The sequence below is a fragment of the Schistocerca serialis genome, chromosome 1, assembly GCF_023864345.2.
Source record: "Schistocerca serialis cubense isolate TAMUIC-IGC-003099 chromosome 1, iqSchSeri2.2, whole genome shotgun sequence".
NCBI classification, from domain to species: Eukaryota; Metazoa; Arthropoda; class Insecta; order Orthoptera; family Acrididae; genus Schistocerca; species Schistocerca serialis.
The window spans coordinates 983,347,891-983,419,979 of NC_064638.1; positions in this window are offsets into that span (position 1 = coordinate 983,347,891).

Sequence of the window (72,089 nt, forward strand, 5' to 3'; positions counted from 1 at the left end):
TAGGATACCCAACCTTACTGTCACATTCCTTACAGCCCGACAACAACCAAGAGCGATGGCCTGGGGGTGCCATTTCTTTTCATAGCAGGACCCTTTGGTGTCATCCGCAGCATCCTTACAGCACAGCTTTAAGTCTAAGATATTCTATCCCCCGTTTTGTTGCACTTCATGTCAAGCCATCTCGGCCTTATCTTTCAAAAAATAATGCCCGTCCGCAAGTTGCGACCAGTTTCCACAGCTTCTCTTCGTCGTTGCCAAACCCTACTGTGGCCAGCAAAGTTGCCGGATCTCTCCCAGATGAGAACGTATGGAGCATAATGGGCAGGGACCACAAAGTAGTTCGGAATTCTACGACATAACGCGCTAACTGGACGGAATTTGTCACCATATCCCTCAAGAGGACAACAAACAATGATAAACCAAATAACTGCTTGCATACGGACAGAGGTGCACCAACGCGTTATTGACTTGCTCAGTTTGTGAAGTTTTTCTTGGATAAATCATCTAATTTTCCTGAAATTGTAATTATTTGTTTGTCTGCACATGTACATCACAACTACCGATTTCCGTGCCATTCCCCCATTTGGGTAAACCTTATGTCATTTTATTTTTTTACTCTTAGAACACATTTTGGGATTTTCAATTGCTTTCCAGGTTCAACGAAGAACTGCTTGTCTGGAACTGTGTTTGGACGTTTTGCTCAAGTTGGGTCATATATTCAGAGATTTGCACATATGGGAAACTCGCGGACATCGGTTGTAACAATTACTTTGCTGACAAAAGCCCACGCCGATGCGGATATGTCTGCCGATATTCGGAATAATAATTACTTCATGGTTAAAAGTTAAAGGATAATGTTGAGATATACATAACAACTATTGTTAAAAGTCGCTATTATCACTCATTTGTGATGGAGTGAGACGCACAGGGTCCTAGAGAAGGTACAAGCGTTGTTCATATCTGAATAGACTAAAGAAGGTAAACGCCCTTCTCCCTGCTTTTCCGAAAAGTTTAATGATCACCTGATTTCCAGCACACCAGCAACACACTAAAACCTGCATCGTTGCTGTTTCGTTTTCGGTAACAGGTATCACCTATTGAAGTAACGAAAATTGCAGAAAGTGACAGAAAAAGCGACTCTAGAACAGTATAATCTTTTTAACATTCACTGTATGTGAGTTCTGCTCGCTTTCCACATACGACATAATTTACAGTGTAAAAGCAGTCAATGTCTCAACATTTTTCTTAAAAATATTTAAATGTGCATAATGCAACTTTTACCATATTGGGAAGTATATTTGATAAAAGCAAAAAAAAAAAAAAAATCAATATATGACGCTTTCATTTAATGTCACTGTGTTGCGCAAATATTCCGCCGAAAACTTAACAAATCCGGTTTCAGTAATTACACAAGAAAACTGTAACTTCTGGAACAGATCATAAAAATGACGGGTTATGTTGTAAAGTGAAGTGCAAAACTTAAGCACGAAAGTAGCTATCGCATGACGTGTCACTGCCAAGAGATCTGTACAGATGGGGATACGCCGAGTCACGTAGCTATAACTTGAACCACACGTGTTAAGAACTGCTACAGTATAATATAGACGGCAAATGAAATAAACACGTAACGAGATGAACAGAAGAGACCATGTTATGCAAAGACATTAATTAGACTGAAGCCACCACGATTCATGATGATCCTTTGAAGATTAAGAAGGCGGGACATGGTCCTTAATATTTATTTATTTATGCTTATTTAATCTTATCTGTTTGGGGCAATCAGGCCCTCTCTTGCATCGGATCAGGGTTTCACACATACAACGCCTTTTTTCAAGTTACCGAATAAATGACACTTTTAATATGATGACTAGTATTAAAACGTTTTAAGTTTCCCGACGTGAGTAAATTACACTGACTACGAAATAATAATACTGACAATACCTGTGCTACTGCGGCTGCTGCCACGAATCATGATAACAGTAACAATAATGATAATAATAACAATAGGGATACTGGCAGATACGAGAAGAAATTATAGGAGTATAAATTGATATTTTCTGATATAGCGAGATCTGAAGAAAATGAATTTAAGGAGACCGCATTGGCTAAGAATATTGGAAAATGAGGAAGATTGGGTTGGCAAGAGGCGTGCAGAATGACAATGAGTGCCTACATCGACAATGATAATTCTTGCCGTTGCTTCAGTAGGTATGTCATTAACTGTCTTCTCAAGCTGGAGATGTTGGTCGATTCTCTAACATCATGAGGGAGGTTATTCCAGAGTCGGTTTCTCGCTGCTGAGAAGGACTTCTAGAAAGCGGCTCAGCGATGGAGTGGGACAAAAAGGATTTGCTGTTCAGACCAGAGCTTTAAGGTAGAGGCCAGATATGACGGACGGTGTTCATTGATAAGACAGAAGAGATAGAAATCTCTGCCCTGGTCTGCATGCAGCCAGGATTGTTGTGCATATGATGGTGAAGAGTGATCAAAGAGTCGAACATCACAAATGTAGAACAGCCATTCATAACCAGCTCCAGGCGCCGTGAGCTTTCCTGAGAAAGGTCTTGCAGGGTAACATCGCTATAATTAGTAATTGGAAGCTTCTGCAAATTACTTTCCCAATTTTAAAAGGCAAGAGCTTCTTATGTTTTCGTAGGTCTTGAAGAGAAGCTGATGCCTTCTTGCACATGGCAGTTAAGGGTTCAGTCCAATTTAGACTTTCATCTATTATTATTCGTAGCCTATTTTGTTGAAAGTTGATATTTGATCACATTTAGGATTAAAGATCGTAGAGATATCACATATTTTGGGCTAATGAGCCTATAATGACAACCCAGTACCGTCTTGGGTTTTTGCTGGGTAGCGCTTTAACCCTGTCTCCTGCACCCATTTTGAAAATGCACAGAAGCCGGTATTGAGATTCTCCATTGCTCACTTTGGTTTTATTGATTAATGGGTTGTAGGTAGTGTTATCCCCACTGTCTTCAGGTTTATTGGTTAGTAGGTTGTAGCTTCTATGGTCGCCTTGGAAGGCAATGCATGGTTTGCAACGTGCCTCCATGTTGATCACAAGATTGGTAAGGATGTCTTGTGCTAGGACGTTCTATTCCACCATCAGTGCCGTCGACAACTGCAGTTTGGTCGTTGGGGCATGAAGGGGCGCTGCAGTACGTCCCCCAACCCAGCGCACCGCTCAGAGCACTGACGTTCCAAATGGATTATGGAGTTTACAATTGTTAATTTCCGTGGATGCTTACTTCGATATACCGAGCGAGGTGGCGCAGTGGTTAGCACACTGGACTCGCATTCGGGAGGACGACGGTTCAATCCCCTCTCCGGCCATCCTGATTTAGGTTTTCCGTGATTTCCCTAAATCATTTCAGGCAAATGCCGGAATGGTTCCTTTGAAAGGCCACGGCCGATTTCCTTCCCAATCCTTCCCTAACCCGAGCTTGCGCTCCGTCTCTAATGACCTCGTTGTCGACGGGACGTTAAACACTAACCACCACCACCACCGTACTTCGATAAAGGACTTGCGGATACCTTCTCTCTTATCCACACAGACCATTTATTCTAAACTTTAAGCTCCCCATGTTTCAAGCCTTCTTTATTGATGTATGAAAATAAGTAGATATACAGTGCCTCTTACTAAATGCAAGCCAGCCTGTGAGTGGAATCAGCCTGTAGCCTCTCGGATGCGGTGTTACTCGCTATGATGTGCGAGTTTCTCGTGGCTGGAGCTGTACCTGAAGAGCGGCGGCGGGAGCCGGCGAGTGTGTTTAACAATTAAACCGGCGGCTGTTGGCTGCGCCGTGCGGTGGCCCCGTGTCATTAAGAAGCAAAGCCCGGCGCCGCCGGCTCCTGTAAATCTCCCAGAGAGCGGGGCACTGGGATGGGTGTGGTGGTGTGGGAGGGGGGGGGGGGCGGGGGGGGGGGGGGTGGGGGAACTGGGCAGAGGAGGCGGAGCAGAGTGTTAAAGAAACATTTAGTGCGCGCAGCGAGCAGGCGCCAAAGAAATTAAGGGGCGGGCAGTATACGGCGAGCAACGCCATCGCTCCCAGAAAAACGATTTTTCCATATTTTAACACGACTTGTTACCTCGGAACCCCTCTGGCACTATTGTTTGCTGGGCGGGAGCCACTCTTAACAAGTAATCGCATTTCCAGAACGTCTGCTAGAACCATCTTTTTGTTCTCGAAACGGGAACATATTTCGTGATTTAGAGACGTTCACAAAAGAAATTATCATTCTCACGTCTTTCATTATACTGCTGCGGCCTTCCACGATGCTTACCGGTAGTACGAGAGCATACTCTTCTATGCTTATATGTGTTCTCTGTCAAATGATAGTCGCTTTCTTCAAAACTGACAGTAGTCGGTTTCCCACCATGCCTTTTATATAAAACGACGAACTGACACGTAAATGAAATCATTTATAAGCTACAATTTGTGTGATTAAATATCTACAAAGAATCCCAAAGGATCTGAATGTGGAAGAAGACCAGAACGACGTACTATCAATAAAAATGGAAGTGGGTCTATGTACAAAACTCCTTGTCACTCTGATATTTAACATGAAAGAAAAATGTTTGAAAACATATGGGGATATATAGTTGCTCCTCCTACTGTAGCAGGTAGATGTTTCTAGGTAAAAAGAGATGTACTTCCGTCATGTACATATGCAGACAGAAGCGATGAATGAATGTCCAATACCGGAATCTGAACCCAGGTCTTTGCTCACGAGGCAGATGCGCTAACCACTACGCCACCCTGGCACAGTAACTTTGCACAGCTGCATAAACTACTGGAGTGCGCCTCTCTCCCCAGTTCAAAATCCCATTCAGTGGCCGGTCGGTGTGGCCGAGCGGTTCTAGGCGCTGCAGTCTGGAACCGCGCGACCGCTACGGTCGCAGGTTCGAATCCTGCCTCGGGCATGGATGTGTGTGATGTCCTTAGGTTAGTTAGGTTTAAGTAGTTCTTAGTTCTAGGGGACTGATGACCTTAGCAGTTAAGTCCCATAGTGCTCAGAGCCTTTTTTGAACCCATTCAGTGTTGTCCGTGCAGTTGTGCAAGCCACTGTGCCTGGGTAGCGCAGGGGTGTCGGCATGGTACCTCAGCATGTTCGGTCAGAGGCTCAGCTGCCCTCTGTAATTAAAAATACTTTGTGAATGGATCAACGTTGAATTGTATCACGTGTCATTTGACATCCGCCCCCAACAAATGCAACGAACAATAACGAACAAAAAAAGATGAAAAAAGTGGTTAGCGCTTGTGCCTAGTGAAGAGAAGGCCCGGTTTCGAATCCAGGCCTTGGTAAAAATATATTTCGTTACTCAGGTCGGCATATATATCTCACAGATATCTGAGACTTTAAAAGCTCTCTGGAACCACATAGTTGCATTTGAGTAAAGCACCTACGCTATGGATTCAGGCAGAATTCTCCATTTCATATAATGCTAAGAAGCTATTCCAATACAGTTGGATAGCCTCTGCAATGGTGTTCGAGTATGGGGTAGATACCAAGTTGGCTGAGGGTTGAATGGGAATTTGGATTGAAGAGCAAGGCGTGCTAGTGTAGTCTGTGCTTTCGTGCCAAAGTACTGTGCCAGGGCGTCGTAGTGGTTAGCGCATCTGCATACTGAGCAGGAGATCCTGGCTGTAATCATGGCATTGCTATGAATTTCCATTTGTCACTTTCGACTGCATATATACGTCATAGATGTTTGATACTTGAAAAGGTCTCCGGAAACACATAGTTTCATTTGAGATTTACATCATCTACTACCGATCTTCCCAAAGCAAGAAGGTTTTAGACTTTAAGTCTTAGAACTTGTACCTTGCATGGGTTCTATTTCGTTTTGTCGGTACATCTGTCGTTTCATTCACTTAAGTGTTTGAAGGAGGGTTTATAGAACAACTTTCATACTTTTCCTCTACTGTTCCACTGCCGAACAGCACATGAAAAAATAATTTCAGATTCTTTCATTACGATTGCCATTTCTTCCTATGTCGGTGGGAGTCAATAATTTTTTTTAGTACTCCAAGACGAAAATTAGGGACTGAAATTTCGTGAAAAACTCTCGTTGCAACGAAAAAAGCGTTTGTGGTGAGCACTCGCTCATCATACCCATGACACGTTCTCCCATGTATTGTAATAACAGCCCGTGTTTCAGCTTTTCTACGTCCTCCGCCAGTGTATCGGATAAGGATTCCAGCCGCACAGCAACAGTAATGTAAGCAGTCACTCCAGTGGATTTTTAGCACTTCTAAAATTCCTCAAATAAAATACTCTTTGGTTCACCTTCACGACAATGTTTTCCAAGCGATGGTTGTTTTTAAGTTTAATCCACAGGTGTAGAGTTGAATCGAGTTGTCCAAAATAAATGTGCTTTCATTCTAACCTTCTCAGTCACCCTGTTTCAAGCTCTCCAGTTGAAGCTGTCGTGTTTTTCCGCTTCCATCTTGATATGCAGAGTCTGCTTTCTCACCACCTACCGGCTACTGATTCCCTCTCTCGAAGATACGCCTTCTAGCCTTGGATCCTAAGCACCGCCCCTACGTCTTTTAATGGGCTCCCTAAAAGAGTCCTGTCTCCTGGTGTATCACAGAAGTATTCAGCCAGACTTCGACAGTCAGCCACCATTTCTTATGTCGCATGATTCTCCCTCGAGAAAATATAATAATAGTAATAATATGAGCGTATAGTTGTAGTACTGTTGCCCATACTTACAGTTCGCTTAACATTCGTAGTTGTTTTAATGCGATATAGTTTCTCTTAATAGCTCTTGAAAGGATATGGATATCGATACTTTGCTTAAAGGACTGAGTGTACCCCAACGTTTCTTTGCTGCAGCGCAGCAACATCGCTGATGGGGATTGACACCTAGAAATCGTTTGTCGCGAAGGAGTCAGTCGAGCCTGAGTAAGCCTGCAGGACAGGCCGCAAGTGCCCCCGCTTCCCGCGATCGTGCATAAAAGTGAAGTAGTTTGTTGAAGGAACATAGAGAGCCGTTCGAGAGCTGTCACGCGAGTAGGACGCCTATGTATGTCGGCAAAGTGGGAATTTTAGTGCTCAGAATTAATTTCGTATCGAGGGAGTTGCTGTTCAGTTGAATGACAATCGCACAGCAAAGAATCGGCAGTGGCAAAATCATAAAAAAGAGCAACTGCAAGTTTAGAGTGAGTGCGCTCAGAACAAGTAGAAACCTGATACCCCAATTTGACATGGAATAAATTAACTGTGTCACACAAAAGTGTTCACATATTTCGAATTCTTCATTATTATCAGAATACTGTGGAAGGGAATGAATTACGGAAAAGTTTGTAAGAACAAACAGGTCTGCATCGTAGGCTTACGGTCGGAACTCTAGTTACTGTCGCGTGTACCTCGGCAGTAAGTTCACCCTCCAAAACTCGCTAGTTATAAATGACTATTTTTCTAACTAGATAGACTATTACAGGAAGTAATAATCAACTACAAATCAATAAATAGTAATGAGGACGGTGCGGCTTACACATCTTGCGTTCTTGTGAAGTTTCGACCGCTGTAAATCATTCACTGTAGTAATAACTATAATAATGCGATTGTAAGACACTTTTCAATCTGTTTCTTCCAGCAAAAAAATTACTTGCAATACAAAGTACTACATAATCTGTGGAGATACAGATGTGGGAAACGCATGCAGATGTCTGTCTTTCTCTTTTCTTTTCATTCAGTTTTCAAATTCACATTACCACAGTTCTTTAGTAATGGCATATATATTCTTCAGCCTCATTGACGTACATGTGTCGCAGGATACTAGAACACATTTTCCGCTCAAACATGATGAGGTATCTCGAACAAATTAACCTCATCCACACAAACCAGCATGGATTCTGAAAACGTTCGTTAGCGAAAACCAACTTGCGCCTTTCGCACGTCTCATCCTGCGAGCCACTGCTCACGGAAATCAAGTTGATGAAGTATTTCTCCACTTCTGAAAAACATTTGACTCGGTACCTGGCCAACGTTTACTAACCAAAGAACAATCAAACGGGCTAGCAGAGAGATTTGTGACTGAATTTAAGATTTGTCGGTCGGGAGGGCTCAGCAGGTTATCTTAGACGGAGAATCATCGAAAGATGTAGAAGCAATTTCAGTTGTGCCCCAGGGAAGCGTGTTGGGACCCTTGTTATTCATGTTGCACATTAACGACCTCACAGACAATATTAACAGTAACCTCAGGTGTTTTTGCAGATGACGCAGTTATCTATAATGAAGTAATATCTGATACCCGAGCTAACATACATGAAATGTCAGGTTATTCAAATTATTCAATTTTAGAAACGATGAGTCATACCTATAAAAGAGGTGACTACTACTGACCACAGTGCAGAAAAAAAAACCAGTGATATGCTGTCAGTGAGCAGATAATACACAAATGTCCGTTTAGTTATTTAGCAGTTTCGCTGAAATTTTTCGTTTCTGCCTCCACGTATTCTTTGGTTCAAATGGCTCTGAGCACTATGGGACTTAACATCTATGGTCATCAGTCCCCTAGAACTTAGAACTACTTAAACCTAACTAACCTAAGGACAGCACACAACACCCAGCCATCACGAGGCAGAGAAAATCCCTGACCCCGCCGGGAATCGAACCCGGGAACCCGGGCGTGGGAAGCGAGAACGCTACCGCACGACCACGAGATGCGGGCTACGTATTCTTTGAGAAGCATTTCGCTGCACATATCAGAGTGAAAGATAATAACCTGGATGTCTTTTGGAAAATAAAACCAGGTGCGTGTCTTTACCTCTGTGATTTTGTTGTGCTGTTTGTTTCTTATTTCTACTTAAGATAGGAAATTTTAGTCACACAGCTTGAGAGAGACTGCACATTTTCTAGAAATCGGACGTCTTAACGTGCTTTCCGCCAGCCGCGCGACTTAATTAAACCCGCTCTGTGAGGCGTTCGCTTATTAGCCGGGCTGTTTATTTCTTGTCCCTGAAGTAGTTTACTCAGCATGACAAGGGACATAGTTTCAAACACGGAGGGAGACCGTTTTCAATACATCGTTCTTGTTGGTACAGCACTCTCTTTTCAAATGGCTGTGTGTTCGTGCAAATGACCAACACTACCACATTCAAGTATTTGAAGCCTTGCCTCATACAGGCTGCCCATATCCAGATGAAATAAAATGAAACAATTCATAAGACAGATCTCAAATGCATACGTTGCCGTTTTGAAAGAAACACTCATCTTTTGGTCAGCGTTTCTTTCAAAATGAATATGTTTTGCGAAGGATACCGCATTCAATAAAAAAAAAAAAATTTCGTCTTTCTTGAACTATACACTTTCCAGTGAAGTTTCTGCATCACCATGATATCCTTTTATTTTTCTTAATATAATTCATGCAGCTGATGTCTCTGTCGCAGTTCGTCATGTGCAGTTATACTGCCGTTTACCTTGTTTTAATTGTGTGTAACTATACTCTCAAACACACACTCTATCACCGTTTACGAAACATTCGACAGTTGAATGTAGCTGTGTAACAATACTTATCATTACCGTGGGAGCGTTGGACACCGTGCTCCGTCGCAAGCTGTTAACGAAGGTATGAGCATATGGAATAAGTTCATAGATATGTGAGTGGCTGGAAGACTTCTTAAACAATAGAACCCAATATGTCGTCCTCGACTGCCAGTGTTCATCAGAGAATGTATCTTCAGAATGGCCTCAGGGAAGTGTGATAGGAGCGCTTTTGCTCTCTGTATACGTAAATGATCTGTCTGACAGGGTGGGCAGCAATCTGCGGTTGTTTGCTGAAGATGCCGTGGTGAGTGATTGTAGGGAAATCCTAGACGACTTAGACAAAACTTACAGTTGGGGTGATGAATGGCAGCTAGCCCTAAATGTGGAAAAATGTAAGTTAATGTGGATGCGTAGGAAGATCAAATCCTTTATGATCGGATATACAGGATGCCCATGAAGTCCCTTTACAACTTCAAAATTTTATTACAACGACTGTTGGTGAAATATTTTAACAAAATTTCATTTATTGTAATCACTGTGTACTAAAGTTTTTATGTACACTTAACCGCAATAGAAGGCACAATTTGTGTCCTGGTTTATTGAGACCAAATCGGATGTTCAGACTCAACGAAACTTCAGAACGAAGTATGGAAGAGATCCACCATCGCGCTCGTCAATCCGTGCATGTCACAAAAAATTTATGGGGGCAGTGACAATGTTGGATAAAGTGAGGAGCGGACGACCAAGAACATCCGAGGAAAACATGTATCGGGTTTTAAACGTCTTCACTCTTTCACCTACAAAGTCCATCCGCACTGCTGCCAGACAGTTGCAACTACCACGTTCAACTGTGCATAAGGTCCTCCACAACTGCTACAGACACTTGAGCCAAATGACAAGCCCAAACGGACAGAGTTTGCAATCAACATGCTATAACGCCTTTCGGAGGATGAAGCATTCCTCAAGCGAGTTTTTTTCAGTGACGAGGCCACTTTTCATGTTTCTGGGACATTAAACAGAAACAGTGTGAGAATCTGGGGATCTGAACACCCGTATGTGACGACGGAGCTACACCGGGATAGTCGAAAAGTGAATGTGTGGTGTGAAATCACGTTCAACCGAATAATTGGTCCATTTTTCTTCAACGAGTCAACAATTACTGCACATGTTTACCTCGACCTTCTGACCGAATATGTAGCAACACAACTGATTGACTTACAACTAACTATCATTTTCCAGCAAGATGGTGCACCACCACATTGGTGACAGCATGTTTGTCGGTTCCTCAACGAAACATTCCAGGCAGATGGATTGGGAGGGATGGGCCAATTCCTTGTCCACCGCGTTCACAGTGTTGTTCAGGAGGAAAGGTACGTGCTTCAAGGGGTATTAGTGATTCTGAGCAAAAAACTGCATATGTACTCATGCCCTGTTCCGAATGGTTTCCGTAATAGACCGCATTTAATGTACAATGTTATTTATTTTCTGTACTTTTCAAACATCGTCGTCGTGTACAACTCACCGAACAAAGTAGTGTAGAGGAAACAGGGACGAACAATTTGATGCGGGACTCTTATGGTCTCTCTAGCCTGGAAACTATCTCAGACTGGCCTACAAATACCACGTAAGTTACGGCACATACACGTTGCGTGACATTTTCAGTATTCTCGCTCAAAATTTATGTGATAAAGGGAAAAATGAGTGGGACCTTTTTGTAAGAAATTTAAAGCAGTTTACTTTTGTTCTGCGACCCGTTTTCGCTGGAGGGTGAAGTTTTAGAGGTATCCAAGAAAAAAGTACAGAAGTGATATGTGTGTTCAACGACGGTACTTTCAAAAGTCGTGCACGCTGCACGTGCGCGATCCTTACGGTGGCGTAATGAAGTTGAAATTTATGTCAGTTATGAGTGGGACTTTAGGCGTGACGATCGTATATATGTATGTCGGTTCGCGTGGCTATGTCCTGAGTAATTCAGTTTTAAAACGGAAGCTGTAACCGAGTGAGGTCGGATTACCCGTAGAGACCAACGTTCCTACATCAAACTTGAGTCCGTACGTGGAAAGAAAGCAACGGAAATTTGCAGCGCTTTGAGAGAGATGCATGGAAATAATATATTAGATCGTAGCACAGTATCACGGTGGTCTGCTCGTTTCGGATAAGGAGAGAGAACAACTAAAGAAATGGAAGGTCATCAACTGCAACAAACTACACCTCTCAGGTTACTGTTGATGACTTTTGAGAGAGAATCGACCAAAAGCATACGAGGAAATTGCATATTAGGCCAGAATGTCAAACCTTTCTGTTATGATTCTGTAAACTGAGTGACAAAGATGAGAAAAGTTGCTGCCAATTGGGCTCCGCATGATCTGAGTGAAGAACAGAAAGGATGTCGCAAAAGAATAGCAGAATAATTGCTTCATCGTTGCAGAACGGAAGGAGAACAGGACTCTTGCACTTATTGAAACTTGGATACGAGATTTTGAGCCATAACTGCTCCGTCGTCAGAATTCAAAAGTTCAGCCGGCCGCGGTGACCGAGCGGTTCTAGGCGCTTCCTTCCGTAACCACGCGACTGCTACGGTCGCCGGTTCGAATCCTGCCTCGGGCATGGATGTGTGTGATGTCCTAAGGTTAGTTAGGTTTAAGTAGTTCTAAGTTCTAGGGGACTTATGACCTCTGCAGTTAAGTTCCATAGTGCTCAAGCCCATTTGAACCAATTGAAAAGTTCCGATTCTCCACACCCGAAAAAATTTCTCCACCAACAATCAAAAGTGAAACAAGATGATATTTGCGTATGAGATGAATGGAGTCGTAGCTACAGAGTGCCCGAGAGGACGTCTGTAACAGGCACGTACTACAAGTTTCAAAAAAATGGTTCAAATGGCTCTGAGCACTATGGGACTTAACTTCTAAGGTCATCAGTCCCCTAGATCTTAGAACTACTTAAACCTACCTAACCTAAGGACATCACACACATCCATGCCCGAGGCAGGATTCGAACCTGCGACCGTAGCGGTCACGCGGTTCCAGACTGTAGCGCCTTTAACCGCTTGGCCACCCCGGCCGGCTACTACAAGTTTCTCCCACAAAATTTTTGCGCGCGAATGTTCACCAAAGAGGACCTGACATGTTTGAACCTAGTGTCCTCAATTTGCACTATAATGCAAGACCGTATATTGCTCAACGAGTAATAGTTCCCCACCCACCATACAATCCTGATAGGAGCCAACCAGACTTTGATTTGTTTCTCAAACTGAAGGAAAAACTCCGTTGAATACGTTTTAATGCAACTGATAAAGCTTCAAATGAAGTGATCCGAGTAATCAGACAGATCAACAATGAAGGTGTCCTATCTGGAATAAAGAATTTGCTTAAACATTGGGAAGCTGTCATAAGCAAGAATGGATACTATATTGACGATCTGTACAGGCATTTTGTAAAACAAAGTATGTTCTTCATTCTGTCTTACAATGTGCAGTAATTTGAAATGACCGTCGTATCTCGGAAACCATTCGGAATAGGGCGTGAATCCACATGAAGTTGTTTTGTCCAGAATCACTTATACTCTCACCTCCCAAAGCATGTACTTTTCCTCCATACTCACCTCGTATATCTGTCAACCTTTGACGTGTGCAAGTCCATCGATCACCATCCTGCTTGAACCATGGAAATCCACCTGCACCCGCAGCGGAAGAAAGGCGTTGAGAACAGGTTCCGGATTAGCTGCTGGCGAGCGTCGGCGCTGAGAGAGCACGCAGTCTGGTGGTCTGGTGGTAACGGTGCGCCGTGGGTTCCGTGCGATGAGCTGTCAGTCGGGGCCGTGAAGCCTGGCCCCCGGGCCGGCACCTCGCGGCGAGAGCGATGCATCATCCCGCCCAGTGACATCTAAATCCATCACGAAACCGTTTGTCCTCTGACGGCGTCCAGCCGCGATACCATCTCGGGGCCCATTCCTCATCGTGCCGGCCGCCCACTAAAGGCTGCCCGCTTTCTCGTCCTTCTTCCGGGCAACCGGCATCTAATTGTGCGGCAGAAGCCGGAGTGACATCCCAGCGAGTTTCGGCGTCGTCGCGCAGTCCTGGCGCGCAACAGCTTTACGCGTAGTCACCGTTCCGGCTCCCAGGTACCTGTCCCTTTGAAGCATCGATTCATTGTGTCAGACACAAGCTGCGATTTCCAAGAACACATTCTGGCTTTAGATTATATGCTTTGAAATAAGTAAGGAGTTTGTGTTGCATTCGAAATCCGGATAGGGACCTGTGACAGTTCCACCTGGACGTTGAACGTGAAAGTGCTTTCTTCTCGTTGAACAGGTTCATCGACACTAATAAACAAGAGGTCTTTCTATCTTTATTCAACCGCTGGAAATACAGTAATTCAATCTCTAACTAATAATCTAAATAATCTTTTTTCTAAACTCGCTACCGCTAATAATGCAACACCCACGAGGACTATGACATTTTATTCACAATTGAGGTCACAGGGAATTTAGGAGTACACTATAGCAAATTCAGACCAAGTAAGACACAGATGTTACAGTAAAGTATGCCCAAATAGTCGCATCAGTACTCAGTGGGTCCCCCACTGGCGGCAACCCAAGCGAGTATTCTCGCAATCAAACTAACATAAAGGTAACGAGTGCACGCATTTGCCTACAGGGTAACAGCGACCATTAGATTATCGATACGCGCTTTGGCTGAAAATACCACATGATGCCTTACGTTAAGCTTTGTCGTGTCTTTTTGTATTATGTTGTATGCAAGAAGAAGTTACATACGCCTTATGGTGGCTCTACAATTTGATTTTGATGTCAAGGTGCCGAAAAACATTCTACGATTGATTAATCCAAGGATTTTGCGCCTGTTGTTGCAATTTTGCAATGGTTCTTTCAGGTCCTGGAGAATCAGTAAATTCCCACTTCATCGTCTTCCAGACGTGTTCAGTAGGCGAGACGTCTGGTGGTCTTGCTAGCCAGGGCGCTTGTGCATGAAGGGTGACGGAGTGTCTTTATTATAAAAAAGGGAGTAATGAATGATTGCCTATACTAGTAGCGGTTGGAAAGCCAGTGGAGATGAAACAGCAAGCAGAACTCAAGCTCTGGGTAGAACGCCCGCACAGGTGTTGGTCCTGCCTAAACGCAGGAAGTAGCTAGACGGACGTCGTGGCACCTGAGCTCTGGAGCACTATAGGGTGACGGCCGGCCGCTGTTTTAGTAGGGGCCAGAAGGATAACCGCGTAATATTTCCGAACGCTGAAAATCTTGAACGCAGGTGAGAGGAACGAAGAAGCGGTACATCGGAAACCACGCAGGCTAGGTTATTTCCAAGGATTTTTACTCAGAAGCGTACCATTGTACGAGTATAGGTTTTTCCTCGCAAACTTTCCGCGATGGACGACAAAAGACTAAAATCTGGTTGGTCGGCTTTCAGAAGAATCTGTAGAGATGGAGAACATTCCGTGGTTTCGGGAATATGATTCGTTTTCGGAATTACGATGGTGACGAGCCGAGTCTTGCTGGGAAGCCAGCAGTGGAAAGGAGAGGTCTTCCGCTGTTAGTACCCATGTGTGACGGTCCCTCGATATCATCTTTGTTGGTACAGACGGACTTGCTGTCTCCGCTCTCAGGAGAGTTTATAGTTAGAACAGTCAGGCACTGTACTGTTCCGAACCTATACGATTCTGGACTCCACCTCCAGGTTGGAAGTTGTCGTTAAGTACGCAGCGTTCAGTAATCGAGAGCGCTTCCTCTGCCTGTACGTAAGTTGAGACGTTATCTGAACTCCGTCCTTGTGGGTGGGAGTTTGCGTTTCTCGTCTGTAGAACACAGAGAGGAGAAGACAGTATTAGAGAATATTAGCCAGAGGACCGCCTTCTGCCCTCCTAGTGTGTGAAAGAGTAGCTGGAGTTCTTCCCTCGTCTCAGACGAGTACGAGAACCATCACTTCGATGCACCGGAGGCAGTACAGACGGTGATATCGCAAATTGCTTCGGCTTTTTAGGGCTATAAAAGCTGAACAGCTGTGATCACGTTAGTTTATTTCCACTGAGGTTCCACACAACCGCAGGTCATCTTTGAAAGTAGTGTCTTCTAGTGTTTGGTACGTAGACGTCAGTCATTTTGCATTATTGATATTAGATCGCACAGTCATAATAAGGGGCAGAGTTGGGCAATTGATTAGTAATTTTACTTAGGATATGTAAACTTTGTAATATAAGGGTATTTTTAATCCACAATAAATATACAAGCAGGAACAAAGTATCATTTAGTAGTATTAGTTGCCTTAATCATTCATTTATGTTTAGGTTGTAATTTATATGTTAAAGTCCATCAGGAGATCCTAAGATCTGCATCACAGAGTAGTCAGGTAGGGCCAAATCTTCATTTTATCGTTTATTATTTTCCGCTGCGCTCATTCATTTTACACCCGCCTGGAGTAGCATCTTGAAGCACACCACGAAGAGCGTATTGCGGCGCAACAGCCTTACCTGGGCGTTCATTGTCGTTGTGAGAAAGCACATCACCTTTCTGTCAAAGAAATGGCAGTTACACATGGATAACAGCCTGTGCGATTTAGAGGACGCTTATAAATTTAATTCGCTGAAATATCAAATGTGTAAACGTGACCGCGTGTTGTAAAAACACCATCAACCCTAGGACCACAATGGTGTGTTGTGGAAGTACGCGCTCTGGGATAGGCAACTCAGTAGGTCCTCGACATTAGCGTGAACTTTATCACTCTCGTACAGATAGAACCTATTCTGTTCACTGAAGCCTGCCGGAGTGGTCGAGCGGTTCTAGGCGCTACAGTTTGGAACCGCGTGACCGCAACGGTAGCAGGTTCGAACCCTGCCTCGGGCATGGATGTGTGTGATGTCCTTAGGTTAGTTAGGTTTAAGTAATTTTAAGTTCCAAGGGACTGATGACCTCAGCACTTAAGATCCATAGTGCTCAGAGCCATTTGAACCAATTTGTTCATTGAAGGCAACAGAGCGCCATTCTACTCTCCAGCCAACTCACGACACTGGCCTATAAAGAGGCGCGTGTGATCTTAATCCTCCTGCAAGCAGACGGTTCCCAAGAGTTGCTGATGACACAGTAAGTGCGACATCTTCCCGGATTTAGTCCCTGGAGGGTGTTCGATCGGTCATCGCTACTCGCACAATTCGTCGGTCGCGACCTGAGTCTGTGCTACATGAATATCCAGGATCTGGTCTCCATACGTGGGAATGTTCCACAGACTACTGTTGAAAGTAGCGACACATCAAGGATGCAGTGTGCTTAACATGAGCAGCAAGCCGTCGATACGTCCACCTAGCTTCCCGCAGGCTTATAATAACGCGACCCAGTTCAAATAGCTGAAGCTGTTCAACAGGAAACCGAACCTCGTCGCTAGGGGCACGGTTGAATCCTAGAATGAATGTTGGAAACACTGTTCACCTCTAAATATTTCACAGTTGTTGCCTGCAGAATTGAAACATACCTACAAAGAGTGCCTCCTGGAGCGCCATCCGATCGGCGATGACCGTGACAAATCACTGTCACTACGACCTCTCAGTATGCAGGTGTCATACCCTGGTGACACTAAACACATGCTTTGAGCGTGCTGCATTTTTTCCCAGCAGTGCAGTTATACAAATAATTATCATTTCGATTGATCTTTTTTTCTATGAGTGTTGGAAACATGCTAACAACATTGTTTCACTCATTTGTTCTTGTTCATTTGCATTACTTATTTCGAAATATAGAATATTTTCATTTTGTTACCTGCTCTACTTATGGGTGCTTCTTAGAATGTACGAGACTCCACAGATACAAGACCCCGACGTGAAAAGCTTGACGCAACAGTATCGTTTTATAACAGCGTTCTATGACGGGCGTGCAATAAGTAACACAATGCTTTTTCTGTAGGTTGCTTTTATTTAGAATTCCAAGAAACCTTATTATTCCACACTCTTTCCGCTACAAAACCCTACTCTGCAACATAATCTCCGTTCAGTGCGACGTCCTTACGCCATCTTATTGAGAGGGTCTGTATGCCATAACGGTACCACTCTACTGGACGACGTCGGAGCCAGCATCTTGCTGCATTAATGTTCTCCCCATCATTCACGTACTGCTTCCCATGGAGTGCAACCTTCATTGCACCTAACAGATGGACGTCGGAAGGTGCGATATCTGGATTGTAGAGTGAATGAGGAAGGGCAGCCAAAAAACTCAAGTTTTAAGAGTACCTCGGGGCTGCGACGACTTGCATGGGGCATTGTCATGAAGAAGGAGAATTTCATCTGCATTTTTATGGCGACGAACACTCTGTGTCGTTCCTTCAAATTACTGATGGTAGCACAGTATATGTCAGAGTTGATCGTTGCACGATGAAGGTGTACATCAAACAAACTAAGGCTTTCACAGTCCCAGAAGACCGTTGCCATGACTTTACCGGCTGAAGGTGAGGATCTGACCTTTTTCTTCGTAGAAGAGGTGGTGTGGCGTAGCTCACCGAATAGCCGTTTTGTTTCTAGTTGTTAAGTGATGAACCCCTGTTTCTTAGCCTGTGACCACGTTTGACAAAAAAACTGTCACTATCAGCCTCTTAAAGCACCATCAATTCCGCAATGGTGGTCCTTCGTTGCACTTCATGGTGTTCTGTTAGGCGGCGAGGAAACCTGTGGGCACACACCTCTGACTACTCCAAGCACTGGACGAATGTGTGAGCACTGCCAACAGAGACGTCCCCTTGTGCAGTGACGTGTTTCATTGTGATCTTTAGATCACCTCGTCTGAGAGTGTCCGCACGTTCCAACACTACAGGAGGCACAGTTGTGTGCGACCGGCCGGCACGCGGGAGATTAGACAGATTTGAGCGACATTGCTGCAATGATGACAGACGCCTATACCAACAGCTCAGAGTGCTTTTGTTCACTGTCAGGTCTCCGTAGATATTCTGTAAGCGCCTACGAATATCTGAGGTGCTCTGGTTTTCCGCCAATAGAAACTCAGTGACAGTTGCTTATTTGGACACCACCTCCGTTACAGACGTCATTTTAAAGACAACATATGGCGCGGCCACCTATCGGAACTTCATGAAACTATAGGGACTAAAGCACGAATAATTCACTAATGTTCCAGAATACATTTCGCATTTTTTCAACCGAAATCGGCCAAGGAAGAAAAGTATTGCATTGCTTGTTGACCGGCCCTCGTAGCTTAACGGAGTCATGATCTCACGAGAATTCTAGTAAAACCGAGGCTATTCATTTATTGCAGGTAACTTATAATAAAAGACAACGTCTTAACTGAATAGTGGAAATGTCGAAGTTCTAAGTGCCAAGCGTTCACAAAATGAATTTTCAGTGCGGTTGTGTTCTAGGTACTCTGTGGCTTGTCGTTATACAGGTTCCAAGTGCCAAATTATGATGAAATTGTTTATAATATGCATTAATGGATAGTGCACTATCTCGGTGCCAAGTAGTGCTTCTCTCTGTATTCAAAGTGCCATACGTTAAGTTCTCCTCTATTTAGTTGGTTTACAGTTTGTGTGGTAGCCAGTGGGCATGTAAGCTTTTGTTTGCATCAGTAAAATATGTTTGTAATGAAAGAAGATAACCTTGGTTTCAAAAATACTAAAAACTTTTGGAGAAATGAACATACAAAAGAACTACTGTCTTGAAAATGTGAACATCATCCATTTCTTCCTCGACAGCACAGGGCCTTCTACAGCAAACTGTACAATATCTGATCCAAAGAATGAAGCTGTGTCAGTGACAGAAATAAATGTAGAAAGATTGTTTCCTTGATTTCATTACTGTTATTTTCTTTTAACTATTTTAAAAATTAAAAGAAATGGTTTTTGTTGATTACAGTTTTACTGTTTAAAGCATTACTTCTGTAGTCCTGTACCTGTATTACCACGTATAAAACTTAATGCCTCAGTATTAATGGGATCTGAAACAAAAATTTTCTTATTGACACTTAGAACTAGTAAGCCTCTTAGCAGGACACCTAGATCGTTATTAAGAAATTATTTTCTTCTTTGTCGTCTTACTTTTTGCAACTGAGCAACATAATTCTGTGGCATCAAAACACATTCTAAGTTTATTTGCATACAGTTATGAACAAAGAGTGATACGCTATTTTTTTATTCTCCTGACGAAAGCGAAATTTGGCACTTAGATAGTTCGACATTCATACTCTTCAGTTAATGAGTGGAAAGCACTCAGATCATTGAGAAATATTATTTCTAATCCGAAAAGTTTATTCGTACTGTCAATTTGATTCTGAATCAGGAATCCAAAGAATAGCGCATTATGTAACGTAGCGAATTATTTTCTAGCGTTCAGATACCCTATGTGATCAAAAGTATCCGGACACATGGCTGAAAATGACTTACAAGATCGTGGCGCCTTCATCGGTAATACTGGAATTCAGTGTGGTATTGGCCCACCCCTAGCCTCGATGACAGCTTCCACTCTCGCAAGCATACGTTCAATCAGTTGCTGGAAGATTTCTTGGGGAATGGCAGCCCATTTTTCAAGGAGTGCTGCACTGAGGAGGGGTATCGATGTCGGTCGGTGAGGCCTGGCATGAAGTCGGCGATCCGAAACATCCCAAAGGTGTTCCATAGGATCAGGTCAGGACTCTGTGCAGGCCAGTCCATTACAGGGACGTTATTATGGTGTAACCATTCCGCCACAAGCCGTGCACTATAAACAGGTGCTCGATAGTGTTGAAAGGTGCAGTCTCCATCCCCGAATTGATCTTCAACAGTTGGAAGCATGAAGGTGCTTAAAACGTCAGTGCAGGCCTGTGCTGTGATAGTGCCACGCAAACCAACAAGGGGTGCAAGCCCTCTTCATTAAAAACACAACCACACCATAACAGCACCGCCTCCGAATTTTACTGTTGGCACTACACACGCTGGCAGATGACGTTCACCGGGCATTCGTCATACCCACAACCTGCCATCGGATTGCCACGTTGTGTACGGTGATTCGTCACTCCACTCAACATTTTTCCACTGTTCAATCTTTCAATATTTACGCTCCTTAGACCAAGCGAGGCATCGTTTGACGTTTACCAGCGTGATGTGTGGCTTATGAGCAGCCGCTCTGCCATGAAATCCAAGTTTTCTCACCTCCCTCCTAACTGTTATAGTACTTGCAGTGGATCCTGATTCAGTTTGGAATTCATGTGTGATTGTCTGGACAGATGCCTGCTTATTAGACATTACGACCCTCTTCAACTGTCGGCGGTCTCTGTCAGTCGACAAACGAGATCGGCCTGTACGCTTTTGTGGTGTACATGTCCCTTCACGTTTCCATTGGAAACGGTGGACCTAGGGATGTTTAGGAGTTTGGAAATGACACAAGTAACACCCTGTCATCTGACCATGTTCGAAGTCCATGATTTCCGCGGAGCGCCCCATTCTGCTCTCTCACTGAGGTCGCTGATATGGCGTACCTGGCAGTAGGTGGCAGCAAGTGCACCTAACATGGAAAATATATGTTTTTTGGGGTGTCTGGATACTTCTGATCACATAGTGCATATATATTTGTAGAGCCGAGGGGCATGTCAGAGGAGGAATCATAATGTAATGGGGAAACAGGCGTATAACATACACTAGCCGATACTCAAAATGAGAAGTGAAGCCGAAAGATCACGGACTGCAACGAAACCACATACATTGAAGAAGCCTGTATGAATTCCAGTATGATATCTAGGTTTCGTTTGAATCACAGCAATAGCTACCTTTAGCAGAATGGAGTTTCAGTGAAGTTCGCCGTTCACAGCTGAGTGGTGAGCTTGTTTTTTTCTTTTTTTATATGGAGGACCTATTTTCAATACCAAGTACTACTGGAGATTTTTCCTTACTGCTAGGGCTGAAAAGCAGTACAGTCAATCTCAAGATAAATGAGGAGCTGCTTGGCTGAGAATTAGAGGCCTCAAGGTTTGGGAAAGTGATAAGAACCTGGAGAGTGGCATGCAAACACAAACGTTCCCTGCAGCATCCGAGTGATTCCATTGGCCGAGGATGAAACAGTGGTCGGCCAGAAATGCCACTTCACAGTGACTTGCGAAGCCTAACATTTGAAGATGTAAGTAGATGTTGCATATAATTGACTCCAAAACGAAAAAAAAAAATGTGAACATCGAGCTGCATCTAAAGGGACTGACTACCAGTTATGACGAACCTCCGGGTAAGCACTTACGCATAGTGTACCAACGATGAGCTCCTTGCGGTCACAGCAGCTACTCCCATATCCCGTCGGTTGTTGGTTTGTAGTGAAATTATCGCCTTTGATACGATGCATGAGGCAAGTATCCACTGTACACAGAAGCTCTTTAAAGTACGCTTTAGACAGTAGAGGCAAATTGAGAACTGGGAATCATTTCCCCCTGGATGAAGCTGAGCACGAACCGTAGATCTTGCCGTTGTTGTGGAGGCTTACGTGCCTCAGCGACACAGATTGCCGTACCATAGGTGCAACCACAATAGAGAGGTACTTGTTGACAGGCCAGACAGAAGTGTGGTTCCTGAAGAGGGACATCAGCCTTTTCACTAGTTGCAGGAGTAATAGTCTGGATGATCGATCGATATGGCCTTACTGTGCTGGTACTGCAGTACACGTTTATATGCCAACTAGCTACACAGATGAGGAGGAGACTGAGGAAATGTATGATGAGATAAAAGGGACTATTCAGAAAAGAAGGAACGAAAATTTAATAGTCATAGGGAACTGGAATTCGATAGTAGGAAAAGGAACAGTAGTAGGAGAACATGGACTGGGGAAACGAAATGAAAGAGGAAGCCACATGGCACAATTTTGTACACAGCATAATTTAATCATAGCTAGCACTTGGTTTAAGACTCATGAGATGCTGCACATGTGGAAGAGACCTGGAGACACCGGAAGGTTTCAAATTAATTAGGTAATGATTAGACAGAGATTTAGGAACAAGATATTAAATTTTAAGACATTTCCAGGGGCGTTTGTCATGGTTATGAACTGCAGATTAAAACTGAAGAAACTGCTAAAAGGAAGTAATTTAAGGAGATGGGACCTGGATAAACTAAAAGAACCAGAGGTGGTAGAGGGTTTCATAGGGAACATTAGGGAAAGATTGACAAGAACGGAGGAAAGGAATACAATAGAAGAAGAATGAGTAGCTTTGAGACATGAAACAGTTAAGGTAGCAGAGGATCAAGTAGGTAAAAAGACGACGACTAGTGGAAGTCCCTGGGTAACACAAGAGATATTGAATTTAATCGAGGAAAGGAAAAAATATAAAAATGCAACAAATAAAGCAGGCGAAAGGGAATAGAAACGTCTAACAAATGAGATCGATAGAAAGTGCAAAATGGCAAAATAGGAATAGCTAGAGGACAAACGTTAGGATGTAGAAGCATATATCACTAGGGGTTAGATTGATACTACCTACAGGACAGTTAAAGATACCTTTGCAGAAAAGAGAATCACCTGTACGAGTATCAAGTGCTGAGATGAAAAACCAGTCATAAGCAAAGGTGGCGGGGATAAAATACAGTGAGCGAAATGCTATTTACAATCTGTACAGAAACCAGATGGCTGTTATAAGAGTCCAGGGGCACAAAAGGGAAGCAATGGTTGAGAAGGGAGTGTGACAGGATCGTAGCCTATCACCTATGTTATTCAAACTGCATACTGAACAAGCAGTATAGGAAACAAAACAAGAATTTTGAGTTGGTATTAAAATCTAAGGAGAAGGTCGAGAGACAGATAAGGACTTGGAAGAGCTGTTGAACGGAATGGACAGTATCTTGAAAGGAGGATATAAGATGAACATGAATATAAGCAAAACAAGTGTAATGAAGTGTAGTCGAATTAATTCAGGTGTTGCTGAGGGAATCAGATTATGAAATGAGACATCTGAATTAGTGAACTAGTTTTGCTATTTGGGAAGCAAAATAACTGATGGTCGAAGTAGAGAGGATGTAAAATATAGTCTGACAATGTGAAGGGAAGCGTTTCTGAAGAGAAGAAACTTGTTAACATTGAGTATAGATTTAAGTGTGAGAAAGTCCTTTCTGAAAGTATTTGTATGGACTGTAACCACGTATGGAAGTGAAACATGGACGATAAACAGTTTAGACAAGAAGAGAATAGAAGCTTTTAAAATGTGGCGCTACAGAAGAATGCTGAAGATTAAAAAGGATAGATCACATCACTAATGAGGAGGTACCGATTAGATTTCGGAAGAAGAGAAATCTGTGGTACAACCTGACTAAAAGAAGGGGTCTGTTGGTAGAACACATTTTGAGGTATCAAGGGATCACCATCTTCGTACTGGAGGGAAGCTTGGGGGATAAAAATCGTAGAGGGAGGCCAAGAGCTGAATACATTAGGCAGATTCAGAGGGATGTAGGCTGCAGTAGTTACTCGGATATGAGAGGCTTGCACAGGCTTGCATGGAGAGCTGCATGAAACTAATCTTTGGATTGAAGACCACAACAACAAATGCTGCGTATTGTCGAGCAGAAAATTTCTTAATGATATCTGCAAATATTGCTATCAAAATAACACTAGCTGCGGTCTGGGAACTGTCTTTTATTGTGAATTAGCTGTGCGTAAAATATTCAATTTAATGAGGATACTTTCACTGTTTCTTCAAAACGTTCATACTCTGGAACAATAGCGAGGCAAGTGCTAATACACATGAAGTGAGAATACGTTGAGGCAAATAGTTTTGCCTCATTTGCGATGTAAACGTTATGCCGCACTGGTCATCTCAAGTATCTGCTAAAACAAGCTTACACAAATTTTTTAAAAGTACGCTATATTTTAGTCCAACTATGAAAATTTTCCTCTCCACATTACAAGACTATACTCTGTGTCTCTGAGGTAAAGTGAATTAAACACTGATGACTGTTATCTCCTCGAACATTCCGGTGATTTTCACAATAGTGTTCAAGTAATGAGATTTCTATCGAGCAGTCTTAGCACTGTTTTTCGAGGCCTAAGGTTAACGATCCACAGATTTCTTCTAAAATCACATGCCTCATGTTGCTCTCCAACCACCTCAAAATCTTGTATATAATCCACAGCAAAATAACGAGGAAATGATAGGATTTGAAGTTTTGCTCCTGAACACTTCTACCACGTACTTATATGTGAATAGTTGTCAATAAGGAAACTGTTGGCCTAATGTGAATTACAGTTCATCGGTTGTGCCTGGAGAATGTAATCACTTATCTGGGAATCTGATGAAAATACCAGTTGTGAAACATCTTCCGAGGCAACATTCGGTCTGCTAATGAAATCTTGCGTCGTTCACTCTCCGTTAACACATATTCCGTCAACTTCGAAATCCAAAGTATTGTTAAGAAAAGATAGTACATAATACTAACGAAATTTTATTCCAACCCTCAGATATTAATAAAAGCATCTTACTGACATTTTTCAACTCATAAAATAATCTGATACGGCTATCTAAATTTAGTAATGTAAGAAGTGGCTTGGATGTTGCGAAATAGAGGAACTTTACTAAGAATAATATTAAGACAACACATAACACGTGGTGTCAGGTTGGCATCAGAAATCGGTCCAGCGCTCTGTATGAACGAAGACTTGTCGAGAGCTAACTGAGGCTCCGGAGTTGCTGTAATTGGCGGTGAAGACAACACCCTCCGGCGCTAAGGCGACTAGCAGATACAGGCATACAGACAAATTGTTTGGGAAAGTTCTAGAAGGTCCTGGAAGACCTTCGGAGGAGTCGATAGGAAACTCTGCAGGAAAAACTCTCATAGTAATTCCCGAAAACCCAGTATGTAAGTTGCTAGTTCAAAGGACCACAGATGGTGAAGAGTGGCAGTCAGAAGCAGTCCCTGCCATGAGTTATAAGGGTCATTATCAGGAAGCAGTCACAGTAAGTAGGCACCGAAGCAGTACCACTGCCGAGCCTCTACAGTGTGACACTTCGATACTTTGAGGGAGGATACTGAGTTTCTGCTTAGTATCTAGCAACAGATATTATCCTGAGTTTCCTGTCTATTAAAGAAGAAGCGCTTTAGTGTTTGTCTTCAGCAGCAATGGGTGATAGTTTATATTATCTATCACAATATTAAGAAAAACAAGCACTGCCTCACACTTGTCTCCTGTTGTGAATTAGGTGTCTGACAGCGAGTGTCGTAACGAGTAATAGTCGATGTTGTCTTTGTGTCAGAATGTAGGGAGGAACGTGCGCTGCCTCGCATTTGTCTGCTAGTGTGAATAAGGTATCTGATTGCATTAAGTCGCAACGAGTGACAGTTCACACTAGTTGTCCACCTGAATACAAAGAGAAGCAGTTTGTCTTTAGTTGTAATTAAGGTACACTGCACAGTCGCATTAATGTAACTTCCTGTCCGAAGCCTGAATAACCACATTTTGCGGCGCGGAACGCTGTTAGATGTGCAGGAAGAGAGTCTGAGAGGTTCTGGAAGGTACCGACCAGGAAGTGGAGCCATGCCGATTGCACTGCCGTGTCCAGCTGTGCTAGGTTTCTCGGCTGAGGATCCATGGTGCAAATAGCCCAATCGAGGTGGTACCCCGGCATCTCAATTGGTTTTAAACCAGGAAAGCTTGGTGGTCAGAGGAGTACGGTGAACTCATCCTGGTGTCTTCGAACCTTGCACGTTCACTGCGCCCTGTGTGACATGTTTGCTGTGCTGCTGCCGTCGTGCCGAAGAAAAACAAACTGAAGATAGGGGCGGAAATGGTCTCCAAAGATAGATTCATACTTTTGTTGGTCCACTGTGCCGTCCATAATGACAAGATCACCCAAGGAATGCTATGAAAACATTTCCAAGAGCATAACTCCCCATTCTGAACTCTTCAGACGTTTGTTACAGGGTACTTGCTTAAAACGAAATTCATCTGAAAAGGTCACCTGTTACAACTCAGTGGGCTTCCAGCTGCGGTTCTGGCGTACAAATTTCATCCTTCGATGCCGATGAAGATCAGTCAGTATGGGTTCATCAACCAGCCACCTGTTGCAGAGACCCCCACGCAGCAACGTTTGCTGTACTGTCGTTGAGGACACACTGTTGGTAGCCCCTTGGCTCATCTGGGCGGTCAATTGCTCAGCATTTGCACGTATATTCGCCCGTACACATCTCGCCAGCCGTCGTTCACCCCTGTCGTGAATGGTCCGTTGTGCAACATAGTTGTCTCAGCGCTGGGTTTGCATAGCGCCATTTAACCACGCACGGTATACTTTAACCGTGTCAGCAAACAAACAGTTTACTAGCTTAGCCGCGTCCGCAATGCTTTGGCCATTGACCCAGAAGACAATGATGATGCCTCTTTGGACGTCAAATAAATTGCTCTGTTTCTATATTACGAGAACAACTACACTGTTTCCCGCGTCTCCCCGACACAATTTATATACCCACCTATACCATTGCTGTCATCTGCCGTCCAAGACAATTTATTACATGTCGCCGTCTAACATACACGGTAATCACATTAATGAGAAGGAACCCTGTATTTGACTGTGTATTGTGGGAACAAATTGCAAGCAGAGTGCTCCTCTTCGAAAGTGGAAGGTAGAACTCAGGAACTGGAATTGTTGGAAAGGCCAAACAAGTGGCAGGATGTACTCATTGTTTTGGAAAGATACACAGCCACGTAAGATATCTCTCTGGGTAAGGCTAAATGGCTGGGAAAAATAAACTGTTCTTGAATTAAATCCGTAAGTGTCTGATCCCTTATGCGCTTCCTACGAATCAAAATTTCTCCTCTCCGCTTCAGAATCATCTACTCTAAGCGTACAAAGAGACTTTCTCTCTCTCACTCTGTTAAAGTTGGCTTATTAAAGCTCAGTCCACACGGTCGTTCACATAATGACTGGACGATGCAGGCTAAACTTTTACCCAAGCTGTTGACAGGACATGTGGTGGGACGTGACAAATCAAACCTGAAATTTATCCACAGCTTACCTGTAAGCGCCACCCCATCTTTTTTGCTTGTGTAAATATGCGTGTTTGTGTGTGTGTGCTGGATGCTGATTTCAGACTCTCTCATAACCTTGCGAAACAGGCAAGAAGGGCGTGTGGCCAGTCGGAGGACCCAAACAGTCAGCCCCTATTGGAAGGGCTGGGGAACACAATTTAACATATTTTATTATTAAGTACGTCCTCCAAAAATTAATTATCCGACAAGAATTTTTTCTATAACAATAACGAGGTACAGCCATTCGTGTTTTCTTTCCTAGTTAAAAAGGAAAAAAAATTGAAGGTCATTTTCAAGATAATCATTAAACTCCAAATACCAAACTTTAAACAATTTAAGTATGCTTTAGATTTTAAAAATATATCAAAAGGTCAAACACATTAAATATTAATAAATGAGAAATGATCAGCTCGACGTCAGACCGGTACAAGCTAGCTGGCGGCTCAGCACACTCCAGGCGTAGATCTCAGGCACCTGTCCCAGCGACAACAAGGCAGGCGAGAGAAAGTTGACCGCTACAACATGCACAGCAAACACTCTCTTAAACAGTGAAAGGATAAAACGAAACTAAGGCCTTCAGCCCACATCTCTAAAATATCGCACTTAAAACGGGTATAAATACCGGAGTAACCATGAGTAAAAGGTTAAATGTACTTTAAATGTCACCACAGTCTTCACAAATGCAAAAAGCTCTTTCCGGCTACTATCCACAACTAAAAATGTATCTAGATCCCGCTGGGGTTCTTAACTACTTCATCCTTGTACAATTTCATACATAATTTAACAGATGTAAGCATCGTTTGAGTATGAGATAAAACAGTCCACTAATTCCGCTAAAGTAGCTGTGGTATCTAAGGAGGGAGATTTACTATTTGCTGCTAAACTAATTAAAGTGGGTCGTCTTTCTTAAGATCAACACTCCGTCGAGGTGAATTCTGAAATTGGAACTGAGCACCGACCACAAGGTCTTAAAATCAAAACCACAATTTTACTTAAAATCAGGCACTTGAAGGAAAAAAAAATGCTCCAAACAGATAAGCCAATTTCCATATGAGAGAGAGTTGAGCACATGACAACGGCTCTTTCAAATAAACGCCAATTAAATGCAAAATGCGGGAACGCTGCACAACTGAAGTTGAAAACCAAGCGGAAGGCAAGCTCCAAGCTGCTTCAAACAAAAGACAGGCAACCTAGACAAGTTTCTGGCGAACATTACGAATGACGCCCACCCATAAACATAAGGAGGCAGGATATGTGTCCGTCCTCGACCAGAAAACCAAGGGATGTGTTGACGCAGTGTCCGGCAAAACCCACGATAAAGCCGTTCTGAGCGTCGAGGGCAGCCTGGGGCACGATCCACAGACTTCACCGAATCGCCCTGACTTCTTCAGGAGGAACCTCGAAACAACGTGAAATAGTACAGTCGTAGAGGGGTAGCCTCGCCAGGCACGTCACGTCAGCAACCACACCGAGCGATACAGTAAACGCCGGCTATCCACGCACGCACCAAGAAATCCGTGGTCCAAGAATAATAGCCAATCGCTCCCCAAGTAACACGTACGCTCCACCGGACACCACTACTAACCCCTGCCAGCGTCAACCTTCTCCTTTCTTCCTCCTAGAGAGAGAGAGAGAGACCAAGACACTCGAACAGGCAATGAAAATGCTAAACTCGCCGGCCGCAAGCTATCGAACTTGCATCACGCCTAACTTGGCGCCATTCCATTTTAGTAGCAAACGTTGAACTACTAACTGCAATAAGAAACGTACTATGAAGCAATTAAAGGTGTTAAAATTAATTAGTCAAACCTAATAATAAATCTACAATAGGAAAACGTGACGACAGAGTCTTGAGTATTGTATATCACTCACTGAAAAAGACTCGACAGTGGATGGTCTCTTGGATCTGTTTGTACTGTAGTTCTAATTAAAATTGGACGGGGAAGGAAGGGAATTTTAATTTATGGCTAAATAATTTTTTTTACTGTAATAACTGTATTATTCATTATTACATCTAATTATCTCAGGTAACAATTTACTGGCATTCTCAAGTAAATCTTCAAATAATTTGTGTAATGCTTCCGAAGCAGCACGCAAAGTCTTGTCACAGATTTTCTCTTTGCATTTCTTTTCGCTTTTTACCTCGCTGCATCAGTTCCTGATTCCTAGCTAGCAAGCGGCATTCCCTGAAATCTCAACATCAAGCTGGCTTAACACTATGACACTTTCACCTACATTCTAAACTCAAGTGCCTCTGTACATTTAAATGGAATGTTTATTAGGAAACCGCCGACAATAATCTTAATGCAGCCTCTACTTTACGCTTGACTGCCGACTTATCTTCTCTCCCAGCTTACCGACGAGAGCGAAGGTAGCTAGGGCCTTGAAGAGTCGCTTTGAGTTATTGGACAAATCCAGATACCAGCGTCTACGATGCCTCATCACACACATATCAAATAAACGGATTACCCACTTCAAGAGGGTCCCTTATGGATAACTAGTTTCATATTTTTAGAACGGAGCGTTTTACTTTTTGCCTCAGGTTAACTGTTCCAAACATTGCAGGGTGCTTCCGGAAGACCACTGGTATGATTTGCGTTGTGAAGGGAAAATATCACGTAAACTATTGCTGTATTGTTAACGATTTAAAGTGCACAGATATTTGAAAATGATATGAAATGATGTAGCGTATAAGGTAACGTATGATCGTAACCGTTGAATGTTATGGCTCATTTAGAAATATGCCTACGCCATGTTCAATAATTTTGCTTATTGCTAGGTGGAGCGAGGTGCTGTTTTGTATCCTTCATTAACGTGGGCAAAAACTTTTAAATCTCGAACGCACATTGCCTCCCTTATATGCATTTTCTATCTACAGATTTTGGTGCTCGACCAACTCGGTAACAACAATCTAGTGACGAAAAGTTGAACGTCTTTGGTGAGCTGGCAATGAACGCTGCGGTGGCATATCCAATACTCTTGATAGGATTCATTGATGGACTGTAACAATGACGGCGAAAAATGCTCCGTGGCTCCACCCAGTTCTAACTGCACCCTGGACCCTGTTGGCCAAGAGGTATGAGGTAAAGTACTCCGGGAATATTTACTTAACTGTAGATACTGCATTCCGTTATTGCGGTTGTCAGCAATAACTGCATCATTGAGTTGGTTATCATTGATATCTTGGACCGTGAGACGACATTGGGCATTATTAACTACTGTGATGCTAGTGTGCGTATTTACGTTATCAACATGGAAAATGTAGTGATTTTTAAACAAAAATATATCGAAAACAATATGAAAGAGATTATATGTTTATCTGATATATTCCCTTATCTACACGTTTGGTCTTGAAACAACCTGAACAATGCTCAGAACTTCTTACAGCGAAACCTGTAAAGATTCAGAAAAGAACGCACATAGAGAAAAGCTTTCCTACGGGGTCCAGAACCCACTGAGAGCTCGTTTTGCATTCTGTACTATCACCACAATCCGGAACTGTGATCTCTGTTGGAATGGGGTATACATCCAAGTCCCCCCTCCCCTTCCTCCCCAGAAAGGTGGTTGCTTCGCAGTAACTGCCTTTCTATGAGAGGGATGCTCGTTGTTCTCTGCCACCGCTACACTACACTACCAAACATACAGAGGAACTAGCTTAACGGTATTTCTTGTCAATCATTATGTTCTTACGGGAGAGATTTCCAGTTTCATTTATTTGATATAATAAGCCTGCCTTCAGTCTCCTTTATTACTTTATTTAGAGTAATTTATTATTTAAAGGTTACTAGAATAACATGTTGCCTACAAAAGAAATTATGATAATAACTGATACATCCTGGGAGATTAAAACTGTGTGCCATCAGTGGGCAGTGCTTTTACTGACTAAGCTATCTGGCTATTATGCATTTGCTATAATTATACGTTAACAAAATAATTTTACAAGAAACGCTGTTAATGATCATTGAAATTGTCTAAATTAACAAGGAAAAACATGTTCTGCGTCACAAAAAGCTTTAAATTAGCAACTGCATACTTTACTTCATGTCTGTTACGACTATACAGATTAAATGCATCCAGCAAGGTGCCATTTGCCCTACACAGTGGGAGAGTAAACGGCACACATTCTTGATACATTATTATTTTCTGAGTGGTATCATTATGTCATGTGAACTGAAACTTGGTATGAAAATCGATGTATACACTATTCTTTCGCTCAACAATTTACTCTATACCACTTCCTCCACAATGAGTCCTGAATCATCTGAAGTTTGTCTTTTGTACTTCGTGTGTTTCTCACTTCAATGCGATAAACCCGTAGCCACCATCCAGACTATTCATCAGTTATGTAACTATATTCTCACGGGTAAACAGTCATCATAATTGCCATCAAACACTAAAGGCAACGCTACCCTTGAGTGTATTTGCAGAAAGTCATTCCACGCATAATAATTTGTAATATGGATATTCTGGCTCTGCCTCTTGTTTTATTTTTCTCTCCAGACATTTTCCCTCTAAGATGCTTTTATGAAGTCTGTACATCGCATTAGGTGTCCAATAAATTTAGTTTTCTTCTGTACATCGTATTAATCCACACTCTTTTCCCTTTAGTACCTTGTAGTAATGGTACACTACCCGTAAATTGCTGTTTTTTCTTGTTTTTGAAGTCCTTATTAGTACTCACAGTTCTTCTTTAGGTATCGATTATTCTTTTCTTGTCATCTATTAGTGTATTTTTCAAGTATCAAAATTCATCTACCTGAATCAGAGTTTCATTTCCTAGTTCAATGATTGCATCTATTTGCCTACTAAATTTATCAATCACCATTATTTTGATCTTCTTTGTGTTATTTATTAATTAATTTGTCATATGACAACATAAATCGCTGACAATTTTATATACAAATATGAAAAAGTGATTAATGTTACGTAAAATAATATACAATGAAGCACAACGCGTTAGAATTTTTTGCGTTTATTTTCAGTTTGTGTTTGGAGCAGGTACCAGACAAAATTTTAACATACAAGTTCTCCTTTTCATAATCAGCTAAGACTACTACATCGTCAGCAGATCGTTTACAATGCCAAATTGCATACAATGCATTTATTCACCACATTTGTTTCCTTTTGTACTTCTTATCGCTGTTTGTGTTGCACGTTGCATAAATAAATTAGATAAGTGTGGAGAGAGAGGACAGCGTTGCTAGATAGTTCCCATATAGTGATTTCCTTTGTGCCATTAATATCTATTTCTGTCCTCCGGTTTTCGTAAAGGTTGGGAATCAACCTTTTATCTGTCCAAGCCATTCCCATTTTATTAAGTTTTTCAAACTGTGCCTTCCAGTCCATTATATCCAAAAGTCGTCTCTGGATCAATGAACGGGGCACACATTCTCCAATTCATCCAGTTTCTTCTTCCTAAAATTTTTCCTTGTGCCATAGTTTCCCTGATTGTGCTTCCTTTCGTAATCCAAACTGGTCTCGTCTTAATCATTGATTGAACTTACCTGTAATATCTCCTTAGTAGTGATGACTAGTTATATATTCCTGACATTGTAAGTGTGGGGATGTGGGGGCGTTCTGCAATGTTGGTACGCTAACTAAAGAAAGCTTCAGAAGCCAAGGTTGCTAAATAAAAAAATTTTTGGGTGACCAGTTGCCATAGAGATATGTTGTAATCATTGGATCTGCATGAGGATGAACATAAATTGATAGGAAAAATCATTGTGGTCATTGTGTTCACATCACTTTTCTGTCATTCTCCAGCTGGTGGTGAACATGAACACTCGCAATCAGCACAGTACAGCTATGTTTATGTTTGCACATAGTGATTTTAAATTTGACTCCCTGATCGGTAGTGATCTTCATGATAAGGGGAAGTGCATATGAAAGGTGAAATGGCTTGCAACAGTGAAGTACAATATACTAGTGTGTAATAAAAACGGTCCTTAAAATGTATTGACTCTTACATAGCATTATGTATCTATCTTTTATGTTTTGTAGAACATGACAATCCAGTCACCCATCGCAGTGCGACCTGGTGGACGTACATGGTGTTCGTTGTGTTACATCACTTCTCTGTTAGCCACCAACTGATGATGAATGTGAACACTTGTAAACGGAGCAGTGCAGTTATGCTTAGGTTTGTACATAGTAATTTTACAGTTGACATGCCAGTTTATAGTGATCTTCATGATAATGTGAAGTGTATACGCATTGTGAAACGATTTACAATACTGATGACCAATATGTTGTCGTATTTTAAGGCATAAGGTATGTCATATTTCTATGCGTTGTCTTGCAAAACAATTTATCGAGTTATGATATCGGGATCGTAAAATATTTTTCCTATCAGTGTCTGTTCATCCTCTTGCAGATCTGGCGATGACAGGACCAGTCATCAAATAAAATAACTTTTAGCGATCTTGACTTGTAAAGTTTTCTTCAGTTACGAAATGTTCAGTATATGAGGTAACAGGCGAGTTGTGGCGACCTGAAAATACTCTAAGTTCGGTGTTGACGTGGCCGCACGGGTCGCTTGGCAAGCCAGGGCTCGTCAGCAACCACGTGTTATCGAATATTAACCGGAGCAACAGGGGCGACTACAGCACGAGGTGTCGAGGACTGTGCTTTGTGTCAATGAAGGAGATTTGTATGCCGGGAGTGCCGAAGATGGTGGACTTTGTGAAACCATAGTGGCAGACATCTCACAGTTCATAAGGAAATTAATAGTAATCAAAGGAATCATGATACCTGAAAACGGAACATGTACAGTCTTGCTCAAAAGTATCCGGACGACCTGAATTGCATTTCACCTGATTCGCACACAACCCACATAACGCAGTTGTGTAGCAGGTTCTCTAATCGCCCCTTGGTACAGTCGTTTGACTATTGAAAATGGTTCCAACAAGTTTCCACTAGAAAACACTGCTCTGTATCGCAATAACTCAAGATGTAAAGTTATACCACGATACTAGAAAAATCAGGGTACACCTTATCACAGATAAGACTGTCCTTAAGGCTTGTAAGCTCACATTTATTCCAATAAATTACATACCTGAAATGTTACCACTCTCATTATTACATCAGATAGGTAACGCACGACGGCCGGAGTGGCCGTGCGGTTGTAGGTGCTACAGTCTGGAGCCGAGCGACCGCTACGGTCGCAGGTTCGAATCCTGCTTCGGGCATGGATGTGTGTGATGTTCTTAGGAGAGTTAGGTGTAATTAGTTCTAAGCTCTAGGCGACTGATGACCACAGAAGTTAAGTCGCATAGTGCTCAGAGCCATGTTTGAACCCATTCAGTGTTGTCCGTGCATTTTTTGAACTAGGTAACGCACGTAGTAAGTTCGTCGTATTCGTGATCTCCTCTTCAAAGTAAAATAACGTACATGTTATTTAACACAAAATTACATTAAAAAATTTAAGTTATTCACTAGCAGGTAGTTGAGAATATGTATGAACTTCAAATAACACGACGAACCGTCCGTTCTGCATATGGATACAAAACCAGGTCGTGCAGACTAAGATTTCGCGACTAACGTAAACTAATAATTATTCCTGGCTAGGCATACAGAGAGTGATATACCTCGATTTTAGACAATATCAGTTTGCAAATATCAACTTTAAATTACATAATGTAAACATTTGTAATGGACGTAAATTCCTACCCAGCATCTATTGTCGCTGTTAACGAACTACGAGAGATGTCAAATATTGCTTGTTCACAAGTAACGTACTTGAAAAGCCGTGAGGTAAAGTTTTGCGTTAGACATGAACTCGAACCCAGAACCTAATGGAATTGTTATCAAAGCACAATCAACTGCGACATATCCGATTTTAACTGAAATAACGAGAGGAAACATTAATGTTTTCGTTCCCAGAAGTCCAACCCGGCACCTATCGCTGTTATATTATAGAAAAAACGAACGTTAAATGTGAGTTTGTTACACGAGCAGCGACATGTGAGCATGTTTCAACTAGAAATAATACGAAGGAGAGTTGAATGCTGACTGGGAATCGAACCCCACACATATTGTTGTTGACTACACACACAGAGACGTCAGTCACCGAATTTTTCTCCGCCAGCAGCTCGGAATAACATCCTTGAACATACAGTGATCTCTCAAATAGTTTTGTGTCCCACTGGGAGTCAAAAACGTCAGATTTCGTTAGTGTTGACACCGAACGAAAATGCATTAAAAATCAAAATTATTGTCCACCAGCAGATAAGTGTTCTCATGCTAGAGCTTGATTATACATAATGAAAACTTAAGTGCCGGGCCAGGATTCGAACCCATTCACGCGCAATATATGGAGATCTTGAGGAATCTGCAGTTTTGAACAAACAACAATTAGTAGTCGAGCTGTACTGTCACGAAGGGGCGGTCTGAGTTGCATTCCAAGTTCAGAACCAATTTCATCGACATACAGAAGCTCAAATATAAGATGGAATAAGTGTCCTGTGACCCTATATAGCGTTTGTTTCGTCACTAGAAGTAAATAACTAGTATAAGAAAGGTTACCGGTGATAGAGTTCCCACATTTCGCAACTCCTTACTTTATTGTGGTTCAACCTAACGTTTACTTGGTAGAGAAGGCTGCTACAGCGTGGAATATGTAATGCGTCTGATTCGCATTTCTGGAACTAGGTTTAGGGACTGGAGCGTAGTTGCTAATAATACTCAGAATTGTCTGCAAACTAAGCATCATAAATCAATTACTCTCATAGTTGTTTTTATATTTCTTTCGTAACTGTACTCAAAACTAAGAAACTCATTCACGGACGTTTTCGTGCATCGCCGATAGTCGAGCATACCAAACAAATAAAAATAAAAAAGGAATGTGTGTTTGTGTGTGTGTGTGTGTGTGTGTGAGAGAGAGAGAGAGAGGGAGAGAGAGAGAGAGAGAGAGAGATAGAGAGAGAGAGGGAGGGAGAGAGAGAGAAAAGAGAGTGAGAGAGAGAGAGGGAGATAAAAGTGAAAAAGAATGAGAGAGAGGGTAAAAAATTGTTGTAAAGAAATTGATTACCGCTATGTAAAGAAATCTTTCATTAAAATGCCATGGTCCAAATAATTAAGAAATGTCGTATTCTTGATCTATGGAACAAGTATTAATCTAACCAAATCTAATCATATCATATTGCTGTCTAGTCGTGAACAATCATGAATTACCGAAATTTTCGCCACTATGAGTAACCAAATCTAAACTTGAAAATAAAAGACGACAGTTTTTGTAATAAACCGGGACTCCTATCAAGACCCTTTCATCCCTGTTAACTAACCACGAAAGATGACTGATATGCCTCCATTCAGAAGTAACTAAGTGTGTATGCATCTAAAGATGAATCGCATTATGTGTAGGTCTGTGACAGAGAAACGAACCCAACATATAATCGGATTGTTCACTAAGTAAAATCAAATGTTACGTATCGGTTTATCTTACCAGCTGCAAGGTGTTTGAATCTAAAATAAGGATACAAATTGTTGTGCCTGAGCGACAATCGAACCGCAGTCCTATTATTCTTCTTTATCGTCCAAGAATATAGCTTAAGTATCAATTACTTACTCACCAACAGTAATATACGTGCGTGTTTGACCAGAAATTGTTGGCAACACATGAACAGACATTAAAAATGCACGTTAATTTTCACTAGCAGGCCGGTGTGCACGTGACAGGACTTGAAATGAAATTGTGAATATTGTTGTACTGGATCAGGAATCGGACCCACATACTTACCTTTGGAGGAGACCTAGAGAAAATTGCAGCTTTGTAAAAAGAAACGAAATGATTAAACTATACTGTTCCGAGAGACTCAGATCCTCCAAAGAGGAGATACGAATTCGAATCATAGTCCAGCACCAAATTTTTCGACGTCTCGAGTACAAATAAAATAAGAGCCCTGTTTCTTTAAATGGCTATCGCTTCATCAAATAAAATATAATTTTCTGATGTAAGTAAGTTTACTGGCGACAGTATTTCTGTTTACCATGAGCTCAACCTATGTCATTTCCCAACGTATAGCGGCTCTGTCCAGTTGGGAATGAAGGAACGTGATGTTTAATGTGGATTCTGGATTATAACGTCTTTCTCTTGAGGTTATCAGAGGTGAAGTAAATCTGTTTGAAGATCATTTAAAGCCTTTTCGTTATTATAGAAGTAGTTGTCCAAGAACAGTTTCCTTCCCTCTCTACGGAATCCTTTTCGTGTTCATATCAAACATCAGTAAATACTCGTAGACGACTTAAAAACTAAAGTAATCGATGAAGACGTTACTTGATAACAAAAACGTGTTGCCCTTTTTCAATTACTTGCACCTGCAAATGGCTGTCGAATACTGGCAAACCAAAAGCCAAGGGATCTTACTGCCTTCCGATATACGTCGCTGTCAGTTCTTCCATATGATTTGGTCGATGTGACCTGTTTCAAATTGTGTATGACAGAGAATGTTTTAGAAAATCAATTGTTTTCCTTTACAATAAACAGAAATGTTTTCATTCTAAGCTATCCAAGTTGACAATTTTCGCAATATTATTTCAAATTTAATATTCGCTTCTATAATGTAGGGAAGTATTTCACAATTGCAATACTCGCATCCGACCCATTGTCCTTACACTTAATCGCTGACCATAAATTCTAGCTCAGAGCGACACAAGTTTAAGTAACCTAATGTAGCGAAGACCGTTTGCCAGTGCTCTTCCACACAGGAAAATATGCAATTCAATCATTGGGCTCCATAAGTACACTGTAACTATAATCTCTGCGTGCATGCAATGCATACGGATTGTAGAGTTTAGTGGTGCTCTCTCCTCCACGTCTGTATGCAATATGCCTGATGTAAACAGGCCATTTATCATTACAGGTCCTGGGCGGTGCAACATCATACAGACAACAGTAATGTGCTTATACTGAAAACCTCACTGTTCGTGCTACTTGATTCTGTAATCATTTAAATAAAACAACATGACCTTCCAGCCAGCGAAATGCGGCAGTGTACGGCCAGTAAACGATTTACAAACCCGATTTAGTGCCGTTAACACCATTTCTTTAAACATTGGTGTAGCTCAAAGAATTTAGTTTCTTCTTAAATCGTCTTATGCAGCAACGTTCACAGATATCTCAAATAGGAAAAGCTCTTTATCCAGGTACGAAGGTTGCAAAACAAACTTCCGACAGTTTATGTCAGGTTGATCTTTTCGTCTGGTAGCACTGCGTAAGTATTTTGTCTAAGAGGAATCACAAATAGTTCAAATGGCTCTGAGCACTATGGGACTCAACTGCTGTGGTCATCAGTCCCCTAGAACTTAGAAGGACTTAAACCTAACTAACCTAAGGACATCACACACATCCATGCCTGAGGCAGGGTTCGAACCTGCGACCGTAGCGGTCGCGCGGTTCCAAACTGTAGCGCCTAGAACCGCTCGGCCACTCCAGCCGGCGAGGTATCACAAGTAGTGTTCCTGTAGCCATGGGAATCATTGGTTGGGAACGAGTTTAACACCAGTGGGTACAGCACTGCAAAATATTCAAAATGATTATCAACCTAAGTCTAGTTCATCCACAAACTGAGGTGTATTTGTAATATTGAAACTAGACTGTGTATCCTTGTCTTCATTGAGTGGGCATTGGAAGGCGTTGACATACACGTATACAATACAATGAATACTTCGAATGCTATAGTTAACGCTGCTCTCATAAACTGATTTTGTTGTTTTTTAATTCTTCTCGTTCTTTAGTTTGCAATATGTGTTAAAGATACAGTCTTAGAGAACAAAACGACCGCCGAATCTTTCACGTAAGCTGGGCAATACAGTCGTGCTCCCATCAGAATTCTATGTCCAGCAATATGCTCGATCTGGCAACATTGTAGACTGCTACACTTCTCGGAGGTGCTCTTGACTGCATTCTGAGTACATCACTCTTGTATACTAGCCTAGTCTTGAGGTAAAAGGCGAGATTAGGTAATACGACGTCTGGTAACAAAAGCACACGTCGACAAAGTTTTTATCGCCCCTTTGCTCTCGGTGTTGAAGTTATGAGTATAATTCAAGCGAATCTACAACGAATTTGGCTTTCTGCCACATTTGTAATAACATCTACATCTACATCTTTATTTATACTCCGCAAGCCACCCAACGGTGTGTGGCGGAGGGCACTTGACGTGCCACTGTCATTACCTCCCTTTCCTGTTCCAGTAGCATATGGTTCGCGGGAAGAACGACTGTCTGAAAGCCTCCGTGCGCGCTCTAATCTCTCTAATTTTACATTCGTGATCTCCTCTGGAGGTATAAGTAGGGGGAAGCAATATATTTGATACCTCATCCAGAAACGCACCCTCTCGAAACCTGGACAGCAAGCTACACCGCGATGCAGAGCGCCTCTCTTGCAGAGTCTGCCACTTGAGTTTGTTAAACATCTCCGTAACGCTATCACTGTTACCAAATAACCCTGTGACGAAACGCGCCGCTCTTCTTTGGATCTTCTCTATCTCCTCCGTCAACCCGATCTGGTACAGATCCCACACTGATGAGCAATACTCGAGTATAGGTCGAACGAGTGTTTTTTAAGCCACCTCCTTTGTTGATGGACTACATTTTCTAAGGACTCTCCCAATGAATATCAACCTGGTACCCGCCTTACCAACAATTAATTTTATATGATCATTCCACTTCAAATCGTTCCTCACGCATACTCCCAGATATTTTACAGAAGTAACTGCTACCAGTGTTTGTTCCACTATCATATAATCATACAATAATGGATCCTTCTTTCTATGTATTCGCAATACATTACATTTGTCTATGTTAAGGGTCAGTTGCCACTCCCTGCACCAAGTGCCTATCCGCTGCAGATCTTCCTGCATTTCGCTACAATTTTCTACAGTTTGGTTCAACAATATTTTAGCGACAGATTTCTTCGCCGACCATCTGCCTCTGAACACCGCATGCGTCTGAGTGGTCTTTGACCCGTTTGCTACCGGTGGGGGCTGAGACACTGCGCTCTGTCGCCTTCTGATGACAACATCTGCTCTCGACAGTGTAGAATGATTTAATGTTGTTGAGTCGTGACCCACAAAATCTGTCTACGATTTGTGTTTCACACTCGATAGCAATGGAGGCACAAAATCGTTTTTATTTGATGAGTATTTTATTACTCTAGTATGCAATACATCAATGTGGCACAGATTTAGTTTCATTGTTTCTTACCCAGTCTGCTATAATTAAAGTGTCACACCCAGTTCTTTTTCCTTTCAAAGGAGATTCTTCAAATAATTTATTTTTGTCATGGATTTATATGTGTTAGTCAAGGCACAGAGAGTAAACGCAATGTAATGTGTTTGGTTTCTTTCTTTGATTCGCTATGGTAAATGGATATGAAACATTGTGTCAATACCTTTCAGAACCTGCTCTGTAGCTACTAAGGCAAATTGATTGTTTTGAGGTCCATGTATTAAGTAATGGAGATATTTAAAATATTCGATTGGATTTAAGGCGGCAAAATTGCCCATATTTGAAGCTACCCAGAGAAAATGTAAGTTGCTAGAGCCGCTGTTAGCAAATGTCTGCAGGGAGTTCCTAATTGCTACTGTGGAAATTTAGCATAGAGGCCCTGTAGTAACAAAGAGGTTCCTTTCCTTCATACCTATCACCCTGGCATGTGAGTCTTAAGTGAAGAACAATATTGAATTTCGTATCGTTGGTGGTCGATTAATATTTCTTCAGAGACGCTTGTATTGTGAAGCAGCTTGGCAGTCAGAAAGCTGAGATCTATGACCAAGATGATTTCATGTGTAAAGGTTTTCTCCTGATTTCGTTACAGAATTTTTTCTGGAAATTCGCAGCCCCATAAAATAAATCAGAAAAAAAGCTTGCACATGCTGGCCCCTACGACAATTAGAACTGACGACTCATTGAGCTGTTGCGACACGAAACATGTGCGGTATCACGGGGCTATGGACACACTGCTGCCAGCACTCCACTCTCATCATGGTGTTGGTCGCTCACCCTCATAATGCATCGTGAAAGGTAATAAAAGTTGTCACTTATGTGAAGAATAGCATTTCTTTAGCCAAAAAATTGAATTTTTTGTCTCAGTGTCTTAGATTACATGAGGATTATATATCACGAATCATTCAAATGGAAAGGGAATATCAAGTAAATTTAGCGAGTCAATTCAGTACCATACGCGGAAGTGATTGCACTGTCACAGTGTTGCCAAATGTTTGTGACGATGTTGCCAATTCTCAGCTGTGCTAGGAACAGCTCTGTAGCGTTATGGGACTCTGGTTTGGAGCCGAGTGGAAGGCTTAAACCATAGGCTCAGACGATTCTGCGGAAATCTGGGGTGCAAATTTCTCGACCTCCGCTATCGGATGGAGAAATGTAGGGTCCCCCTGAATAGGTCAGGCGTGCACTACACGCAGGAAGCGGCTACAAGGGTAGCGGAGTACGATGGGGTGCACATGTAGATTTTTTAGGTTACAGAATTCCCTCCGTAGGCCCGACAAGACGCCTCCTGAGGCGCGGCAAGACAGGAGTAGGCAAAATGCAACAGGGAATAACAATATTAATCTGCTAATAGTAAACTGCAGGAGCGTCTATAGAAAGTTCCCAGAACTGCTCTCATTAATAAACGGTCACAATGCCCACATAGTACTAGGGACAGAAAGTTGGCTGAAACCAGATGTAAACAGTAATGAAATTCTAAACTCAGATTGGAATGTACACCGCAGAGACAGGCTGGACAGTGAAGGGGGAGGCGTGTTTATAGCGATAAAAAGTGCAATAGTATCGAAGAAAATTGACGGAGATCCGAAATGTGAAATGATTTGGGTGAAGGTCACGGTTAAAGCAGGCTCAGACATGGTAATTGGATGTTTTAGTAGGCCCCCTGGCTCAGCAGTTGTTGTGCCTGAGCACCTGAAGGATAATTTGGAAAATATTTCGAGTAGATTTCCCCACCATGTTATAGTTATAGTTCTGGGTGGAGATTTTAAATTTATTATTAATATTAAAAGAGGTAGGAAGATTTTCCTGTTTAGCAAAAGTGACCAAAAGCAGATTACAGAGTACCTGACGGCTCAACACAAAAGTTTTGTCTCAAGTACAGATAGTGTTGTGGATCAGTGGACAAAGTTCAAAACCATCGTACAATATGCGTTAGATGAGTATGTGCCAAGCAAGATCGTAAGAGATGGAAAAGAGCCACCGTGGTACAACAACCGAGTTAGAAAACTGCTGCGGAAGCAAAGGGAACTTCACAGCAAACATAAACATAGCCAAAGCATTGCAGACAAACAAAAATTACGCGAAGCGAAATGTAGTGTGAGGAGGGCTATGCGAGAGGCGTTCAATGAATTCGAAAGTAAAGTTCTATGTACTGACTTGGCTGAAAATCCTAAGAAATTTTGGTCTTATGTCAAAGTGGTAGGTGGATCAAAACAAAATATCCAGACACTCTGTGACCAAAATGGTACTGAAACAGAGGATGACAGACTAAAGGCCGAAATACTAAATGTCTTTTTCCAAAGTTGTTTCACAGAGGAAGACTGCACTGTAGTTCCTTCTCTAGATTGCCGCACAGATGACGAAATGGTAGACATCGAAATAGACGACAGAGGGATAGAGAAACAATTAAAATCGCTCAAAAAAGGAAAGGCCACTGGACCTGATGGGATACCAGTTCTATTTTACACAGAGTACGCGAAGGAACTTGCCCCCCTTCTTGCAGCGGTGTACCGTAGGTCTCTAGAAGAGCGTAGCTTTCCAAAGGATTGGAAAAGGGCACAGGTCATCCCCGTTTTCAAGAAGGGACGTCGAACAGATGTGCAGAACTATAGACCTATATCTCTAACGTCTATCAGTTGTAGAATTTTGGAACACGTATTATGTTCGAGTATAATGACTTTCCTGGAGACTAGAAATCTACTCTTTAGGAATCAGCATGGGTTTCGAAAAAGACGGTCGTGTGAAACCCAGCTCGCGCTATTCGTCCACGAGACTCAGAGGGCCATAGACACGGGTTCACAGGTAGATGCCGTGTTTCTTGACTTGCGCAAGGCGTTCGATACAGTTCCCCACAGTCGTTTAATGAACAAAGTAAGAGCATATGGAATATCAGACCAATTGTGTGATTGGATTGAGGAGTTCCTAGTTAACAGAACGCAGCATGTCATTCTCAATGGAGAGAAGTCTTCCGAAGTAAGAGTGATTTCAGGTGTGCCACAGGGGAGTGTCATGGGACCGTTGCTGTTCACAATATACATAAATGACGTGGTGGATGACATCGGAAGTTCACTGAGGCTTTTTTCAGATGATGCTGTGGTGTATCGAGAGGTAGTAACAATGGAAAATTGTACTGAAATGCAGGAGGATCTGCAGTGAATTGACGCATGGTGCAGGGAATGGCAACTGAATCTCAATGTAGACAAGTGTAAGGTGCTGCGAATACATAGAAAGATAGATCCTTTATCATTTAGCTACAAAATAGCAGGTCAGCAACTGGAAGCAGTTAATTCCATAAATTATCTGGGAGTACGCATTAGGAGTGATTTAAAATGGAATGATCATATGAAGTTGATCGTCGGTAAAGCAGATGCCAGACTGAGATTCATTGGAAGAATCCTTAGGAAATGCAATCCGAAAACAAAGAAAGTAGGTTACAGTACGCTTGTTCGCCCACTGCTTGAATACTGCTCAGCGGTGTGGGATCCGTACCAGATAGGGTTGATAGAAGAGATAGAGAAGATCCAACGGAGAGCAGCGCGCTTCGTTACAGGATCATTTAGTAATCGCGAAAGCGTTACGGAGATGATAGATAAACTCCAGTGGAAGACTCTGCAGGAGAGACGCTCAGTAGCTCGGTACGGGCTTTTGTTAAAGTTTCGAGAACATACCTTCACCGAAGAGTCCAGCAGTATATTGCTCCCTCCTACGTATATCTCGCGAAGAGACCATGAGGATAAAATCAGAGAGATTAGAGCCCACACAGAAGCATACCGACAATCCTTCTTTCCACGAACAATACGAGACTGGAATAGAAGGGAGAACCGATAGAGGTACTCAGGGTACCCTGCGCCACACACCGTCAGGTGGCTTGCTGAGTATGGATGTGGATGTAGATGTAGATGTAGAAAACATATTTGATTCATGTTGCTAAATATAGCTATATCAGATATCAATTTCTATGCGTGCTAAGTGTATAAATGTACACTCCTGGAAATGGAAAAAAGAACACATTGACACCGGTGTGTCAGACCCACCATACTTGCTCCGGACACTGCGAGAGGGCTGTACAAGCAATGATCACACGCACGGCACAGCGGACACACCAGGAACCGCGGTGTTGGCCGTCGAATGGCGCTAGCTGCGCAGCATTTGTGCACCGCCGCCGTCAGTGTCAGCCAGTTTGCCGTGGCATACGGAGCTCCATCGCAGTCTTTAACACTGGTAGCATGCCGCGACAGCGTGGACGTGAACCGTATGTGCAGTTGACGGACTTTGAGCGAGGGCGTATAGTGGGCATGCGGGAGGCCGGGTGGACGTACCGCCGAATTGCTCAACACGTGGGGCGTGAGGTCTCCACAGTACATCGATGTTGTCGCCAGTGGTCGGCCGAAGGTGCACGTGCCCGTCGACCTGGGACCGGACCGCAGCGACGCACGGATGCACGTCAAGACCGTAGGATCCTACGCAGTGCCGTAGGGGACCGCACCGCCACTTCCCAGCAAATTAGGGACACTGTTGCTTCTGGGGTATCGGCGAGGACCATTCGCAACCGTCTCCATGAAGCTGGGCTACGGTCCCGCACACCGTTAGGCCGTCTTCCGCTCACGCCCCAACATCGTGCAGCCCGCCTCCAATGGTGTCGCGACAGGCGTGAATGGAGGGACGAATGGAGACGTGTCTTCAGCGATGAGAGTCGCTTCTGCCTTGGTGCCAATGATGGTCGTATGCGTGTTTGGCGCCCTCCAGGTGAGCGCCACAATCAGGACTGCATACGACCGAGGCACACAGGGCCAACACTCGGCATCATGGTGTGGGGAGCGATCTCCTACACTGGCCGTACACCACTGGTGATCGTCGAGGGGACACTGAATAGTGCACGGTACATCCAAACCGTCATCGAACCCATCGTTCTACCATTCCTAGACCGGCAAGGGAACTTGCTGTTCCAACAAGACAATGCACGTCCGCATGTATCCCGTGCCACCTAACGTGCTCTAGAAGGTGTAAGTCAACTACCCTGGCCAGCAAGATCTCCGGATCTGTCCCCCATTGAGCATGTTTGGGGCTGGATGAAGCGTCGTCTCACGCGGTCTGCACGTCCAGCACGAACGCTGGTCCAACTGAGGCGCCAGGTGGAAATGGCATGGCACGCCGTTCCACCGGACTACATCCAGCATCTCTACGATCGTCTCCATGGGAGAATAGCAGCCTGCACTGCTGCGAAAGGTGGATATACACTGTACTAGTGCCGACATTGTGCATGCTCTGTTGCCTGTGTCTATGTGCCTGTGGTTCTGTCAGTGTGATCATGTGATGTATCTGACCCCAGGAATGTGTCAATAAAGTTTCCCCTTCCTGGGACAATGAATTCACGGTGTTCTTATTTCAATTTCCAGGAGAGTATATCCTGAGAAACACAGAAAGTCACATAGAGGTATTCAACTGAAACGTAGCCATGACCAAGATTGTAACTGGGGTCGACAGCATCGTTGTCTACCACCTTGAAAACTCGAACGGTGACGGTGCTCGGCCGGTTACTTACATTTACTGGTATCAAAGCTACAGCATGAAAGCACAGAAATGTTAATAAGTCGAAGATCATTAACTTTGGAAACCATAGAAAGTAAAGCAGTCATCAGTCGGAAGAGTGGTTTGAACACCACAGTGCCTTAACCTGCACGGTCTTGTTGGAGGTGGTATGCCGTTGCTCTCCTCCGACCTCTGAGTTGACCTGCCTAGCCAGTTAATAGGGGAACCAACAGTTTAACGTGGCTTTCGGACCACAGTGCAACTCGGCATTTTTCACATTAACAAACACTGGCCGAAGGGAAATAAGTGTAAAAAGGCACTTAAAATCGTGGGCCTGACGAAGGATTGAACATGAGATCTTCGTATTTGCAGTCTTGCTCTTTATCACTTCACCACAATGCAGCTTCTACTGAGGCTTCTGCTGGGCATTAAAATTGGGAATCTTTCGTTTGTGCCTGCGTTGACACTTGCGTGTCCCTTAGGAGACCTTACTTTCGGGTTTACCCCCGTATACGTGTGTGTAAACGACTTCCGATGCACAATAAAGGAACAGAAGGATACACAGTCTAGCTTCAATATTATAAATACGCCTTGGTTTTGGATGAACTCCGACTTAGGTTGATAATCATTTTGAATATTTAGCAGTGCTGTACCCACTGGTGTTAAACTTGTTTTCAACCAATGATTCCCACAGCTACAGGAACACTACTTGTGATACCTCTTAGACAAAATACTTACGCAGTTTTATCAGACGAAAAGATCAAACTGACATAAACTTTTGGCACTTTGTTTTACAACATTCGTACGTGGACAAAGAGCTTTTCCTATTTGAGATATCTGTGAACATTGCTGCATAAGACGATTTAAGAAGAAACTAAATTCCTTCAGCTACGGCAGAGTTTAAAAAATCGTCTTAGCGGCACTATACGGTGGTTTGTGAATCGTTTATCGGCCGTACTCTGCCGCATTTCGCTGTTTGGAAAACAAAAAGCTTACAGACAAACTTCAAAGAAGGAATAGAGGGACGAAATGTGTCCCACTGGAAGATCATGTTGTTTTATTTAAATAATTACAAAATCAGGTAAAACGAACAGTGAGGTTGTCAGTATAAGCACATTAGTGTTGTCAGTATGACGTTGCACCGCCCTGGGCCTGTAATGATGGGTTCAAATGACTCTGAGCACTATGCGACTTAACTTCTGAGGTCATCAGTCGCCTAGAACTTAGAACTAATTAAACCTAACTAACCTAAGGACAGCACACACATTCATGCCCGAGGCAGGATTCGAACCTGTAATGATAAAGGACCCGTTTAGGTCAGGCATATTGAATAGAGACGTGGAGGAGAGAGCACCACTAAATTCTACAATCCGTATGCATTTCATACACACAGAGATTACAGTTACAGTGTACTTATGGAGCCCAATGATTGAATTGCATATTTTCCTGTGTGGAAGAGCACTGGCAAACAGTCTTCGCTACATTGGGTTGCTTAAACTGGTGTCACTCTGAGCTAGAATTTATGGTCAGCGATTAAGTGTAAGGACAATGGGTCGAATGCGGGTTTTACAACTGTGAAATTCTACCCTACATTATAGAAGCGAATATTAAATTTGAAATAATATTGCGAAAATTTTCAACTTGGATAGTTTAGAATGAAAACCTTTCTGTTTATTGCAAAGGAAAACCACTGATTTCCTAAAACATTCTCTGTCATACACAATTTGAAACAGGTCACGTCGACCAGATCATATGGAAGAACTGACAGCGACGTATATCGGAGGGCAGTAAGATCCCTTGGCTTTTGGTTTGGCAGTATTCGACAGCCATTTCTAGGCGCTAGTAAATGAAAAAAGGTAAAGCGTTTTTGTTATCAGGTAAAGTCTTCATCAATTACTTTAGTTGTAATGTCATCTACGAGTAATTGCTGATGTTTGAAATTAACACGAAAAGGATTCCGCAGACAGGAAAAGAACCTGTTCTTGGGCTACTACTTCTATAATAACGAAAAGGCGTTAAATGATCTTCAAGCACGTGTATTCCAGCAGCGGTAGGAAGAAAATGATAGTAGTAATGACAGTAATAATCGAATTATCCTTTAACTCCACACTTCATGATGGATTTTCTCGAACTAAGAAATTTCCTTCATTAGTGAAAATTTCAAAATGGCTTCACATCGAGGCTAAGATGCCTAAATGAGTCGTTACATCCTGATGACGTGAGAATAGCATAATCTACACGTCAGAAGCATTCTTCTACTTAACCATTTCATAGCCTCGCATTGTTTTCACCGTGACTAACTTTGTAGGCTAACCACATGATCCGTTACAGCACACTCCTGGGGCTGGAACATGTGGCCACAATGGTCTGGTGGAACGAACTGTCACAAGTGCAATTCGTGGATTCAGGCATTTACTTTTAAGAGGCACAAACAGATTTACTTTACCTCTGATAAACTCAAGAGAAAGACGTTATAATCCAGATCCCGCATTAAACATCACGTTCCTTCGTTCCCAACTGGACAGAGCCGCTTTACTTTGGGAAATGACATAGGTTGAGGTCATGGTAAACAGAAATACTATCGCCAGTAAACATACTTATATTAGAATTTTTTTTTATTTAATGAAGCGATAGCCATTTAAAGAAACAGGGCTCTTATTTTACTTGTACTCGACTAAACTAGAGACGTTGAAAAATTTGGTGCTGGACTATGATTCGAATTCGTATCTCCTTTTTCGAGGATATGAGTCTCTCGGAACAGTATAGTTTAATCATGTCGTTTCTTTCTCCAAAACTGCAATTTTTTCTAGGTCTCCTCCAAAGGTAAGTATGTGGGTCCGATTCCTGATCCAGTACAACAATATTTATAATTTCATTTCCAGTCCTATCACGTGCACACCGGCCTGCTAGTGAAAATTAACGTGCATTTTTAATGTCTGTTCATGTGTTGCCAACAATTTCTGGTCAAACACGCACGTATATTACTGTTGGTGAGTAAGTAATTGATACTTAAGCTATATTCTTGGACGATAAAGAAGAATGATAGGAGTGCGGTTCGATTGTCGCTCTGGCACAACAATTTGTTGCCTTAGTTTAGATTCAAACCCCTAGAAGCTGGTAAGAAAAACCGATACGTAACATTTGATTTTACTTAGTGAACAATCCGATTATGTGTTGGGTTCGTTTCTCTGTCACAGACCTACACATAATGCGATTCATCTTTAAATGCATACACACTTAGTTACTTCTGAATGGAGGCATATCAGTCATCTTTCGTGGTTAGTTAACAGGGATGAAAGGGTCTTGATAGGAGTCCCGGTTTATTACAAAAACTGTCGTCTTTTATTTTCAAGTTTAGATTTGGTTACTGATACTGGCGAAAATTTCGGTAATTCATGATTGTTCACGGCTAGACAGCAATATGATATGATTAGATTTGGTTAGATTAATACTTGTTCCATAGATCAAGAACACGACATTTCTTAATTATTTGGACCATGGCATTTTAATGAAAGATTTCTTTACATAGCGGTACTCAATTTCTTTACAACAATTTTTTACTCTCTCTCTCATTCTTTTTCACTTTTATCTCCCTCTCTCTCTCTCACTCTGTTTTCTCTCTCTCTCCCTCCCTCTCTCTCTCTATCTCTCTCTCTTTCTCTCTCTCTCTCTCTCACACGCACACACACACACACACACACACACACACACACACACACACACACACTCACACACATTCCTTTTTTTTATTTTTAATTGTTTGGTGTGCTCGACTATTGGCGATGCACGAAAACGTCCGTGAATGAGTTTCTTAGTTTTGAGTACAGTTACGAAAGAAATATAAAAACAACTATGAGAGTAATTGATTTATGATGCTTAGTTTGCAGACAATTCTGAGTATAATTAGCAACTACGCTCCAGTCCCTAAACCTAGTTCCAGAAATGCGAATCAGACGCATTACGTATTCCACGCTGTAGCAGCCGCGTCTTTGAGACGCCAGCTATGGTCACTTCCCAGACCGCTGTAGGATCACCTCGATTCGTCTTCTTCCTGCTGGTACTGTAACTGAGATTTGGCAACAAGGCAAGGTATGCTTGGCAACTCTGTGATCGACGAGTTACTTCCTGGTGTGCACGGAATTAAGCCTCAAAGTTCACTTGATATTTCCTGTCATTTCCATTGAATAATCTGACTTATTATCGCTTGAGGTGTAACAAAAGATTGTAAATCTACGGTTTTCAGCCCAGGAAAGCCGTTGCAAGTGGATGTCGCAACTAATCTCCTCCTTTAAATAGCGGTTTACGAGCTCTAGCCGCTATTGCTCTCGTAAGAGGAATGCGTGACACGAAACTGTTCGCTAGCTGTGTGGTGACCTGTTTAGCTGTGAAGAAGCTTCTTTTATGGTTCGAGGTTCCAGTCTCGCAGACTTCAACATTTTTATCCCTTCTGTGAAAGAGCTATAAGCAGTCAGATCAAACATCGACAAGGAAATCGCAAGAAAATACTTTCAGCTCATAGTGCAATGGTGAAAACTTACAATGCTGCACAACAGGTGACGCCTCATTCCGCAGCTGACTAGCAAATTTTTGGTTTCTAGGAAAACATTATTTATGAAATGCCACATTTGCATACCTGTTGAGTATGACACAGCATACTAATTAAAGACAGACCCAATCGAAATCTAAGTGAGTAGTATTTTACTAATTCGTGCCGATAGAGGCACGCTTGTGTACAGATAGTTTTATTAAAACAGACTTTCGTCGTAAGGTTATCGTGGGTAGCTTTATTTCATGTCTTGTAATACAGTGCACAATTTTCGTAAGGTTTCTTCTGGTGTTGTTAAACCAAAACTAAACATGAGAGAGAAATTAATCATCAACGATATATGCGAATTCTTTGATGTTATCTATAACAGTCTGACAATGCACATGCAGTTTATTGGTTACATCCATGTAGAAAACTTGTTCTGAGGTAAAGTTGTCAAACAAGGTTCGAAGAAGAATAAAATGCCACTACCACACGACTGCTAATGTAGAAAACACTTTTCTATTTTGGCACGATGCGCTCACCCCATAGATAATACAAAAGTGTCGAGATGCATCTTCTGCCTGGCCGTCTATTAAACCTGTAAAGAACTAAATGTCGCAGAAGTTAGCCATGGGGCTATTTTGGGTTGAGAAGTGAAGGGAATTATGTTCAAAGTTCCATTAAATTGGTACCTTCAGCAGACAGCAGAATTGCGTTTTAAAGAGAGGAACAAAGATTTTAATAGAACTCGAGACGTCTCACCCACGGAGCGCGACGCTTATCATTACGCTACTACCTATCAGGTACGAACAGCAGCTCCAGAAGTCAGCAACAGTTCCTCCAGAAGTTAGGCATTCCACAGTGCTGTGAGATAATGCGTATGGCTGGATCTAGACTTCTGAGAGACAGACAGTTACAGCTTTTCTTTTGCACTGCACAATGTTTTCAACGAACAGATAGCGCAATGGAGTAGCGCAAATGGAAAGGAACAGTTCCTATTTAAATTTCTGCATCCTGCACTGTTGGCAGTTCTGTGTAGGTGGCAGTTACGTGATTATATTTCGGTGATTACAAAATTGAGTCAAATGTATGCACTGAGTAGCCGAGACAGCTAGTTCATGGTGATTCGGTCAACCAAGTAAATGACTGTACTGAACATGCTACAAACAACTACAGGTAGCCTGTGTGTCAGGATTTCTCATCGGGTCTGCCGCAACGGTGTTATGATGGAAAAATTTGTCGCACTGTAGAGGATTTGGTGGTCTGTTGGATTGATCATAGGTTGTTATGCTGATGGTATGGGCTCGATTCCAACTTCTGCCGACAATTTTTAATAGGGAGAGACAGATTCTACTCTCTTCTGGCTACACCAAGTGAAGAAGGTATAATGGCATTGAGGTGTGAAATTCACTTTAAACGTGGTATTCCTTCTCTATCAAGTAGACGTTAGGTTGAACCACAATAAAGTAAGGAGTTGCGAAATGTGGGAACTCTATCACCGGTAACCTTTCTTATACTAGTTATTTACTTCTAGTGACGAAACAAACGCTATGTAGGGTCACAGGACACTTATTCCATCTTTTATTTGAGCTTCTGTATGTCGATGAAATTGGTTCTGAACTTGGAATGCAACTCAGACCACCCCTTCGTGACAATACAGTTCGACTACTAATTGTTGTTTGTTCAAAACTGCAGATTCCTCAAAATCTCCATATATTGCGCGTGAATGGGTTCGAATCCTGGCCCGGCACTTAAGTTTTCATTATGTATAATCAAGCTCTAGTATGAGAACACTTATCTGCTGGTGGACAATAATTTAGATTTTTAATGCATTTTCGTTCGGTGTCAACACTAACGAAATCTGACGTTTTTGACTCCCAGTGGGACACAAAACTATTTGAGAGATCACTGTATGTTCAAGGAAGTTATTCCGAGCTGCTGGCGGAGAAAAATTCGGTGACTGACGTCTCTGTGTGTGTAGTCAACAATACGTGTGGGGTTCGATTCCCAGTCAACACTCAACTCTCCTTCGTATTATTTCTAGTTGAAACATGCTCACATGTCGCTGCTCGTGTAACAAACCCACATTTAACGTTCGTTTTTTCTAGAATATAACAGTGATAGGTGCCGGGTTGGACTTCTGGGAACGAAAACATTAATGTTTCCTCTCGTTATTTTAGTTAAAACAATTAGCTACTGCCGAGAAAATCGGATATGTCGCAGTTGATTGTGCTTCGATAACAATTCCATTAGGTTCCGGGCTCGAATCCCTGTCCAACACAAAGCTTTACCTCACGGCTTTTCAAGTAAGTTACTTGTGAATAAGCAATATTTGACATCTCTCGTAGTTCGTTAACAGTGACAATAGATGCTGGATGGGAATTCACGTCCTTTACAAATGTTTACATTATGTAATTTGAAGTTCATATTTGCTAACTGATACTGTCTAAAACCGAGGTATATCACTCTCTGTATGCCTAGTCAGGAATGATTGTTAGTTTACGTTAGTCGCGAAATCTTAGTCTGCATGACCTGAGTTTGAATCCATATGCAGAACGGACGGTTCGTCGTGTTATTTGAAGTTCATACATATTCTCAACTACCTGCTAGTGAATAACTTAAATTTTTTAATGTAATTTTGTGTTCAATAACATGTACGATATGTTACTTTGAAGAGGAATTCGTGAATACGACGAACTTACTACGTGCGTTACCTATTTGATGTAATAATGAGAGTGGTAACATTTCAGGTATGTCATTTATTGCAATAAATGTGACCTTACAAGCCTTAAGGTCAGTCTTATCTGTGATAAGGAGTTCCCTGATTTTTCTAGTATCGTGGTATAACTTTACATCTTGAGTTATTGCGATACAGAGCAGTGTTTTCTAGTGGAAACTTGTTGGAACCATTTTCAATAGTCAAACGACTGTACCAAGGCGCGATTAGAGGACCTGCTAGGTAGCTGCGCTATGCTGGTTGCAATCGAATCAGGCGAAATGCAATTCAGGTCGTTCGGATACTTTTGAGCACTAGTGTACATTGCCAATATTTGCACGACGATTCTGATTGTGTAATCAGATTTTCAATGTCTTTACTAGTTTAAAGATTAGTATCTGACTGTAAAGTATGCAACTAACACCCAATCCAAAATGTAAACGGTTCATTCAATTTGGTCGTTTGATCTGTCTTTAGAAAGCTATTAGTGTTAATGTAAATTGGTATGATCACAGGCATGTAACTTGAATAGCACATGAGTTATTGAAGGTCAAAGTAGCCGATTACTATTGATCACGTCAGGCCATAAGTAGTCCACAGTTACACGAAAAAAAGGTAGTAGCGTGCTTATAAATATATATTTATTCGTCTGTGTCTTTGTTTGTAACCGATATATACTATTCATGAAGAAACGGATCAAATATTTACTGTGTTTTAGAAAGCACAGAGACGTTAGGCTACTGGCCTACTTTTGCTTCTATTCCTTTGATATATGTTTACTTAATTTGTTCATGTATTTAATAATGTGTGTTAGAGCGTGTTTATGGTCCATACCTAGGAATATTTGTTTAATTTCAAGTTATTTAAATGTAAATCCAGTATTTCATACGTGTTTCAATATGTCTGTGACTGTGCGTTGGCTTGGAGACATGGCGGGAGTGCTCTAGCCAATCACAGCGCTCATTACTATGGTAGGTGACTACCGAAGTCAATGGAGAGACTGTATGGAAGTGTGGGAGGAGCATCGGGTCGCACAGGAGACTGAAGAGTTCTGGACGGGAAGGCGCGACGGAGGGTCGCATGAAATACTTGGAGAGCGTTGAGAAGTTTGTACGTGGTCGCAGGAGATAGAAATATTTCGTAGTGCCGACTTGTGCACTTGTGAGATTTCTGTGGCTTCTGCAGTGGACACGTAGTATGCATTTTAGAAGTGAATATCCCGCGAGCTAAGTTGTTGTTCATAACTATTTACGTGAAGTAGTAATCTATTGTTTCCCTCTTACTCAACTTATATTTATTTAATTGCTGGACCATTGACACCAATAAGTGTTTTACAAAAATAAACACCATTCTTAAAAGTACTTCTGCCATCGTACTCATCATTTAAAGTCGTTAAAATAGGACCTGCAGATTTTATTTAATTGTAATTTTTTATTTATAAATTTCTATGTTACATTCAAAATTCGAAATTGCCTAGTGATAGGAACCTTCGACCATTCCTTTCGTGTGTGTATTCGTATTGTATACTGTAGACTCAGCTGTATTTGGCATGTAATGACGCAACTACGTATCCCATCCCCTACACAACGAAACCAGCCAAAACTTTTAATATACCAACTCTGAGTCGGAGGGTACGCAGCTGAGAGGCACATTCTTTTTTTTCTTTTTTGAAAGCCCGCAAGTAGAATTTTTGAAGTTTGGCTTAGTAATGTCAACGTTCCAGAATTTGAACAGTCGTGGCGTTTCAATTCTTAGGTATGGTAATATTTTTACTTTTTATTAATTTTAGGGCTGCTGCATACATGAGAGACACACCTAAATTTGGACAGTTTTTCTTTCAACTTCTCTCTAGCATTTTTTAAAAGTCTGCAAGGAATTGTCTGTTACAGCAGCTTTGTTGTTGTTCATGTTGCTTAAGGCATTGTCGAATTTTGACCTGGTAGTTGGTCGTCCTATGAATGCTTTATCCAACTCTTCCTGTGCGTGTACATAATACAATGATGAAAAATAGTTGTTATTAATTTGGGTGGGAACCAACACCCAATATACAATGACCAAAAACCGGAGAGGAAACTAATCTACAGAAGGGGAAATGATACAATCTGCTTCAAAGGTAAATTTAGCAATACTTCTACAAATGAGGAACAGACTGCGTCCGGTGTCCGGCATCCATTTCCAGCCAAATGGCTTCTGACACCGAGCGGCAGGCACACACACACACACACACACACACACACACACACTGTGTGGCCGGCGACGCTTCCAGCGCGACCAGTGCTCTCGTTAGAGTAGCGTTTACGTGATTATGCGCGGCAGGAGAGTGGTCTCGGGTCTCGGGTAACGGCTGCGATAAGATCTGCGTGATTTACTGGCCGGTTGGTGGCCAGTACTGAGTTAATAGGAACGCCGTCCGCTGGCGCAGGAAGGACGGGTTCTGGCGCCACTGCGGAGCACCCGAGCGCGCACTGTGCTCCCTCGTTCGATGCCAGACCGACGAGAGCAAATCTTCACTATCACCTCAATAGTGTGCAGGCAAGCTGTGTTAGGACATGCAGTTGTGAGATAATAACTTGCAACGTGTCAGTACCTTCGAAATTGAACATTGTGACTCATTTCTATAGATGTTCGCGGGGTTCTTGGGATGTATTCAAATGTTGACACGGGGAGCCACAAACTTCCCTCATCGTAGAGTTTCAAGTGCCAGAGGCCTTGTCGCAGAGGTAACCCCGGTTCCCGTCAGATAACCGAAGTTAAGCGCTGTCGAGCTTGGCTATCACTTGGATGGGAGACCGTCCGATATGCCGAGTGCTGTTGGTAAGCGTGGTGAAGTCAGCACTTTGAGGCCATTTGAGGAGCTACTTGACTGACTAGTAGCGACTGGTCACGAAAACCAACAATGGCCGGGAGAGTGGTGTACTGGCCACATGCCCCTCCATATCCGCGCCGGCCGAAGTGGCCCTGCGGTTAAAGGCGCTGCAGTCTGGAACCGCAAGACCGCTGCGGTCGCAGGTTCGAATCCTGCCTCGGGCATGGATGTTTGTGATGTCCTTAGGTTAGTTAGATTTAACTAGTTCTAAGTTCTAGGGGAATAATGACCTCAGAAGTTGAGTCCTATAGTGCTCAGAGCCATTTGAGTCTCCATATCCGCAACTAGCGATGCTTACGGGCTGAGAATGATGCGGCGGTTGGTCGATACCGTTAGTACTTCCGAAGCCTGCTCGCAAGACGTTACGAGTGTTCTTCAGTCGTATGGGCGTCAGTTTCGACTTTCTGCACATCGAAGATTTTTGTTAGTATAGTTTATGAATGTGATTGTCCGTAATGAATACTGCTAACACTTCAAGGTAGGCAATTTTCGCAGGTACCATTGTTGTTGTTGTTGTGGTCTTCAGTCCTGAGACTGGTTTGATGCAGCTCTCCATGCTACTCTATCCTGTGCAAGCTTTTTCATCTCCCAGTACCTACTGCATCCTACATCCTTCTGAATCTGCTTAGTGTGTTCATCTCTTGGTCTCCCTCTACGATTTTTACCCTCCACGCTGCCCTACAATACTAAATTGGTGATCCCTTGATGCCTCAGAACATGTCCTACCAACCGATCCCTTCTTCTGGTCAAGTTGTGCCACAAACTTCTCTTCTCCCCAATCCTATTCAATACTTCCTCATTAGTTATGTGATCTACCCATCTAATCTTCAGCATTCTTCTGTAGCACCACATTTCGAAAGCTTCTATTCTCTTCTTGTCCAAACTATTTATCGTCCATGTTTCACTTCCATACACGGCTACACTCCATACGAATACTTTCAGAAATGACTTCCTGACACTTAAATCAATACTGGATGTTAACAAATTTCTCTTCTTCAGAAACGCTTTCCTTGCCATTGCCAGCCTACATTTTATATCCTCTCTACTTCGACCATCATCAGTTATTTTGCTCCCCAAATAGCAAAACTCCTTTACTACTTTAAGTGCCTCATTTCCTTATCTAATTCCCTCAGCATCACCCGACTTAATTAGACTACATTCCATTATCCTTGTTTTGCTTTTGTTGATGTTCATCTTATATCCTCCTTTCAAGACACTGTCCATTCCATTCAACTGCTCTTCCAAGTCCTTTGCTGTCTCTGACAGAATTACAATGTCATCGGCGAACCTCAAAGTTTTTATTTCTTCTCCATGAATTTTAATACCTACTCCGAATTTTTCTTTTGTTTCCTTTACTGCTTGCTCAATATACAGATTGAACAACATCGGGGAGAGGCTACAACCTTGTCTTACTCCCTTCCCAACTACTGCTTCCCTTTCATGTCCCTTGACATACCATATCAAGAAAAAACTCCAGTGAACATGGGCTCCAAAGAACTGTGAGCACTTGTTCGGTAGAAGAGATGTATTTCATAGTAGCGAATATGAACAGCCGGCCGCGGTGGTCTAGCGGTTCTAGGCGCTCAGTCCTGAACCGCGCGACTGCTACGGTCGCAGGTTCGAATCCTGCCTCGGGCATGGATGTGAGTGATGTCCTTAGGTTAGTTAGGTTCAAGTAGTTCTAAATTCTAGGGGACTGATAACCACAGATGTCAAGTCCCATAGTGCTCAGAGCCATTTGAATCATTTTTTTTGAAGATGAACAAGTGCTCATAGTTATTAAGGTATGCATTTTAGAGCCCACGTTCACCAGACTTTCTTTCTAGTTTTGGTCCTGGCTACCACCTCTTAGAGTTGTAAATTTTTTTCTGGCTTGGTCCATACCACCATCACTTGAAAGTTGCCTATCTTGCAGCCTTAGTGTAAGTTATTTGCTCTGACTCGACGGTTCGTTTGTTCATGAGCATAAAATGTTTGCCTGCTTTTTACTCAAAACTCAATGGACAGTCCTCTGTAATGAAAAGGTGGAACTGAACTTACTATTGTGAACAGGGTGTCTCAGTGCCCACATTTTCATAAAGACAAAACTGACTGGTGTAAATGTGTAGGAAATGAAATAGAAACTGTTACTCAAAACCACTACAAAACTTAAAGTGTGCACTGCCCAAAAAACTGAAATACTGTTATTACGTAGCAACACAATGAAACACACACTGTTCACTAGCCCATTGAAAATCTGAATTACGAAGAAAATACTTATAATATGCACAATGCAAACGTGAGATGTGTTGTTGTTGTGGTCTTCAGTCCTGAGACTGGTTTGATGCAGCTCTCCATGCTACTCTATCCTGTGCAAGCTTTTTCATCTCCCAGTACCTACTGCAACCTACATCCTTCTGAATCTGCTTAGTGTGTTCATCTCTTGGTCTCCCTCTACGATTTTTACCCTCCACGCTGCCCTCCAATACTAAATTGGTGATCCCTTGATGCCTCAGAACATGTCCTACCAACCGATCCCTTCTTCTGGTCAAGTTGTGCCACAAACTTCTCTTCTCCCCAATCCTATTCAATACTTCCTCATTAGTTACGCGATCTACCCATCTAATCTTCAGCATTCTTCTGTAGCACTACATTTCGAAAGCTTCTATTCTCTTCTTGTCCAAACTATTTATCGTCCATGTTTCACTTCCATAGATGGCTACACTCCATACGAATACTTTCAGAAATGACTTCCTGACACTTAAATCAATACTGGATGTTAACAAATTTCTCTTCTTCAGAAACGCTTTCCTTGCCATTGCCAGCCTACATTTTATATCCTCTCTACTTCGGCCATCATCAGTTATTTTGCTCCCCAAATAGCAAAACTCCTTTACTACTTTAAGTGCCTCATTTCCTTATCTAATTCCCTCAGCATCACCCGACTTAATTAGACTACATTCCATTAGCCTTGTTTTGCTTTTGTTGATGTTCATCTTATATCCTCCTTTCAAGACACTGTACATTCCATTCAACTGCTCTTCCAAGTCCTTTGCTGTCTCTGACAGAATTACAATGTCATCGGCGAACCTCAAAGTTTTTATTTCTTCTCCATGAATTTTAATACCTACTCCGAATTTTTCTTTTGTTTCCTTTACTGCTTGCTCAATATACAGATTGAACAACATCGGGGAGAGGCTACAACCCTGTCTTACTCCCTTCCCAACTACTGCTTCCCTTTCATGTCCCTCGACTCTTATAACTGCCATCTGGTTTCTGTACAAATTGTAAATAGCCTTTCGCTCCCTGTATTTTACCCCTGCCACCTTTAGAATTTGAAAGAGAGTATTCCAGTCAACATTGTCAAAAGCTTTCTCTAAGTCTACAAATGCTAGAAACGTAGGTTTGCCTTTCCTTAATCTTTCTTCTAAGATTAGTCGTAAGGTCAGTATTGCCTCACGTGTTCCAACATTTCGACGGAATCCAAACTGATCTTCCCCGAGGTTGGCCTCTACTAGTTTTTCCATTCGTCTGTAAAGAATTCGTGTTAGTATTTTGCAGCTGTGACTTATTAAGCTGATAGTTCGGTAATTTTCACATCTGTCAACACCTGCTTTCTTTGGGATTGGAATTATTATATTCTTCTTGAAGTCTGAGGGTATTTCGCCTGTTTCATACATCTTGCTCACCAGATGGTAGAGTTTTGTCATGTCTGGCTCTCCCACGGCCGTCAGTAGTTCCAATGGAATATTGTCTACTCCGGGGGCCTTGTTTGGACTCAGGTCTTTCAGTGCTCTGTCAAACTCTTCACGCAGTATCATATCTCCCATTTCATCTTCATCTACATCCTCTTCCATTTCCATAATATTGTCCTCAAGTACATCGCCCTTGTATAGATCCTCTATATACTCCTTCCACCTTTCTGCTTTCCCTTCTTTGCTTAGAACTGGGTTTCCATCTGAGCTCTTGATATTCATACAAGTCGTTCTCTTATCTCCAAAGGTCTCTTTAATTGTCCTGTAGGCGGTATCTATCTTACCCCTAGTGAGATAGGCCGCTACATTTGTCCTCTAGCAATCCCTGCTTAGCCATTTTGCACTTCCTGTCGATCTCATTTTTGAGACGTTTGTATTCCTTTTTGCTTGTTTCACTTACTGCATTTTTATATTTCCTCCTTTCATCAATTAAATTCAATATTTCTTCTGTTACCCAAGGATTTCTACTAGCCCTCGTCTTTTTACCTACTTGATCCTCTGCTGCCTTCGCTACTTCATCCCTCAAAGCTACCCATTCTTCTTCTACTGTATTTATTTCCCCCATTCATGTCAATTGCTCCCTTATGCTCTCCCTGAATCTCTGTACAACCTCCGGTTCTTTTAGTTTATCCAGGTCCCATCTCCTTAAATTCCCACCTTTTGCAGCTTCTTCAGTTTTAATCTACAGGTCATAACCAATAGATTGTGGTCAGAGTCCACATCTGCCCCTGGAAATGTCTTACAATTTAAAACCTGGTTCCTAAATCTCTGTCTTACCATTATATAATCTATCTGATACCTTTTAGTATCTCCAGGGTTCTTCCATGTATACAACCTTCTTTCATGATTCTTAAACCAAGTGTTAGTTATGATTATGTTGTGCTCTGTGCAAAATTCTACCAGGCGGCTTCCTCTTTCATTTCTGTCCCCCAATCCATATTCACCTACTATGTTTCCTTCTCTCCCTTTTCCTACACTCGAATTCCAGTCACCCATGACTATTAAATTTTCGTCTCCCTTCACAATCTGAATAATTTCTTTTATTTCATCATACATTTCTTCAATTTCTTCGTCATCTGCAGAGCTAGTTGGCATATAAACTTGTACTACTGTAGTAGGTGTGGGCTTCGTATCTATCTTGGCCACAATAATGCGTTCACTATGCTGTTTGTAGTAGCTTACCCGCATTCCTATTTTCCTATTCATTATTAAACCTACTCCTGCATTACCCCTATTTGATTTTGTGTTTATAACCCTGTAGTCACCTGACCAGAAGTCTTGTTCCTCCTGCCACCGAACTTCACTAATTCCCACTATATCTAACTTCAACCTATCCATTTCCCTTTTTAAATTTTCTAACCTACCTGCCCGATTAAGGGATCTGACATTCCACGCTCCGATCCGTAGAATGCCGGTTTTCTTTCTCCTGATAACGACATCCTCTTGAGTAGTCCCCGCCCGGAGATCCGAATGGGGGACTATTTTACCTCCGGAATATTTTACCCAAGAGGACGCCATCATCATGTAATCATACAGTAAAGCTGCATGCCCTCGGGAAAAATTACGGCTGTAGTTTCCCCTTGCTTTCAGCCGTTCGCAGTACCAGCACAGCAAGGCCGTTTTGGTTATTGTTACAAGGCCAGATCAGTCAATCATCCAGACTGTTGCCCTTGCAACTACTGAAAAGGCTGCTGCCCCTCTTCAGGAACCACACGGCTATCTGTATCGCTGAGGCACGCAAGCCTTCCCACCAACGGCAAGGTTCATGGTTCATGGGGGACGGGAGATAAGAAACAAATAAACCAACCAAATATGAAAAGAATCTCACCTGAAAAACTACAGCATTATCAGCAGCAAAAGCACAGCATGACGAAATCTCTTCAGCTAAAATATGCTAAAGTAAAACTGAGCTATTGGGAGAAAGATTTGGATGACTTTCTCGTACTAAATAAAACTTCTTCATTGAAATGAAAATACTAATCCCTTTGTCATAATGACAATGCTGTATTTTAAACTGTTACTTCACAATACATAAAACTCGCAGAAAACCAAAAACTTTACTTTCCTTACAACAATCTTACAAGGCAATGCTTTCACGATTATGCAAATTGAAGTGACTTAAACTGATCTGACCTAAACTGAGATGGGGAGGTGAACTGTTGTGTTTCAAGAATCGCTAATATTATCAGTACACGCCCGCAAAAATTATTATCTTAAAAACGTACCCGTAATGCAGATTCCTTCACTCTAACGCTGCGTCTGTAAGTCCTTCCATCATATTCATAATCCATAACATTTTTCCTCAGCAAAATCCTCCTCCAATAAAAACTACGCAAAAAGCTCTGCGAGCTTACTCCACGTCCAACACTCGACAACTCCCCACTCTACAACTGAGTCAAACATACACAAGTTCAGAGATCCTACTGTCACTCCTGTAAGTCGACTATTCCGCAGATGTCACAGGCGCCTGCTTCGCTCTCGTAATATGAAATTTCCGCTCATTCTGAAACTATGAGCTAATAGATGCCCAGTCCACCGATATACAGGGCTATTACAAATGATTGAAGCGATTTCATAAATTCACTGTAGCTCCATTCATTGACATATGGTCACGACACACTACAGATACGTAGAAAAACTCATAAAGGTTTGTTCGACTGAAGCCGCACTTCAGGTTTCTGGCGCCAGAGCGCTCGAGAGCGCAGTGAGACAAAATGGCGACAGGAGCCGAGAAAACGTATGTCGTGCTTGAAATGCACTCACATCAGTCAGTCATAACAGTGTAACGACACTTCAGGACGAAGTTCAACAAAGATCCACCAACTGCTAACTCCATTCGGCCTCTGCAAGGGGAAATCAACGTGTCGGCCTGCAGTGAGCGAAGAAACGGTTGAACGCATGCGGGCAAGTTTAACGCGTAGCCCGCGGAAGGCGACGAATAAAGGAAGCAGGGAGCTAAACGTACCACAGCCGACGGTTTGGAAAATCTTACGGAAAAGGCTAAAGCAGAAGCCTTACCGTTTACAATTGCTACAAGGCCTGACACCCGATGACAAAGTCCAACGCTTTGAATTTTCGGCGCGGTTGCAACAGCTCATGGAAGTGGATGCGTTCAGTGCCAAACTTGTTTCTAGTGATGAAGCAACATTTTTTCTTACTGGTGAAGTGAACAGACACAATGTGCGAATCTGGGCGGTAGAGAATCCTGACGCATTTGTGCAGCAAATTCACAATTCACCAAAAATTAACGTGTTTTGTGCAATCTCACGGTTTAAAGTTTACGGCCCCTTTTTCTACTACGAAAAAAACGTTACAGGACAAGTGTATCTGGACATGCTGGAAAATTGGCTCATGCCACAACTGGAGACCGACAGCGCCGACTTCATCTTTCAACAGGATGGTGCTCCACCGCACTTCCATCATGATGTTCGGCGTTTCTTAAACAGGAGATCGGAAAACCAATGGATCGGTCGTGGTGGAGATCATGATTAGCAATTCATGTCATGGCCTCCACGCTCTCCTGACTTAGCCCCATGGGGTTATGTGAAAGATTCAGTGTTTAAACCTCCTCTACCAAGAAACACGCCAGAACTGCGAGCTCGCATCAACGATGCTTTCGAACTCATGCGGAGTGTGGGAGGAACTTGATTATCGGCTTGATGTCTGCCGAATCACTAAAGGGGCACATATCGAACATTTGTGAATGCCTAAAAAAACTTTTTGAGTTTTTGTATGTGTTTGCAAAGCATTGTGAAAATATCTCAAATAATAAAGTTATTGTAGAGCTGTGAAATCGCTTCAATCATTTGTAATAACTCTGTATGTCCACCTTCCAGTAGTACGGACAGCACTGGTACATGTATCCCACTGTTAAAGGTCTCATGTAGATTTGCGCTGATAACGATCGACTCAATCGTTTCCGGACCAGGGGCTTTAACTTCAAATAGGTACATTTACCCTTTTCCATCTTCCCTGAATGTTTGTAACGTCATCACGGAAACACCATGTAGGTGTGTTATTTCCGTATGAAAAGGACTGTTTGTCGTAGTGGCAATAACGACAGCAGAGAAGAAGAAATAACACTGTTCGGTTTTAGAAATATTTCATCCCGTGTACTTAAACATTTGTGTCAACAGAAAAAGATTCAGCTCCTCAGAGAACCTGTCAGTACTAGGAGAAAGTGACCAAACAGTCTCCATTCGTGAGATACTACGTTCTATTGAAATATGTGACGGCAAAACTACTCTTCCTTTCTCGTCCGCTAAGCTAACAAGAAATGAAACGGCCATTGACTCTAGCTCTGAGAAAATACAAACGTCAGACTCGTGGAATAAATATTCTTTCTTTATTTAAGAGTCTGTGAGAGGAAATTGGACCTGCAAGAAATGAAGAAATAAGACGAAGGAGACGTAGCAAGCTGGCTTACACTGTAGTTCATTCGTTTGCTCATTTATCAACCTACTAGGACAGAACATGGACTCGATTTTTGAAATGGGTAAGTGAGCATGGAAGAGGTTCTGTCGATAAAACCAATGACATTGCCGGACCAAAGCGGACTGTAACTCAGGAGAATGTACAGATATCGGGATGAACATATTATAAGTAGACAAGACTGTTCAGAAGTGGTGACACAGTAATCAGTCAGTTAAACGCACTGTTGCCCCAAATTTATAGTGTGGTGATGATAATCATTGGCCGTGAAACGTAAAATAGGCAGAAGAAATATATGACTGAGAAGAAACTGTGAACTGAGAATTGTCATTTCTTTCTGCTATGGTTTTAACGAAGAGCCTAAAAATTTTAAGGAAGCTCACCTACGTGCACTCATAGTAAAGACAAAATTAACCTGCTCATAGGTCTGCCAAAAAAGGAAAGATTTATTCTACGTATTATATTCTTACGTAGCATCAGTGATCGTAGCTCATATTGATGGTGTAACAATGAAGAAATTTAAGCTATGGTTTATAGATCGACAGTTTTAGCGAAAATGACAGTTACAACTACACATACATGCATATTCCGCAAAGCCACTGCTGTGTGCCGGAGGGTTCCCTCCAACTCACAGAGTGAAGCTGAAAAGGACTGTCTACATTTCTCCGTATGAGCCCTAATTTCTTTTGTCTTATCTTCGTGGTCATTATGCGAAATTTACGTCGGCGACAGTGCAATCATTCAGCAGTCTGCTTAAAATGTCGGTTCTCTAAATTTCCTCAACAGTATTCCTTGAAATGAGAGTCGCCTTCCTTCCAGGGACCACCATTTCATTTCCTGAAGTATCTAAGCAATACATGTGTGTTGTCCGAAGTTACCGATAACAAATCTAGCACCCCAATTCTAAATTACTTCGATATATTCCTGTAATCCGATCTACTACAGATCCCAAATACTCCAGCAGTATTCAAAGATGAGTAACAATGGTTTCCTATATGCAGCCACCTTTACAGATGAATCACAAGTCAACCATTCTCCTTCTCTACTATCATCTGCAGCAATCTAGGTACTGTTAAGATATGTAATACCAATAACTAACTAGTGATGTGAGTAGGGATTTTAGGTGAGAACTAGGGCAAAGTATGTCACCGATGATAACATCGAAAAGTCATGGGATTTCCCCCATCCCTCCTAATTTAGCAAAAGCTAATTGTCCCACGCATAAAATAACGAGATATTCAAATTGTGGCGGGGAGTTAAAAATGGCCGGTAATTCAAAAACAGCCCAGTTGTGCTACTGTTCTTCCCACTCCTGTAGAAGTAGGGCTGCTGTCCAAAGTATAAACTGCCGAAAATCCAAGATGGCGCACTGTCCTACTAGCTGACCCGGAAAACTGGTCCTGGAGTTATGACGTCACAGTTCTGCTCAGGCCTGTCGGGCTGTTTGAACCAGTTTAGAACTGAGGTATACGGCTGCCGCTCTTAGCACAATGGGGCAAGTTTTATGACACGGAATGCAAGTTCTGCAATACTATATAATGATGTCAGTGGCAAAGGATGTTTGTGCAGGTCCAGGGCTGTCTGATGACCACCTTGATCTGTTTTTCTGCCAAGCTACATTTTACTTAGAGGTGTATGTCACCGAACTGATTTTCCTAACATCAGGAGGGTCAGGGCCTTTCGGACACACTCCCGTGCTGTCGCACCGGTTTACTCCCGTAAATACAAACCGTATGCTGTGCAGTAGGAACACTTGTGTCTTTATTTAAACAAACACATTTTCTGCGATAGTTCCCTACTCTGCAGTCGCAAAGTTCATGAGCACCAGACCGGTCGAGAATTCCACCACCAACAAATCTGTAGTGCCTCCGCTAAAATCCAGGTCACCCTGGAGTCGTGTCACCGTGCACTTGTGACAGCTCCATTCAGAGAAAAACCATACATACCGGGTGATCAAAAAGTCAGTATAAATTTGAAAACTTAATAAATCACGGAATAATGTACATAGAGAGGTACAAATTGACACACATGCTGGGAGTGACATGGGGTATTTTTTGAACAAAAAAAAAAGCACCCCATATTGCTAGACGCGTGAAAGATCGTTTGGTGATGATCGTGTGCTCAGCCGCCACTTTCGTTATGCTTGGCCTTCCAGGTCCCCAGACCTCAGTCCGTGCGATTATTGGCTTTGGGGTTACCTGAAGTAACAAGTGTATCGTGATCGACCGACATCTCTAGGGATGCTGAAAGACAACATCTGACGTCAATGCCTCACTACAACACCAGACATGCTTTACAGTGCTGTTCACAACATTATTCCTCGACTACAGCTATTGTTCAGGAATGATGGTGGACATATTGAGCATTTCCTGTAAAGAACATCATCTTTGCTTTGTTTTACTTTGTTATGCAAATTATTGCTATTCTGATCAGATGAAGCGCCATCTGTCGGACATTTTTCGAACATTTGTATTTTTTTTGTTCTAATAAAACCCCATGTCATTCCAAGCATGTTTGTCTATTTGTACCTCTCCATCTACATTATTCCGTGATTTCAAAAAATGGCTCTGAGCACTATGGGACTTAACATCTATGGTCATCAGTCCCCTAGAACTTAGAACTACTTAAACCTAACTAACCTAAGGACATCACACAACACCCAGCCATCACGAGGCACAGAAAATCCCTGACCCGCCGGGAATCGAACCCGGGAACCCGGGCGTGAGAAGCGAGAACGCTACCGCACGACCACGAGATGCGGGCATTCCGTGATTTATTCAGTTTTGAGTTTTATACTGACTTTTTGATCACCCGGTGTAATACTGATCCAATAACCTAACGCGAAGTGGGGAACAGAAGCTCCGATTCCTGACTCCAGTATTTCGTTGTCACAGTACTGCATGCCTTGAGTTAAAAGTGATGGGAGACATGAAATATGGAGTAAATACCCTCGTACTGTAGCCCAAATAACAGAAAGTCAAAACGCACTTACACTGAAAATAATCTACAATGCACTCATACATTCTGCATGGAAACTGAAAAATCTGGGAATGCATATTCGTCGTACTGGTGGTAGACACTTTTTCAGTGCCCCTGAAGAGAAAGACGATGACCAAAAAAAAGTTGTGTGCATCTATGGCGGCCATTTACTGACACTAACATAACCAACCATCAATCAGGGTCAGGAAACAGAGGATGTAGGTTCTTTATGCAAAGATTTCACGAAGGAGGATTCCGTGGTTATAGTGGGTGGTCCGGGAAATAGCATTGACAGAGACTCTGAATATTCCATAGAGAGTGACCTCGTGAAGATAGCATCAGCAACGAGGCATACGAGTGTGGGATTTGTGTCTGTGTTGAGACGCCATGATCGGCCTCATTTGAACTCATCTGTCAGGAAGGTGAACTTGGAGTTGGGGTGGCTGCTTAGGACGGATATAGGGTCCCATATTGGTTTGATTCCTCTGGATGCGATCGATAGGTGGGACTACACTAGGCATGGCCTTCACCTCAATAGGAAAGGGAAGGGAAAACTGTCTGGATTGATTGCAGAAAACGTAAGGGGGGGCACTGTCACAAGTGGTAAAATATCAGTGGTTACAGGTGTCAGAGGAATGCCTTTTTTAGGATAGGGAAGGGGGAAAGAAAACGAGTTTTAAGAGAGATTGGCAGACACACTCAGTTTGAGAAGACAGATGAACAGGAGTCAGATTTTAGCATAGAGATTCCATTTAAACAATGTTTAACAGAAAGTAATCAGAAACTGCCAGTTCATCTTCGCCATCTTTATTACACCAGAACATTCTGGGACTCAGAAATAAAATTGATGAACTACTCATTTGTATTGATTAAATGAATTCATCTAACCAAATTGACATAATCTGCCTCTGTGAACATCAAGTGACCACAGGCATAGATATGTTAGACATTTCAGGATTTAAACTAGCTTCCTATTTCTGCAGAGTAGATATGGATGGAGGAGGAGTTGCCACATTTATTAAAAACTGCCATAAATTCAAGAACTTTGACATTAATAAATTCTGTTTAGACCAGCATCTAGAAGCATGTGCAACAGAAGTAGAGTTCCATAACAGATCCTATATAATAGTAACTATTTACCGAGCACCTGCAGGAAATTATAATTTATTCATAAATCATCTAGAAGCTCTTTTGGGTTATTTAACAGGAAGAAACAAAAAAATTTTGATTGCTGGTGACCTTAATACAGATTTTCTAATGCAATCTTCCAGTAAACATTTACTGCAGTTAGTAATGTTGTCTTTCAATCTAACTCACACTATAAACTGTCCAACTAGGATCACTAAATCCTCAAGGACAGCCATTGATAACATTTTTATAGACAAATCAAAGGAACAAAATCATATCATAAAACCTGTAATAAATGGATTATCAGATCATGCCATGCAGCTCCTTGTTTTAGATGTAAATTCTGAGCAGATTATCAAGACTGCTAAGTCCGAGTACAGGAGAGTAGTCCGTCAACCAAAAATTGAGTGTTTTAGAAAACTGCTCAAAGATATGAACTGGAAAAATGTTTAAAGTGCCCAGGACATGAATGAAAAATATAATACATTCATGAACAATGTCAGTACCATGTTTGAAAACTGTTTTCCTCTAAAAGTTATACAAATTAAACAGAAGTCTATAATAAAACCATGGATTACACAAGGAATAAAGATTTCCTGTAAGACAAAAAGGAAAATGTATCAAAAGGAAAATGTCAACCAAGAACAGCTCCAATACTGATGATTTAGCTAAATACAAGGAATACTGTAAAATATTAAAAAAAGTAATTCTGATATCTAAACCAATGCACTACGAGAAGAAAATAGCAATGTCAGGGAACAACATAAAAACAATATGGGATGTAGTGAAAGAGGAGAATGGTAGAACCAGAAAGGAACAGGAGCAAATAGCATTAAGGGTAGATGACACATTAGTAACCGATGGGCATAGTGTGGCAAATCTATTTAACAAGTACTTTATATCCGTTACTGATAGAATGGGATTGTCAGGATCAGTAGAAAATGTCCTTGAATATCTGAAACTAGCCTTTACAAATAGCGTCAGCTACATGAATATGTCACTCACTTCACCAAAGGAAGTAACTTCCATAATAAAATATTTGAAAACAAAGCATTCTAGTGGTTACGATGAAATATCAACAAAGTTAATTAAGGCATGTTCTTGTGAGTTTAGTACAATTCTAAGTTACTTGTGTAATCAGTCAATTATAACTGGGACATTTCCTGACTGGCTAAAATATGCAGATGTTAAGCCTCTATTCAAGAAAGGGGATAAAGAGATACCATCAAGCTACAGACCGATTTCACTTTTGCCAGCATTCTCAAAAATTTTAGAAAATTCGGAGTAGGTATTAAAATTCATGGAGAAGAAATAAAAACTTTGAGGTTCGCCGATGACATTGTAATTCTGTCAGAGACAGCAAAGGACTTGGAAGAGCAGTTGAATGGAATGGACAGTGTCTTGAAAGGAGGATATAAAATGAACATCAACAAAAGCAAAACAAGGATAATGGAATGCAGTCTAATTAAGTCGGGTGATGCTGAGGGAATTAGATTAGGAAATGAGGCACTTAAAGTAGTAAAGGAGTTTTGCTATTTGGGGAGCAAAATAACTGATGATGGTCGAAGTAGAGAGGATATAAAATGCAGGCTGGCAATGGCAAGGAAAGCGTTTCTGAAGAAGAGAAATTTGTTAACATCCAGTATAGATTCAAGTGTCAGGAAGTCATTTCTGAAAGTATTCGTATGGAGTGTAGCCATGTATGGAAGTGAAACATGGACGATAAATAGTTTGGACAAGAAGAGAATAGAAGCTTTCGAAATGTGGTGCTACAGAAGAATGCTGAAGATTAGATGGGTAGATCACATAACTAATGAGGAAGTATTGAATAGGATTGGGGAGAAGAGAAGTTTGTGGCACAACTTGACCAGAAGAAGGGATCGGTTGGTAGGACATATTCTGAGGCATCAAGGGATCACCACTTTACTATTGGAGGGCAGGGTGGAGGGTAAAAATCGTAGAGGGAGACCAAGAGATGAATACACTAAGCAGATTCAGAAGGATGTAGGTTGCAGTAGGTACTGGGAGATGAAAAAGCTTGCACAGGATAGAGTAGCATGGAGAGCTGCATCAAACCAGTCTCAGGACTGAAGACCACAACAACAACAATGTACAGGCAGCTTCTCAACCATCTGACCACGAATAACATATTATCAAGAACACAGTTTGGATTTATGAAGGGTTCTGATATCGAGAAAGCTATTTACACCTACAGTGAAAATCTACTTAATTCATTAAATAACAAATTACAAGCAGCAGGTATTTTCTGTGATTTGTCAAAGGCATTTGATTGGGTGAACCACAACATCCTTTTAAATAAATTAGAATTCTATGGTGTCACGGGCAGTGCTGCAAAATGGTTCAAGTTATACCTAGCTAACAGGAAACAAAGGGTGTCAGTACAAGGGACTAGTGAATTAAGTCATCAGTCATCATCAGAATGGGAAGAAATTACATGTGGTGTCCCACAAGGATACATCTTATGCCCATTGCTTTTTCTTGCGTACATTAATGATCTCTCATCAGTTACACTGCCAGAAGCAGAGTTCGTTTTGTTTGCAGACGACACAAGTATTGCAATAAATAGTATGTCGAGTGCAGTTCTAGAAAGATCTGCTAATGATATTTTCATGGATATTAATAAATGGTTTAAAGCCAACTCATAGACATTAAACTTTGAAAAGACTCACTACATGCAGTTCAGAACCTGTAAGAGGTTTCCACCCAGCATATGCATAAAGTACGAAGAAGGGCAGATAGAAGAGGTTGAGAGTCTTAAATTCCTGGGATTACAACTTGATAATAAATCCAGTTGGGAGGAGCACACCACAGAACTGCAGAAACGCCTTAACAAATCTGTATTTGCAATTCGAGTGTTAGCAGACATAGGCGACATAAAAATGAAAAAGCTTACATACTTTGCCTACTTTCATTCCATAATGCCATATGGTATAATATTTTGGGGTAACTCTTCAAGTCAAACAAAAGTTTTCAGAGTCCAAAAGTGCGTAATACGTATTATTTGTGGAGTAGATTCACGGATGTCATGTAGAAACCTCTTCAAAGAACTGGGTATACTAACCACTGCCTCTCAGTATATTTACTTCTTAATGAAATTTGTCCTAAATAATATATCTCTTTTTTCAACAAACAGCTCAGTTCATACATACAAAAAAAATGGTTCAAATGGCTCTGAGTACTATGGGACTCAACTGCTGAGGTCATTAGTCCCCTAGAATTTAGAACTAGTTAAACCTAACTAACCTAAGGACATCACAAACATCCATGCCCGAGGCAGGATTCGAACCTGCGACCGTAGCGGTCTTGCGGTTCCAGACTGCAGCGCCTCATACATACAATAAAAGGAACAAAAATGATCTGCACAAAGACTTAAAAGCACATACTTTAGTTCAAAAAGGGGTCCACTACTCACGAACACTTATCTTCAATAATTTTCCAGCAAACATAAAAAATTTAGTTA